At 38.6% G+C, this 72,089-nt stretch overlaps 1 protein-coding gene across 2 annotated transcripts; it reads left to right on the top strand.

Annotated features, from left to right (window-relative positions):
* The first annotated feature begins 28,415 nt into the window (after positions 1–28,415).
* Positions 28,416–50,847, top strand: RPE65 (retinoid isomerohydrolase RPE65). 2 transcript variants are annotated; one of them, XM_069564763.1, is made up of 14 exons: positions 28,416–28,426; positions 29,575–29,657; positions 30,855–31,005; positions 32,461–32,568; positions 32,672–32,813; positions 39,465–39,612; positions 41,020–41,101; positions 41,340–41,472; positions 41,577–41,716; positions 42,388–42,517; positions 48,867–48,981; positions 49,080–49,174; positions 49,285–49,396; positions 50,696–50,847. In XM_069564763.1, exons 1-14 carry the CDS (start codon positions 28,416–28,418, stop codon positions 50,845–50,847), a joined length of 1,602 nt encoding a protein of 533 aa, XP_069420864.1. The 2 variants fall into 2 exon arrangements, with proteins under 2 accessions (XP_069420864.1, XP_069420888.1); XM_069564787.1 differs by lacking the exon at positions 32,461–32,568.
* The last annotated feature ends 21,242 nt before the right edge of the window (positions 50,848–72,089 follow it).

The following is a 72,089-nucleotide window of genomic DNA, read 5'->3' as shown; positions in this document are numbered from 1 at the left end:
GGATCTTGGAAACAGAAGACAGTAAGTAGTTTTTCTTCATTCCAGAACATCTTGGGCCATAGCTACACAGCAGGGATCAAAGCAGGCACACATCAAAAGCACCCCAACTGAGAGGAGCAGCCCTGAAGCTTCTGCGCCTCCGGCTCTTGTTATCTTCACTGCCTGTGAGTCATGTATATCTCGTCTCATCTCATCTTTCCTGTCTGCCATTCTGTGTCTAAGGCTCAACAGAGAAAGCTGCTCTTTACTAAACTTACTTAAAAACTCAAGATAAACTCCTTCAATTTTTCCATCCCTCCATCCTCTCATAATTACTATACTTAAACAATTTCAGTGATACTCATTTATTTGACATTACTTAAGCTCTCACTGTGTGCCAACTACTATGAGTGAGTGATGAAGCTAGAAAAGATGAATGATACACTCCCTACTCTCAAGGAGCCTTCAACTAATGGAGCAAGACTACTATCACGTTCAGTTCAGTTCAGTTCAGTTCAGTTCAGTCACTCAGTCGTGTCCGACTCTTTGCGACCCCATGAATCGCAGCACGCCAGGCCTCCCTGTCCATCACCAACTCCCGGAGTTCACTCAGACTCACGTCCATCTAGTCAGTGATGCCATCCAGCCATCACATCCTCTGTCATCCCCTTCTCCTCCTGCCCCCCATCCCTCGCAGTATCAGAGTCTTTTCCCATGAGTCAAGTCTTCACATGAGGTGGCCAAAGTACTGGAGTTTCAGCTTTAGCATCATTCCTTCCAAAGAAATCCCAGGGCTGATCTCCTTTAGCATGGACTTGTTGGATCTCCTCGCAGTCCAAGGGACTCTCAAGAGTCATCTCCAACACTACAGTTCAAAAGCATCAATTCTTCAGTGGTCGGCTTTCTTCACAGTCCAACTCTCACATCCATACATGACCACTGGAAAAACCATAGCCTTGACTAGACGAACCTTTGTTGGCAAAGTAATGTCTCTGCTTTTCAATATGCTACCTAGGTTGGTCATAACTTTTCTTCCAATACAGTGTGTGATCAAATCCATTGTTGTCATCATTCAGTCGATAAGTCCTGTCCCAACACTGCGACCCCATGGACTGCAGCACACCAGGTTTCTCACTCCTCCACTATCTCCTGGAGTTCGCTCAAATTCATGTCCATTGAGTCAGTGATGCTATATAACCATTCTCATAGCATGCTCTCTTCTCCTTTTACCTTCAATCTTTCCCAGCATCAGGGTCTTTTCCAATGAGTCATTTCTTCACATCAGGTAGCCAAAGTTTTGGAGCTTCAGCTTTAGCATTAGTCCTTCCAATTAATATTCACAGTTGGTTACCTTTAGGATTGACTGATTGGATCACCTTAGAGTCCAGGGGACTCTCAAGAGTCTTCTCCAGCACCACAATTCAGAAGCATCATCAGTTCTTTGGCTCTCAGTCTTCTTTGGGCTTCCACGGTGGCTCAGAATAAAGTATTTGCCTGCAATGCAGGAGGCCCTGGTTCAATCCCTGGGTCAGGAGGATCCCCTGGAGAAGGGAATGGCTACCCACTCCAGTATTCTTACCTGGAGAATTCCGTGGACAAAGACACCTGGTGAGTTACACTCCATGGGGTCATAAAGAGTCACGACTGAGTAACACTTTATCATCATTAGTAGCCTTTATGGTCCAACTCTCACATCCATACATGACTACTGGAAAAACTACAGCTTTGACTATATGGACCTTTGTCAGAAAAGTGATGTCTCTGCTTTTTAGTATACTGTCTGAGTTTGTCATAGCTTTCCTTCCAAGGAGCCAGTGTCTTTTTAATTTCATGGCTACAATCACTGTCTGCAGTGATTTTGGAGCCCGTAGTAAAGACAAAGGATCTTTTTGGAGTAAATGGAAGGGGCACCATTTCTCAGATGAAGTGATACCTTGGATGGGTGTTTTTCCAGGCAGAGGGTTCACAGATGTAGGTACAGAGTTCAGGTAGTGTTGTTGCTGCTGCTGCTAAGTCGCTTCAGTCGTGTCTGACTCTGTGTGACCCCATAGACAGAAGCCCACCAGCCTGCCCCATCCCTGGGATTCTCCAGGCAAGAACACTGGTGTGGGTTGCCATTGCCTTCTCCATAGGGTAGTGTAGAGAGGCAAATCATTGGGGATGAAAAATAGCAAATATGTTCTTCAGGTTGGGGTAACAAGAGCAAGTCAAGATTGCTGAACTATGGATTTGAGTCAGGGAGTTACTAGAGATACTGCTGAGAACATCATAAAAACTTCATACTATTTTTTCCCTTTATTTTGTTCCACTGCAGTGATTTCCACCAATCTGTCTTCCAGCTCACTTATTCATTCTTCTGCCTCATTTATTCTGTTATTGCTTCCTTCTAGTGTACTTTTCATTTCATTTATTGTATTGTTCATCTTTTTTTTTTCAATCTTCTAGCTCTTTGATAAACATTTTTCATAATCTTGTCAGTCTGCCTCCATTCTTTTTCCAAGATCTTGGATCATCTTTACTGTCATTGCTGTGAATTCTTTTTCAGGCAGATTGCCTATCTCCACTTCACTTAATTGTTCTGGGGTTTTATCTTGTTCCTATATCTGGAACGTAGTTCTCTGGCATCTCATTTTTTATAGCTTCCTATCTTTGTGCAATCTGTTCCACAGGCTGTAAAATCGTACTTCCTCTTGCTTCTGGTGCCTGCCCACTGGTGGATGCAGCTGCATTTTGTCTCTGGTAGGCAGGGCCATGTCACAGGTTGTGTTTAGAGGCAGCAACTGTGGGCTCATGATGACTTTAGGGAGCCTGTCTGTTGATGGATGGGGCTGTGTTTCCACCTGACGCATCCCAGCACTGGAACCTGCAGGCTATTGAGTCAGGCCAGGTCTCAGTGTCAAAATGGCAACCTCTAGGAGAGCTCATGCCAGTGAGTGTTCCCTGAGGATTCTGCCACCAGTGTTCACCCCAACCATGAGCTAAAGCTAACCCCTGCCTCTCCAGGAGACACTCCAACTTACCCACAGTTAGATCTGGCCCAGGCTTCTATGGAGTCACTGCTTTGCCATGGGTCCCAGGGAAACTGAAAACTTGTGTGCGCCCTCCAAGTGCACACAAGGAGTCTCTGTTTCCCCTAGTCCTGTGGGGCTCTTGCACTCAAACCTTTCTAGCCTTCAAAGCCAAATGCTGTGGGGGCTCCTGCTTCCAGTGCTAGACCTCCAGGCTGGGGAGCCTAACATGGAGCTCAGAACTCTCACTCCTGTGGGAGAAACTCTGCAATATAGTTATTTTCCAATCTGTGGATAATCAAATTGGTGAGTATGGGATTTGATTATATCATGAAAAGTACCCCTTCTACTGTCTCTTTGTGACTTCTTTGTCTTTAGATATAGAATATCTTTTGTGGTAGGTTCCAGTCATTTTTGTCAATGGTTGTTCAGCTATTAATGTTACTTTTAGTGTATTCAAGAGAGGGGATAAGCTCAAGTCCTCCTATTTCCCCATCTTTCTCCTTCCCAAACATCATAAAAGTTTATCTGACATGTATTCAAGAAATTTATCCTATAAAGGTGGACTTTACTGAAATGTAATTTTCTTGTGTGAAGTTGAATAACAGGTTCCAAGATAAGTTTATGTCCTAATGGCAAAAACCTGTTACTATAACACCTTATATGATTTTTTTAAAAAAGAAGAAGAAGAAAAGAAAGAAATACTTTGCAAATGTGACTGAAATAATCTTGGGATAGAGAGATCATCCTGGATTATCTGTGTCGCCCCAATATAATCACAAGAGTCCTTATAAAAGGAAGATAGAAAGATCAGAGACAGAGAGAGATGTGATGATGGAAGCAGAGGACAGAGAAGATGCTGTGCTGCTGGCTTCAAGATACAGGAAGAGGCCGCAAGTCAATGAATATAGGTGGCCTCTAAAAGCTGAAAATGTCAAGGAAACATTCTTTCCTAGAGGCTTCAGAAGAAAAGTGATTCTGTGAAACCAAGTTAGACTTCTAACCTCCAGAGACTTAAGATAATGTTTCTGTTGTTTCAGTTAGTATGTGGTGTTTAACAGCAGGAATTTAATATACTCCTTGAGAGCAGGAGTTTTGATTTCATTGCTACTCTATCTTGAATGGTACAGAATAACCATGCCAAAATATGTTTCTTTGAGCTAAAGGCCAGTAGAACCAAAATGCTGAGGAAAAGCTCTAAACCAGGGCACAGGATCCTTTTTAAAGGAAACTTACATTGATAAGGGCTTCCCTGTAGATCAATCAGAAAAGAATCTGCCTGCAGTGCAGGAGACCCAGGTTCAATCCCTGGGTTGGGAAGATCACCTGGAGAAGGAAATGGCAGCCCACTCCAGTATCCTTGCCTGGAAAATCTCATGGACAGAGGAGGCTGATGGGCTGCAGTCCATGGGGTCGCAAGGAGTTGGGCACAACTGAGTAATACTTACTTACATTGATAAAGGAAACTTTTGAAAAGATGTCTTCTTTTCCTATATCAGAAAGAGGACTCAACTCATCAATGGGGAAGGCACCCAAAAAAAAAAAAAAAAAAAGGTTAACAAACCTTATTAAACAACTCTTGCTTACCATATATTTTTTGGCTATCTTTGCATAACTAGTCTCCTCAGAAGCCTTTTATCCCTTTACCTTGTCTAAGATGGTATAAAAAACTCAAATTCTGAACACATTTTGGGTTGCTCATCTTTAGGTGCTCTCATATGTACATGCACAATGCACATGCTGATAAACTTCTCTTGTTTTTCATTTGTTAATCTGCCTCTGCCTTATACTATTAATGGAATGCTAGCTGGCTTAAAACTCAACATTCAGAAAACTAAGATCATGGCATCTAGTCCCATCACCTCAGGCAAATAGAAGGGGAAAAAGTAGAAGGAGTGACAGATTTTATCTTCTTGGGCTCCAAAATCACTGCAGACAGTAACTACAACCATGAAATTAAAAGACACTTACTCCTTGGAAGGAAAGCTATGACAAACCTGGACAGTGTATTAAAAAGCAAAGACAGTGTCTGTTGTCCTGGGACCCTGCTTCAAACAGGAGGGGCGGTCCTAAGATGGCAGAGGAATAGGACGGGGAGACCACTTTCTCCCCCACAAATCCATCGAAAGAACATTTGAACGCTGAGCAACTTCCACAAAACAACTTCTGAATGCTGGCAGACATCAGGCACCCAGAAAGGCAGCCCATTGTCTTCGAAAGGAGATAGGACAAAATATAAAAGATAAAAAGAGACAAAAGCGGTAGGGATGGAAATCCGTCCCAGGAAGGGAGTCTTAAAAAAGAGAGGTGTTTCCAAATGCCGGGAAACACTCTAGCCTTGGAGCCTCAGAGGGCAATATAATCTGGACAAAAAATAAATTATTAAAACCCACAGATTCCATGCCTAATGGCAACTCCCAGCAGAGAAGCAGCCCAGACACACATCCACCTCTAGCAAGCAGGGGCTGGACAGGGAGGCTCAGGCTGCATTGCTTAGGGTAAGGACCAGGCCTGAATGCCCCAAGGGCAATCTGAGGGAACTAACTAGAGATAGCAACCCAGACTGGGGGATAGCTATCCCACGAAAAGCCTTAACTTAAAACGCCACCAGGCCCACTCACAGAACAAAGGACTGAGCAGAGCTAGCTGGCCGCAGACCAGCCCATCCCCCACCAGAGACAGGCAGGCGAGGGCAGCCAGAGCCGGAAGGGGGCAATCATGGCCCCAGAGAGGCATCCTATACCAAACTGCAGGCAAGCTTCATTGCTAACCAAGACTTCTTGGGATTCTGGACTGTTAACATCCACCAGAGGGTCGCAGCCAGAGATCAACTCCCCAGAAGAGACACACGGCACACCTGAGAAGGTGCACAGATTGTACACCCAGAAAACCGAGCAGCAGGGACAGGGGAGGTGATAAGTCGCAGCCCCCACCTGGGGGCGACTGCGCTCGCCAACCACCTGGTCACCTGAGCTGTTCAGACCTGGGAAGGGCACAAAATGCAGGCCCAACCAAGTCTGCACCTTTGTGGAGTACCCAAGAACCTGAACCTGAGTGACTTAGACCTGGGGATTGCATGCAACCCAGGCCCACCTCAAACAGTTCCTGGCAGAGCAACCTAGAGCCTGAACAGTGTAGACTGGGAAAGCACACGTGCCATGAGCGAGGACCAACCGTGTGTGGTCAAGACACTGCAAGCACTCCCCACACATGCCAGTGATGTATGTTTGCAGTGTTCCTACCTCCCCACAGCACGACTGAACAAGTAAGCCTAAAAAAGTGAACCACCACCCCCACCCTTGTGTCAGGGTGGAAATTAGACACTAAAGAGGCCAGCAAACAGAAGAAGCTAAAACAAACAGAGGGAATGAACCCTTTGGAAGTGACAGGTACAATAGACTAAACCCTGCAGTTAGCACCGACTACATAGGAAGGGGCCTATAGATCTTGAGAAGTGTAAGCCAGATCAAGGAACTATCTGAAAATGAACTGACCCCACACGGTCCACAACAACAACAGAGAAAGTCCTAGATATACTTTTATATTTATAATTTTTTAAATTTTTTTATTTTTAAGTTCTCTATTACTCCTTTAATTGTCATTTTTATAACCTACTATTACTTTGCAAAAAAAAAGACCCTATTTTTAAAGCAAACTTCATATATATATATATGTATATATATATATATATATATATATATATATATATATATAATCCTATAATTTTTGTGACTTTGTTTTTTTCCTTAATATTGTATTTTTGAGACTCTAACTTTGCTTTTCGGTATTTGTTATCAATTTTGTGCCTTTAAGAACCCAATCTTCAGTACCCATTTTTACTTGAAAGCAAGATTACTGGCTGGATTGCTCTCTCCCCCTTTGGAATCTCCTTTTTCTCCACCAGGTCGCCTCTATCTCCTCCCTCTCCCTTCTCTTCTCTACCCAACTCTGAATCTCTTTGTGTGTTCCAGGCTGTAGAGAACACTTAGGGAACTGATTACTGGCTAGATCAGTCTCTCTCCTTTTGATTCCCCCTTTTATCCTCCTGGCCACCTCTGTCTCCTTCCTTCCTCTTCTCTTCTCTGTGTAACTCTGTGAATATCTCTGAGGGATCCAGACTGTGGAGAGCACATAGGGAAGTGATTACTGGCTAGCTCGCTCTCTCCACTTTTGATTCCCCCTCTTCTCCTCCTGGTCACTTCTATCTCCTTCTTCCCTCTTCTCTTTCCCATGTAACTTTGTGAACCTCTCTGGGTGTCCCTTACTGTGGAGAATCTTTTCACCATTAGCCTAGATGTTTTATTATCAGTGCTGTATGGATGGAGAAGTCTTGAGGCTACTGTAAGAATAAGACTGAAAATAGAGGCAGGAGGCTTAAGTCCAAAACCTGAGAACACCAGAGAACTCCTGACTCCAGGGAACATTAATCAATAGGAGCTCATCAAAAACCTCCATACCTAGACTGAAACCAAGCACCACCCAAGGGCCAACAAGTTCTAGAGAAAGACATACCACACAAATTCTCCAGCAACACAGGAACATAGCCCTGAGCTTCAATATACAGACTGCGAAAAGTCACACCAAACCCACTGACATCTCAAAACTCATTACTGGACACTTCATTGCATTCCAGAGAGAAGAAATCCAGCTCCACCCACCAGAACACTGACAAAAGCTTCCCTAACCAGGAAACCTTGACAAGCCACCCGTCCAACCCCACCCACAGCAAGGAACCTCCACAATAAAGGGGAACCACAACTGCGAGAATATAGAAAGGCCACCCCAAACACAGCAACATAAACAAAATGAAAAGGCAGAGAAATACCCAGCAGGTAAAGGAACAGGATAAATGCCCACCAAACCAAACCAAAGAGGAAGAGATAGGGAATCTACCTGATAAAGAATTCCAATTATAGTGAAAATGATCCAAAATCTTAAAAACAAAATATAGTTACAGATAAATAGCCTGGAGACAAGGATCGAGAAGGTGCAAGAAAGGTTTAACAAGGACCTAGAAGAAATAAAAAAGTCAATATATAATGAGTAATGCAATAAATGACATCAAAAACACTCTGGAGGGAACCAACAGTAGAATACCTGAGGCAGAAGATAGGATAAGTGAGGTAGAAGATAAAGTGGTAGAAATAAATGAAACAGAGAGGAAAAAAGAAAAAGGAATTAAATTAGGACAACCTCAGAGACCTCTGAGACAATGTTAAATGCCACACTGTTCGAATCATAGGTGTCCCAGAGGAAGAAGACAAAAAGAAAGACCATAAGAAAATACTTGAGGAGATAATACTTGAAAACTTCTGTAAAATGGGGAAGGAAATAATCACCCAAGTCCAAGAAACCCAGAGAGTCCCAACAAAATAAACCCAAGGTGGAACACCCCAAGAAACATATTAATCAAATTAACAAAGATCAAACACAAAGAACAAATATTAAAAGCAGCAAGGGAAAAACAACAAATGACACACAAGGGGATTCCCATAAGGATAACAGTTGATCTTTCAATGGAAACTCTTCAGGCCAGGAGGGAATGGCAAGACATACTTAAAATGATGACAGAAAATAACCTACAGCCCAGATTACTGTACCCAGCAAGGATCTCATTCAAATATGAAGGAGAAATCAAAAGCTTTACAGACAAGCAAAAGCTGAGAGAATTCAGTACCACCAAACCAGCTCTCCAACAAATGCTAAAGGATCTTTTCTAGACAGGAAACACAGAAAGGGTGTATAAACTCAAACCCAAAACAATAAAGTAAATGGCAACGGGGTCATACTTTTCAACAATTACCTTAAATGTAAATGGGTTGAATGCCCCAACCAAAAGACAAAGACTGGCTGAATGGATATAAAAACAAGACCCCTATATATGTTGTCTACAAGAGACCCACCTCAAAACAAGGGACATGTACAGACTGAAAGTGAAGGGCTGAAAAAAATATTCCACGCAAATAGAGACCAAAAGAAAGCAGGAGTAGCAATACTCATATCAGATAAAATAGACTTTAAAACAAAGGCTATGAAAAGAGACAGAGAAGGACACTACATAATGATCAAAGGATCATTCCAAGAAGAAGATATAACAATTATAAATATATATGCACCCAACATAGGAGCACTGCAATATGTAAGATAGATGCTAACAAGTATGAAAGGGGAAATTAACAATAACACAATAATAGTAGAAGACTTTAATACCCCACGCACACCTATGGATAGATCAACTAAACAGAAAATTAACATGGAAACACAAACTTTAAATGATACAATAGACCAGTTAGACCTAATTGATATCTATAGGACATTTCACCCCAAAACAATGAACTTCGCCTTTTCCCAAGTGCACACAGAACCTTCTCCAGGATAGATCACATCCTGGGCCATAAATTTAGTCTTGGTAAATTCAAAAAAAATTGAAATCATTCCAGTAAGATTAGATCTCAATTACAGGAGAAAAACTATGAAAAATTCCAACATATGGAGGTTGAACAACACACTGCTGAATAACGAACAAATCACAAAAAAATCAAAAAAGAAATTAAAATATGCATAGAAATGAATGAAAATGAAAACACAACGCAAAACCTATGGGACACTGTAAAAGCAGTGCTCAGGGGAAGGTTCATAGCAATACAGGCTTACATCAAGAAACAAGAAAAAAGTCAAAAACCTACCTCTACACCTAAAGCAACTAGAAAAGGAAGAAATGAAGAACCCTAGGGTTAGTAGAAGGAAAGAAATCTTAAAAATTAGGGCAGAAATACATGCAAAAGAAACAAAAGAGACCATAGCAAAAATCAACAAAGCCAAAAGCTGGTTCTTTGAAAGGATAAATAAAATTGACAAACTATTAGCCAGACTCATCAAGAAACAAAGGGAGAAAAATCAAATCAACAAAATTAGAAATGAAAATGGAGAGATTACAACAGACAACACAGAAGGATCATAAGAGACTACTATCAGCAACTATATGCCAGTAAAATGGACAACGTGGAAGAAATGGAAAAATTTAAAGTACAACTTTCCAAAACTGAACTAGGAAGAAATAGAAAATCTTAACAGGCCCATCACAAGCACAGAAATTGAAACTGTAATTAGAAATCTTCCAGCAAACAAAAGCCCAGGACCAGACAGCTTCACGGCTGAATTCTACAAAAATTTAGAGAAGAGCTAACACCTATCCTACTCAAGCTCTTCCAGAAAATTGCAGAAGAAGGTAAACTTCCAAACTCATTCTATGAGGCCATCATCACCCTAATACCAAAACCTGACAAAGATGCCACAAAAATAGAAAACTATAGGCCAATATCACGGATGAACATAAATGCAAAAATCCTTAACAAAATTCGAGCAAACAGAATCCAACAAAATATTTTAAAAATCACACATCATGACCAAGTGGGCTTTATCCCAGGGGTGCAAGAATTCTTCAAATTCTGCAAATACACCACATTAACAAACTGAAAAATAAAAACTATATGATTATCTCAATAGATGCAGAGAAAGCCTTTGACAAAATTCAACATCCATTTATGATAAAAACCCTCCAGAAAGCAGGAATAGAAGGGACATACCTCAACATAATAAAAGCTATATATGACAAACCCACAGCAAACATTATCCTCAATGGTGAAAAATTGAAAGCATTTCCCCATAGTCAGGAACAAGACAATGGTGCCCACTCTCACCAGTACTATTCAACATAGTTTTGGAAGTTTTGGCCACAGCAATCAGAGCAGAAAAAGAAATAAAAGGAATCCAGATTGGAAATGAAGTAAAACTCTCACTGTTTACAGATGACATGATCCTCTGCATAGAAACCCCTAGAGACTTCACCAGAAAATTACTAGAGATAATCAATGAATATAGTAAAGTTGCAGGATATAAAATTAATACACAGAAATCCCTTGCATTCCTATACATTAACAATGAGAGAACAGAAAGAGAAATAAAGGAAACAATTCCATTCACCATTGCAATGAAAAGAATAAAATACTTAGGAATATATCTACCTAAAGAAACAAAAGACCTATATATAAAAAACTAAAAAACACTGATGAAAGAAATCAAAGAGGACACTAATAGATGGAGAAATACACCGTGTTCATGGCTTAGAAGAATCAATATAGTGAAAATGAGTATACTACCCAAAGCAATCTACAGATTCAATGCAATCCCTATCAAGCTACCAACGGTATTTTTCACAGAGCTAGAACAAATAATTTCACAATTTGTATGGAAATACGAAAAACCTTGAATAGCCAAAGCAATCTTGAGAAAGAAGAATGGAACTGAAGGAATCAACCTGCCTGACTTCAGGCTCTACTATAAAGCCACAGTCATCAAGACAGTATGGTACTGACACAAACACAGAAATATAGATCAATGGAACAAAATAGCACAGAGATAAATCCACACACCTATGGACACCTTATCTTTGACAAAGGAGGGAAGAATATACAATGGAGTAAAGACAATCTCTTTAACAAGTGGTGCTGGGAAAACTGGTCAACCACTTGTAAAAGAATGAAACTAGAACACTTTCTAACACCATAAACAAAAATTAACTCAAAATGGATTAAAGATCTAAGTGTAAGACCAGAAACTATAAAACCCCTAGAGGATAACATAGGCAAAACACTCTCTGACATAAATCACAGCAGGATCCTCTATGACCCATCTCCCAGAATATGGGAAATAAATGCAAAAATAAACAAATGGGACCTAATTAAAATTAACTTCTGCACAACAAAGGAAACTATAAGCAAGGTGAAAAGACAGCCTTCAGAATGGGAGAAAATAATAACAAATGAAGCAACTGACAAGGAAATAATCTCAAAAATATACAAGCAACTCCTGCAGCTCAATTCCAGAAAAGTAAATGACCCAATCAAAAAAATGGACCAAAAAACTAAACAGACATTTCTCCAAAGAAGACATACAGATGGTTAACAAACACATGAAAAGATGCTCAACATCACTCATTATCAGAGAAATGCAAATCAAAACCACAATGAGGTACCATTTCACACCAGTCAGAATGGCTGCTATCCAAAAGTCTACAAAAAATAAATGCTGGAGAGGGCATGGAGAAAAGGGAACCCTCTTACAGTGTTGGTGGGGATGCAAACTAGTACAGTCACTATGGAGAACTGTGTGGAGATTCCTTTAAAAACTCAAAATAAGACTGCCTTATGACCCAGCAATCCCACTGCTGGGCATACACACCAAGGAAACCAGAATTGAAAGACACACATGTACCCCAATGTTCATTGCAGCACTGTTTATAATAGCCAGGACATGGAAGCAACCTAGATGTCCATCAGCAGATGAATGGATAAGAAAGCAGTGGTACATATACACAATGGAGTATTACTCAGCCATTAAAAAGAATACATTTGAATCAGTTCTAATAAGGTGGATGAAACTGAAGACTATTATACAGAGTGAAGTAAGCCAGAAAGAAAAACACCAATACAGTATACTAACACATATATATGGAATTTAGGAAGATGGCAATAACGACCCTGTATGCAAGACAGGAAAAAAGACACAGATGTGTATAATGGACTTTTGGACTCAGAGGGAGAGGGAGAGGGTGGGATGATTTGGGAGAATGGGAATTCTAACATGTATACTATCATGTAAGAATTGAATCGCCAGTCCATGTCTGACGTAGGGTGCAGCATGCTTGGGGCTGGTGCATGGGGATGACCCAGAGAGATGTTGTGGGGAGGGAGGTGGGAGGGGGGATCATGTTTGGGAACGCATGTAAGAATTAAGGATTTTAAAATTAAAAAAATTAAAAAAAAATCTATTAATAAAAAAAAGAAAAACATCAATACAGTATACTAATGCATATATATGGAATTTAGAAAGATGGTAATGATAACCCTGTATGCGAGACAGCAAAAGAGACACAGATGTATAGAACAGGCTTTTGGACTCTGTGGGATAGGGTAAGGGTGGGATGGTTTGGGAGAATGGCATTGAAACGTAAAATATCATATGTGAAACAAATCACCAGTCCAGGTTTGATGCATGATACAGGGTGCTCAGGGCTGTTGCACTGGGATGACCCAGAGGGATGGGATGGGGAGGGAGGTGGGAGGGGGTTCAGGATGGGGAACACATGTACACCCGTAGCAGATTCATGTCAATGTATGGCAAAACCAATACAATATTGTAAAGTAATTAGCCTCCAATTAAAATAAATATTTTTTTAAAAAAAACAGCAAAAACATCACTTTGCTGACAAAGGTCCTTATAGTCAAAGCTATGGTTTTTCCAGTAGTTATGCATAGATATGAGAGTTGGGCCATAAAAAAGACTGAGCACTGGACAATTGATGCCTTTGAATTGTGGTGCTAGAGAAGACTCTTGAGAGTTCCTTGAACTGCAAGGAGATCAAACCAGTCAGTCCTAAAGGAAATCAACTCTGAATATTCATTGAAAAGACTGATGCTGAAGTAAAAGCTCCAATGCTTCAACCACCTGATGCAAAGAGCTGACTCATCGGAAGAGAACCTGATGCTGGGAAAGATTGAAGGCAAAAGGAGAAAAGGCAGCAGAGGATAAGATGGTTGATGGCATCACCAATTCAATGGACAAGAATCTGAGCAAACTCCAGGAGATAGGGAAGGAAGGACAGGGAAGCCTGGCATGCTGCAGTTCATAATGTCGCAAAGAGTCAGACGTGACTTAGCAACTGAACAATAAAAACGACAATCTGCCTTTGGCCAGATTATCTGAGCCCCAGCTAAGGAACTTAAAATGGGTAGAGGAAAATACTTTTTTTCTCCTAGACTTCTGGCAATAATAGGCTAGCTAGGACATTCACTTGCTCTGGATGCTGCAACTGAAATCCAGGACCCCTGACAAAGGTGGCCTAAAGTAAAAATTCTTCCCAAAGTCAGCCTCTCGGACTTCTATCTTCAGGGTGGTCAAAGTCTTTTTGTCTTATCTTTTCCAAATTTAGGTTAACAAGAGAAAAACATTTGTAAAAATTAGTTATTTGGATTGTTACTCATGTGAATTTGGTTTTGGAGACTGATTATTGATCCTTTCCCTCCAAGAGACTGCTATTGCTTTCTTGTTTGTCTGATTCTGTGTGCTGAAGGTTTGGCTTCCCTCCTACCAGGGCATACAGGTTGTCATACCTGCAACTGCAAGTGGCTAGCTGTTATCTTACCAACCACTGCCAGTTTTCACGGTTTGTTTAAGTCGTTCTTGCTTTTGACTACCTTTGAAAGTGAATCTGTGTCATTAGAGCTGCTTCTTCTGCACTTCCTGTTGGGATACCACTTGTATCTGTGGTTACACTATAAGAAAGCTATTGCTTTTGGTTTGAGTCACAATTGGAATAGTATATCTCTGCTTTAAAAAATCTTCAAGACCTTGAACAATATCTGGAACATATAAGGTGCTGAATAAATATGTATAGTGGGGGTAAAATAGAGAGGACTTACAATGAGGTACCCCAAATGAGATAATCAGAGGCCTTGTAAATTTTTACCCTGTTAGCAGCAGTGTATAGAATATGGTTTTTTTGCTTGACCACTTTAATTTAATGTGCTTCTCCAGCAGGATTCCAGGTTATGTTCAGGGCATAACTCAAAACTTAAGACAAATAGGATTCATTTTTCTTCAGAGTCAGTTTGTCATGAGATTTTGGAGATATAAAAATCCTTATTTATGTAAACAACTATACTATGTGATAGGGTACAAAAGCATTTTACAGACTTCAAGGAAATTTGATCCTCCGAGTCAGTAGCCTCTGGTTATGCCCACAAAACCCTTGAGGGTGAGTTAATTCTCATCCAATATTCAGACTATTTGGGTGACAAGATTTGAGAGACACATGTCCACTGGTAATGATGAAAAATATCTCAGTCATGCAGAACTTCTTTCCTAAGCTTTCCATGGTCACATTCTCTTCTCTTTCTAAAGAAGTTCATGAGCACTTTACTTTGCTTCCAAAATTGATATGCATTTGTCATCTATCTTTTTTATTATTCTCCTAGCATTCTTAAAATCTAGCACTGAAAGTGAAAAGTGAAAGTGAAGTTGCTCAGTCGTGTCCGACTCTTTGTGACCCCATGGACTGTAGCCCACCAGGCTCCTCCATCCATGGAATTTTCTAGGGAAGCGTACTGGAGTGGGTTGCCATAAAATCTAGCACTACAGTTACCTATATGACCTTTTACAAATCACGTAATCTCTTTGAATCTCAGTTTCTTCATTGGTAAACTAAAGACTTCTATCAAGATATCTTTAAAGTTTATATGATGTTTAAAATTCTTTGATAATATGTTTTATGGTATTAGCCAAATGCTAGTAGTTGGCTTAGAGTAGCAAATAAGCAAATATTCATCAATTGACATCTGTCCCTCATCTTTAGTTGCAAGATATCAAACAGCTATTTTTGTATTAAACAACCATCCCTCAAGATCTAAAAGCTTAAAACAATGACCATTTATTTAGCTCACAATTCTGCAATTCAGCAGTTTTAACTGGGTTCAGAAAGATAGTTTTTTCTGATCTTACCTTATTTAGAATGGGCCTCGGCTAAGATGGTTATCTCCATTTCATACCTCTCACTTTCCAACCGTCTAGCCTGGGCTTTTTCTCATGGCTGAGTAAAGGTCCAAGACACAGAGAAAAGTTTCACAATGCTTCTATCTAAGATAAATCCTAAGATAAATTAAAATTTAATTTCAGTGCAGTTGGAACCTTTCTAAATCCAATTGTTAAAAGAAATTCTTAATTAAGTAAAACATCTCTAATGAATACAAAAAAGCAATAAATTTTGCTGTGCTTAGTCACTCAGTGATATCCAAGCCAAGAATACTGGTGTGGGTTGCCATGCCCTCCTCCAGGGGATCTTCCTAACCCAGGGATCGAACCTAGGTCTCCCACATTGCATGTGGATTCTTTACTGTCTGAACCACCAGGGAAGCCCAAGAATACTGGAGTGGGTAGCCTATCCCTTCTCCAGGGGATCTTCCCACCCAGAAATTGAACCAGGGTCTCCTGCATTGCAGTTGAATTCTTTACCAGCTGAGCTACCAGGACACTCAAAAATGTGTCCTCATGCAAAAGAATAAAACAGGAATTTGACTCAACAGTAGATAATTCAGATAAAAGTTTCAAGTTGAAAGCATTCATTCAGAAATATTAATATTACAGATCAAAGTGATTTTTTTGAGACCAAGATTCTTTGAAAAATTTAATCAGTTGCAAACAACCCGAACAGACATGATTAACTTAGCTAAAGAAAGATTATGAGGATTTATGTGGAAAGAAATTACTAACAAATCTTACTGAATGTCAATTTTTGCATTTGCAATTAATACCAGGAAAAGACACTGTAGCAGTTTCATGGAATATCTCACAGCTCTAGTACACATTTTTGTGCTTTTATCAGCAGTTGCAAACTAATTGACAAAGCTTGCATGGTAAGCTATTAGAATCTACTAATCTGCTTTTTTTCCCACTCAGCTTTTTTTTTTTTTTTTGTATGCAAGATAAGCAAAGTCTGGAAATAAATAATTCAACAAGTCTGATTTGGGCGTTTTCAGTGAATTATTTTCTGATATTTCACCTTTTCATAATTATATTTGATATCTTAATAAATATTTGACCAAGTTTTTAATTATAAAATAGGCTTAAAGCCCTGTAGCGTATGCCCAACTTTGCCACATTCTGTTTGTGTGTGGCTTTTCTTTTCCTGTGTGCCCCTGTACTATTCTGCTGATTATATAAAAGGATCTTCTGAGAAGCAAGTTAAGAATGACTGAGGTTTTGCAATCCCTATCAAGCTACCAATGGTATTTTTCACGGAGCTAGAACAAATAATTTCACAATTTGTATGGAAATACAAAAAACCTCAAATAGCCAAAGCAATCTTGAGAAAGAAAAATAGAACTGGAGGAATCAACCTGCCGAACTTCATGCTCTGCTACGAAGCCACAGTCATCAAGACAGTATGGTACTGGCACAAAGACAAAAATACAGATCAATGGAACAAAATAGAAAGCACAGAGATAAATCCACACACCTATGGACACCTTATCTTTGACAAAAGAGGCAAGAATATACCATGGAGAAAAGATAATCTTTAACAAATGGTGCTGGGAAAACTGGTCAACCACTTGTAAAAGAATGAAACTAGAACACTTTCTAACACCATACGCAAAAATTAACTCAAAAAGTATTAAAGATCTAAATGTAAGACCAGAAACTATAAAACCCCTAGAGGATAACGTAGGCAAAACACTCTCTGACATAAATCACAGCAGGATCCTCTATGACCCATCTCCCAGAATATGGGAAATAAATGCAAAAATAAACAAATGGGACCTAATTAAAATTAAAATCTCCTGCACAACAAAGGAAACTATAAGCAAGGTGAAAAGACAGCCTTCAGAATGGGAGAAAATAATAACAAATGAAGCAACTGACAAGGAAATAATCTCAAAAATATACAAGCAACTCCTGCAGCTCAATTCCAGAAAAGTAAATGACCCAATCAAAAAAATGGACCAAAAAGCTAAACAGACATTTCTCCAAAGAAGACATACAGATGGTTAACAAACACATGAAAAGATGCTCAACATCACTCATTATCAGAGAAATGCAAATCAAAACCACAATGAGGTACCATTTCACACCAGTCAGAATGGCTGCTATCCAAAAGTCTACAAAAAAGAAATGCTGGAGAGGGTGTGGAGAAAAGGAAACCCTCTTACAGTGTTGGTGGGGATGCAAACTAGTACAGCCACTATGGAGAACTGTGTGGAGATTCCTTTAAAAACTCAAAATAAGACTGCCTTATGACCCAGCAATCCCACTGCTAGGCATACACACCAAGGAAACCAGAATTGAAAGACACACATGTACCCCAATGTTCATTGCAGCACTGTTTATAATAGCCAGGACATGGAAGCAACCTAGATGTCCATCAGCAGATGAATGGATAAGAAAGCAGTGGTACATATACACAATGGAGTGTTACTCAGCCATTAAAAAGAATACATTTGAATCAGTTCTAATGAGGTGGATGAAACTGAAGACTATTATACAGATTGAAGTAAGACAGAAAAACACCAATACAGTATACTAATGCATATATATGGAATTTAGAAAGATGGTAATGATAACCCTGTATGCAAGACAGCAAAAGAGACACAAATGTATAGAACAGTCTTATGGACTCTGTGGGAGAGGGCGAGGGTGGGATGATTTGGGAGAATGGCATTTAAACATGTATAATATCATATATGATATTAATCGCCAGTCCAGGTTTGATGCAGAATACAGGATGCTTGGGGCTGGTGCACTGGGATGACCCAGAGGGATGGTACAGAGAGGGAGGTGGGAGGGGAGTTAAGGATGGGGATCACATGTACAACTGTGGTAGATTTATGTTGATGTATGGCAAAACCAATACAATATTGTAAAGTAATTAGCCTCCAATTAAAATAAATTTATATTAAAAAAAAAAGAATGACCAAGGTTTTCAATCTGACATCTTATTTTACAAATCTGATTGGAATTCGGGATATTGAATCATGGCTTCAATAGTTCGGCTTAAGCTGAAGCCTTATATTCCACAGATATGCTAAAAAGCAATCTGTTCACCCATTTGATTAGAAAATATCTGCTTTTACAAAGAGGCAGCTTTAGAAGAAACCCTTTGATAAATTAGAATTCTCTTCATAAACTATAATAATAGCATCCTCATCACAAATTAATACTATCAAAAATGAAGTCACTTTTTTTTTTCAGCTATGCACTGAATCATTTTGCTGATGATGAATTAGCCTTGAGAAGGATGAGGTGGTGTTCCTCTCTTCATTTCTAGGCATTGTTCTAGATCCTAGAGACAAAAAGATCCTGCTGCTATGGACATGGGCCACAATTCTCTGTTGCCTCATTTTTTTTCTCTCTTACATAAAAGATTACAGAACTACCTTTGTCATATTGTGAAGTAAGTACTGAGTAACACTCAAGTAGATACATAATTAGCTTCTCACTTCTTTGAATTTAAGAATTACTGCTGCTCATTTAAATTTAAAGGCAAAAAGCTTGAAGTTGTCATAGAAGTTTAGTATTAAAACTTTAGAAAACATGTACTGAACACTTAACCTATGATTACACACCAACCTCAGTCATGCTTGAGAATAAATGTGTTAGCCATTTTGACTGATGGGTGATAGGACAGTGGGCAGAAGGCCTATTTATTCAAAACAACCCCCTTGACAATCAACTGTGGTACAGAAAAGTTGTACCATTCATTCTTCCATTCATCCATTCGTGTATTCACTCACTAATACCTGCTGTGTCCACTGCATTGTGCTAGACAATGGAGTTAAAAGACTAAATAAGAAACCCTAGTCCTGATATAGAGAAGTTCACAGGCTGGTTAGAGAAAGAGATGAATAAATTGTCAACTGTAATGTAACAAGTGTTAAAGTATAAGGCTATGAGGTAACATGTATCACATGTTGTGTATTTTTGTATTACATCATCTACCTTAATTAAATAAAACCTCCATTATTGAATACAAAAATAATAGTACTCAAAACTTGATTTCATTCACACTGGGATGAAGTTTAATGAAAAAAGAGACTTGATCTTTTTATTCACTGTCATATATACATAGTGTTTGACACATTTGTATCTTATAAGTCTTAATAGAAAAGTCTTTCTTAAATTTCTTGCCTCTTGCATTGTCTTACTTCTAGTACCACTGTATAATACCTAATGCCCTCAGTCATGGAGCTCCTTAATCTCATCTTCCCACTTCCAAAAATGTATAACAGAAGCTCCTCACACTTTTCTATATGAAGCTCAGGCAATTCTCTGAAATTTATTTGACAAAAATATATACTTACCAATCAGTGAAATTTCCCAACCAAAAATTAAGTACTAAGGACCAGACTAATGAAATAGTTTGTTTAAAAAACAATGCTATGCAAGATACTGGAAGCTATAATTTAAAAAAACAAAGACCACTAGACAAGATGAGGCACCTAACTGTATGAGCTTAACACCATGAAAGGATTCTAGGCTGTAATGCCCATACAGCCTAGATAATTCCAAATTGAGGAGATGGAGTTGAGAATTATGGGAAACAAAAGGTCTAGAGTTCACAGGAAAGAGTCATAAAAGGGGAAATCTGCAAAGAATTCTGAAGCTCTGTGAAGTGTTCCCCTTGAGTATTCAGCTGAAATACTTATTAGCACTGCTATATTAGGAAATTACCCAAGGCCAAGAGAATCACCTGAGTGGTTTAGAGGTCACAGTGCTACTCACCCACACAGAATTGAGTATATAGTACCTGTTCCCACCACAGAAGACTAGAAAGCCTCGTGATTCATGAAGAATTTGGTAGAATTCTCAGAAGACTCTTGACTCAGTATTGGACAGTACTATTGTATAATACAGTATTAAGGAAAATTGGTCTTAGCACTGCTTCAATCCAACCTAAAAATTCTTAAAAAACAAAGGCCAAACTGTTTCCAAAAACAGTGAGTCACAGAATAAAATTCAATAATATTTAAAAGAATACAAATAAACTTAACAACAAATGAAGTAAACTTTTAAATGTCTGGCATCCACAGAAGGGAGTGGAAAGATATGTTCAAAGTCCTGAAAAGGAAAACTCTTCAACTTAGTATGCTCTACCCAGGAAGATTATCATTTAGAACAGGAGAAAGAATTTCTCCGACAAGCAAAAGCTAAAAGATGATGGCAATACTAAATCTATCCTAAAGGAAATATTGAAAAGCCTTCTTTAAATAGAAAAGAAATAAGACTGTATGCTGCTGCTAAGTCGCTTCAGTCGTGTCCGACTCTGTGCAACCCCATAGACGGCAACCCACCAGGCTCCCCCATCCCTGGGATTCTCCAGGCAAGAACACTGGACTGGGTTGCCATTTCCTTCTCCAATGCATGAAAGTGAAAAGTGAAAGTGAAGTCGCTCAGTCGTGTCCGACTCTTAGCGACCCCATGGACTGCAGCCTACCAGTCTTCTCCCCCCATGGGATTTTCCAGGCAAGAGTACTGGAGTGGGTTGCCATTGCCTTCTCCGAAAAGATTTAATACTTTCTCCTTAAGATAAGGACAACATGAGGCTGTCATTTCTCACTATTTCTATTCAGCATTGTCCTGAAGTTCTAGCAGTGTGATAAGAAAATAAAAGAAGTAAAATGCATCTAGATTGGAAAGGAAGATGTAAGACAGTCTTTGTTCATAGCAACATGATCTTTACGTTGAAAACATGATTTATTTTTAAAAAACTACTAGGACTCTTAATGAGTTTAGAAGAATTTCAGGATACAAGATCAATATGCAGAAATCAAATTTATCTCTATACACTAGCATCAACAAGGAGACTAAATTCATATTAATAAAACAGTACCATTTACAATAGCATATAATGTTTAACAATTACTTATTAATGCTGAGGTTTACAACACAATAACAAATAAATAAGGGCACAGTCCTCAGGACACTAAGTAGGTAAGTGAAGTGAAGTGAAGTCGCTCAGTCGTGTCCGACTCTTTGCAACCCCTGCAGCCTATCAGGCTCCTGTGTCCATGGGATTTTCCAGGCAATAGAACTGGAGTGGATTGCCATTTCCTTCTCCAGGGGATCTTCCCAACCCAGGGCTCGAACCTGGGTCTCCCGCATTGTAGACAGACGCGTTACCATCTGAGCCACTAGGGAAGTCCTGTACTCAGTGGGTGAAGTGAAGTGAAGTCGCTCAGTCATGTCCAACTCTTTGTGATCCCATGGACTGTAGTCTAACAGGCTTCTCTGTCCATGGGATTCTCCAGACAAGAATACTGGAGTGGGTTGCCGTTTCCTTCTCCAGGGGATCTTCCTGACCCAGGGATCAAACCCAGGTCTCCTGCATTGCAGGCAGACGCTTTACCCTCTGAGCCACCAGGGCAAACATAAAAACATATAACATTCTGATAAGGAATACAATTAAGAGTGAACATAAGGTTAAATATACTAACAACTTCCTCTTGTTAAGAAACCTATTCTTCCATTGTCTGAGAATGACTCATAAGCAATCCAGTAATTCCATAAACTGAATCAGTGCAACCAGAATTCCTAATGCTATTAGAACAGCTCTTTTTCTGATGTTCATGTGCCTGAAGTAAAGAGGATAAGTTTTCCTAATCCACATGTAAGGTTCTTTTGTCTAATAAACCAGTTCTCTGGCCCAGAAGGTAGGGGGAGTCTGTTCTAAAAGATTCAGTAACCAACCAACCCCCCTTTTTTTACATTCGTACCAACTCGCAGAACCTGAGAACTTAAAAATGTACTGAGGTCTTCAATAGCTGAGGCATCATAATCCAATGAGGCTGGCCCAGAACTTTCTTTTACTGTGCCTTTTTTTCTGTGAATCAAGAGCTGATTAATTAAAATGAGTATAATCAAGATTTTAAGAAAAAGTAAAATATTTCAAATTCTTTCAAAAAAAAAACCCCCCAAATCCTTAAGAACTCTTTTATAAATTCAATTTTTAAATGATTCTTGTGTTCATTTCATTAAGGCAGTTCTTCTAGTGGCCTCTATTAACTTGATTGAGCAGACAAGCTTTATTTCCTTCTTATACTGATGCACTGAGCATAACAGTGCATAAATGTTACTGTAGGCTGCTGCTGGGCTCTATGTTTTCAAGATATCAGACATCAAAATACACCACACTCAAACCAGAGACCAAAAACTATTAAAATTATTACTGAAACAGGCATGTACAAAGCAAGAGGGATTCCATGAGCAAGGATCCACCAGCAAGTAGGCACTCTTAACATCCCCAGGGGAAAGACAGAGGCAGAGTGTGCATGATCATAAGGATATCTATACATATCCTTCTTTCCCAAATTTTTAAACTTACACATGAATTTCCAAAAAAGTACAAAAGAGGATATCCTGTCTGAGGCAGCACAAGAAAGCAATGCTCTATCAGGGTTGTGGTGGAAACTGGGAATTTACCAGACAAAAGAAGGAAGGGAGCTCCAAGTAAAGGAGTTGGCCTGTGTGAAGAAAGGGAAGCGCGAAACAGTATGCAATTGACAGGAAACAGCTTGCGACTGCTAGAGCACAGATGAAAGGGGAGAGTGGCAGATGTTGACACAGAAGTAGGCAGGGGCAGGTGTGTGGGATCTTATTGCTGTACTAAAGTACTTGGACTTTATCCAGTGGTAATGCAGACCTCTTGAAAGGTCCTAAGTATAGAAGGGACATGATCTGATTTTCCTTTAAGAGGACTGACTCTGACAGTATCGTTAGGGAATGGTTGAAGACAAGTTAGCTGAGAAGCTTCCAGGACCATCTGTCTACACAGAGCACTAAAATATCATTGGGCATATAATGAAATCAAGAAAATAACATTTACCAGAACTTCCATTTGTGGATGAAAGTAATATTTATAAGAACATAGACCTTGGAATATGACTGCTTTGGTTGAAATTCTGTTTCTACTGAGCAAGTTCTTTCAGGGTAAGGAGGTGCTACAGGAGGGAAGGATAAACAACTAACCCCTATGGAGAAGATGAAGATCTTATAGCATCTCAGATTTCACTGTGAACTCTTGATATATCCATTCCTACTCAACTATTCCTCTTTTAGTCTTAAGGAAGAGTATAATATTCATTTAAATGCTCAAGCAAAAACCTAGAAATCCAATTTTGTTGTTTAGTCATTAAGTCATGTCCGATTCTGCAACCCCATGCACTGCAACACACCAGACTTCCCTGTCCTTCATTCCTAGGACTGCAAGAGATCAAACCAGTCAATCTTAAAGGAAATCAACCCTGAATATTCATTGGAAGGACTGATGTTGAAGTTTCAATACTTTGGCCACCTGATCTGAAAAGTTGACGCATTGGAAAAGACCCTGATGCTGAAAAAGATTGAAGACAAAAGTAGAAGGGGGCAGCAGAGGATGAACTGGTTAAATAGCAGCATTTACTCAATGGACACAAATTTGAGCAAACTTTGGGAGAAAGGGGAGGACAGAGGAGGCTGGCATGCTGCAGTCCATGAGGTCACAAAGAGTAGGACACAACTTGGTGATTGAATGACAACACCACCACCAAAAATTATCACAATGAAACAGTTTCTTTGGAAACACAGAAATCAAACATAATGGTTTAGTTTTACCAAATAACCAAAAAAAAAAAAAAATTAGGGAGAGAATAAGAGGAGAGGATGAAAAAAAAAGTAACATTCCATTGGAGGTCCAGTGTATCACACTGAAATGACAGAAGGATACAGTTAGACCTAGAAGGGGGCTTCTCTGGTGGCTCAAACATAAAGCCTCTGCCCGGAAGATCCCCTGGAGAAGGGAATGGCAACCCTCCCCAGTATTCTTGCCTGGAGAATTCCATGGACAGAGGAGCCTGGAGGGCTACAGTCCATGGAGTTGCAAAGAGTCAGATACAACCAAGCTATTAATGCTTTCAGACCTGGAAGAGGGGTCTACATTTGGGGCTTTGGAAAGGATATAACTCAGCTGTTCTCTAACTTCACAGAGAGAGGACAGAGGAAATAAGTTACCTGAGGTAGAAGGTATTAGCTTAACAATTAGACATGAAATCAAACTCCTTGAGAATCAGTTTTGGTATTGCTTAATATTTATGCAGAGTACTTAGCTAAAAAAATACTAATACTTATTTTTCTTGCTTTATACCTGAAGAACTTAGAACCCAGTGAGGTTCCATACATAGTAATTCGTTTTCATTGTGACTTTAATCACATATGGTAACCTGACATTTCATACCATCCATGAGTCTGTAAGCCTTCCCAGAATTGCCATTATTTGTAATTTTCAGACAGTTATCCCTCAAGCAGCTAGCTGGCTTTTCATATTAAAACAGGCGGAAAAATAAAGGCTACCAAAGATGAAAAGCAGAATACAAAAATCACTAGAATCAGTTCTTGTTTTTAAATAACATGACTACACCTGCAGAATACCCAAAGCAGCACAGGAATACCTAAGAAAGGTGTTTGGTGCAGTTGAGGTCACCAGTAAGACTGGTTTTCCCTGGAAGTGATATTCAATATAAAATACAGTTTGTTAATGCCCCGTCACTCAGCCAATGTGTAGTAGTACAGTGTAGTGTAGTTTTCTGGCACCTGGCTGCTACAAAGCCTTCTTTTTTGGTTCCTTGTAATGAGAGGTGAACATGAAGAAGAGCATCTGGGTCCTGGTATTCCTGAGATTTCTCTTCAGTGGACTGCCAGTGTACAGGTATCACAACATGGCACATGGCTCTACTCAGGGAAATGAGATTCCTTCTGAGGAAATGAAACCCGGCAGAAACGGTGTAGGAGTCAGAAAATCCTTCTAACATGTGCCTCTCCTACTGCCTTCACTCTCTCCCTTCACCAGAAGTGACCTCTCCATCTTCTCTGCCTTCTCCATATCTAGGCTGTCATTCAGATTCCAACTCATTTCACTTCTCTATAAAGCTTTCAAACTATCACAACTCCCAGTAATGTCTTTCTTTTAATAAATATATTAAAATCAGGCTTTTCTCTGTCTGCATTGCTAAAATATCACACAGAGAGAAATATCAATAACCTCAGATATGCAGATGACACCACTCTTATGGCAGAAAGTGAAGAGGAGCTAAAAAGCCTCTTGATGAAAGTGAAAGAGGAGAGCGAAACAGTTGGCTTAAAGCTCAACATTCAGAAAACGAAGATCATGGCATCTGGTCCCATCACTTCATGGGAAATAGATGGGGAAACAGTAGAAACAGTATCAGACTTTATTTTGGGGGGGTTCCAAAATCACTGCAGATGGTGACTGCAGCCATGAAATTAAAAGATGCTTACTCCTTGGAAGAAAAGCTATGACCAACCTAGATAGCATATTCAAAAGCAGAGACATTACTTTGCTGACTAAGGTCCATCTAGTCAAGGCTATGTTTTTTCCAGTGGTCATGTATGGATGTGAGAGTTGGACTGTGAAGAAAGCTGAGGGCCAAAGAATGGATGCTTTTGAACTGTGGTGTTGAAGAAGACTCTTGAGAGTCCCTTGGACTGCAAGGAGATCCAACCAGTCCATTCTGAAGATGATCAACCCTGGGATTTCTTTGGAAGGAATGATGCTAAAGCTGAAGCTCCAGTACTTTGGCCACCTCATGCGAAGAGTTGACTCACTGGAAAAGACTCTGATGCTGGGAGGGATTGAGGGCAGAAGGATAAGGGGACAATAGAGAATGAGATGGCTGGATGGCATCACGGACTCAATGGACGTGAGCCTGAGTGAACTCCGGGAGATGGTGGTGGACAGGGAGGCCTGGTGTGCTGCGATTCATGGGTCGCAGAGTCGGACACAACTGAGCGACTGACCTGAACTGATGAATTATCTCGTTGAACTGTGCCATATTTCAAGTCAGAAACCTTCTGGCAAACCTTGTTCTGCCTTCTATTTCTCCATACATTCACCAAGCACAGAGTTTTATCAGTCTTTCTCTGAAACAGTTCTTGAATCTGACCATTCACATCCTCCCACCGCACCCCCCCCCCATTCCCCTTCATCAACTACCTTCACTTATTTGGTCACTTTCTAGTTTAAATTGCCCAAGTCTCCCATTCCAACATATTGTCCACAATGTAATCAGAGTGGTCTTAATAAAAGGCAGATCAGATCATATCACTCTCCTGGGTAAAATATTTCAGTGACTTCCTCTGTTCTCATGATATGGGTATCAATTTATTTTCATAGTTCACAGAGCTCTGCAAAATCTGGCCTAGGATTATCTCTAGTCTAACTTCATCTCTTGTCATTTTCCCAAATCTTGCTCACTTCCAGACTTTTGTAAATTCCTCCAGGCTGTTCCTAAACTCTTCTCCCTGCACTTTGACTGGCTAATGTTTATATATTCTTCCTATCTCATCTTAGATACATTCTCAAAAATCTTCCATATATCAATACAGATGTTCATTCTATGTGATACTATAGTATCCTATATTACCATCATTTTCTAGATACAGAGTTCTTAGTTATAAATAGTAAAACTACCTCTAGTTAATCAAAGCTGCACACACAAATTTTAAGTACTAGATAGCTAATAGCATCTCCGGGATAGCTAAAAAATGAGACTGGGAGACTAAAAGGCCAGTGGTAATGCTCCAGACCCCACTGTAGAATGGTTCCACACCACGATGCCTTGGATGAATAGAGATACCCCTGATCTTGGGCACTGTACCACTGAGACTTCTGCCCTTGCCTCTGATTGATGGAGTCCAGGTCAATTGCCTGAATCTTCAGTGCAAAACATGCTGGGAAAGTAAGGTTTTGTCACCTATCTTGGAGAGTGCTCAGATATACTGCTTTATAGGTTTGTTGAAGATCTTGAGGATAAGTAGCCTAACCACTTATTAATATTGAAATGAGTTAAATAGTTTAATGAGTTTAACAGGTTAATAAGTTAATGAGTTTCTTAAAAATGTTAGTTATCAGCTGGTATAGCATATATCTTGTATGTTCTTGGGGAGCCCTTTGGATAGTACCACGTTTGTGCTGACAAACTATTGAGGCTTAGTAAAAAGTGTGTGGAAATATGAATGGAATATTGCTATTTACTTTCTGAGTGCAGCACATGTACCAAGGAATAGGAAGGTGACGTGGAGTTCAGGCAAGCTTTAGTGAAAAGCAAGGATATCATAAGGGGTTCATCTGCAGCACATCAAAAGAACACAGCTGAATTCCTCAGCCTGGTCAGAAATGGGCCCTGGAAGGGGTCAAAAATGTGACCAGAGAGTGTGAGAGGTACTGCAGTGTGCTTCTATAACACTCCATACTTCTCCAATCATAGCGCTGATAACATTTTATAGAATAGCTTGTTAGTTTCTTATCATTCGTGCAGAGATACAAGATCTGTGAAGACAGAGATAGCTTATCCATGCCTGCTCCATAGACAATGAGTAACAGATATTTTCAAAAATAAGTAAGTGAAAGAATAGTGAATGAGGGTAAAGATGAGGGCATAGAGGAAGAGAGAGGTAGGCACCAGAGAAGGATACCAGGTTCCTGTGGGGTGACACGGATCAGCTCAGGCCTGATGCTAGCCACTCCCACACAACTCCTTTCTTTCTAATCCACTTCTTGTTCTCTTTGGGAAGGATTGAGGTCTCTGGAAGATGGCCAAAAAACAATTAAGCGAGCAACCAGCTCAAATTAATGCTCAAGTATCAGGAGTATCTGAGTCCTGAAAGCCACTTCTGTTTTCCCTCTCTCAGCTGAGGGGGTGGGAAGAGGTTCCCAAAGCCACCTCTCCTTTCAGGGAGATTTAAAAGGCATATAAAGGCCCCTGGCTGAGGACTTGCTTCCTCACTCCACAGCTGGTGCCAGAACTCTCAATCCTCTACCAAGAGAAAATGTCCATCCAGTAAGTATCTCTGGGAGATTTTTTTATTAATGCCTTAGTGCGTTGATGGTAAATGAGCTATTTCAAGAACTCCTGAAGACAACTGAGGATCCATTTAGGAAAAGCCTTGGGTCTCGGTGGGAGAGTTTGTTTCTTCCTATACACATATTGAAGCAAATATCTAGAAGTCAGGTCTAAGTTACAGTGGGATTTTATTGCTTGGAATGGGCCTTGGAAGCAGTAGTGAGCATGAAGATTCAATGAGGCAGACCTGGGTTCTACTTCTTGTCCAGTCATTTCTTAACTGTGTTATCTTAGGCAAGTTACTTTTTAAAGTCTAGGCTTTTCCATATATAGGATAAGTAATACTTACCTCATTTTGGTGCTGTGATATTTAAATGAATGAAGGGCATATAAATTCCTTTTGATGGTATGTGGCACATAGTAAATTCTTAATAAAAAATAAGTGCCTAAATTAGGCAGTCTTGTCAGAGCTCTCACTCTAAGAAGTCATATAATGAGCCAAAGTGAGAAGGAAGAACATTAAAATATATATATGTATATATGACCTAAATATTCCTATCCGACTGCTTTTAAAATGTAGTGAAGCTCTTGGAGATTGGTGACAAAATAAGACAGTGGGAAGAGATGATGGTATAATATGCATGAATAGCAAAGGATGAGGTATTGACCCCAAAACCTGTGGTCTCCCAGTACATAAGAGGGAGAGGAATGAGACTGGGAGTCAAGGGAATGAATGATGCAGTAAGCTGAGGGTACTGACAGGGTAGGATAATTCTGTGGGAAGGACTTGGTCAGGAAGAGAAGTGACAATGATAATGGGATTTGTTGACTTGTCCTCAGAAATATGGGAAAGCTGCGGAAGGTAAGTCCACTGTAATATTAAAAGGGAGGTCATTTTCCTTGTCATCAAAGGAGAAAAACCAACCTGGGCCTTTGCCAACATGAAACATTTCTGCCACCCTTCCCCAGTTTCTACCACCACCACCGTATCTCCTCCCAAAACACTGTACTCTCAGCTCCAGCTGGACTGGCAGTACACACCAGCATTGAGTAGAGGGCATCTTTTCTTGTGGAGCTCTGCCTCTGTCTCCATGGACTCCCTGAGATTCCACATGAACTTCTTCCTCATTATTCCACCATTTCAGAGTTGAACATCCAGCTGGTGGTTACAAGAAACTGTTTGAAACTGTGGAGGAACTATCCTCACCGCTCACAGCCCATGTTACAGGTTGGTCTCAGCTTTCTTGAAGCCATCTTCTTTTTTTTGTTGCGATCTCTCTTTGCTGTCTCCTTATTCATTGGCATCTCTCAGCATAGGTTCCCCTATGGGCTACAAAGAGAGAAATCTGGAGATTTGGGCTTTTTATACCAAGAACTCATTTCCTCTTTTCTTTACTTTTCTAAAATATATATTTTAAAAATGCTACCTAACTGGAATTCATTGACTACTGGGACTATACCTTTGTCATCTTTAAACTGTCTCCTCCCAATTGCCTCTTCTGGAAAATAGAAAAGATGAACCCAGTGCTCTTTCTCAACTAGATTCTGATGTTAACAGTCTAGATGCAAGCAATCAAATTAATGGTGTGTCTGTTAGGTAAGCCATGTCTTCTTTTCAAATTTTTATCAGAAATATAAATCTGTATAAAGTGGACTGCTGAAACTGAGCTGTATGAAATAATACATTTCAGGTTGGAGAGTTGACAAGGATTAAACAAATACTGCCATATGCTGTACATTCAAGGACCAAAGGGCACAACCTGTTTAGACTGAATGGCCTTAAAACCTTTATTGTGTGTCCCTCATTTTGCAGAGAAGGACACTGAGGCCCAGAGATAGCACACAGCAAATCCTGAAGCAGAATCCAGGTCTCTGACAGCCCTGTGTACTTTCTGCTACAGCAAGGTGACCTTTATCTGGACAATAGCCCATATTCTCAAAGGAATTTAGCTCTATATTTTAAAAAGCCAATTTCCTATTGTTTCACAGAAATGGTTTGTTCTATCAACACATCTTTTTTTTAGTATCTTGATCTCTACTTCTAATCCATCCCTCCTGTATCAAGAAATTTGAAATTTTTTCTTAAAAGTAAGATGGTAAAAATGCAAATGTATTGGTAGCTGGGAATATCTGTTAGATGGAGAATCCCATTCCATTCCAGATGTTCTTCCTTGTCTCCTTCCAACCTTTTGTTTAAACTCAGAGATGCTGCCACATTTCCCAACCTTGGTTCCCTAGAAAAAGGAGAGTCAGCCAGCAGGCATTTCCTGAGAGCTACTCCACGTGAGAGCTGGGAATGGAAATCACTGCCAGCTTTAGAAGTAAAAGGCTGCCCATCCAGATGGCTTATATAATCACTGCTTCTTACCAGGGGTGAGAAGAGCAGGTATAAGAAATAAGATTCTGTGTCTCACTTTCCTCACAGGCAGGATCCCCCTCTGGTTGACTGGCAGTCTCCTTCGATGTGGGCCAGGACTCTTTGAAGTTGGATCGGAACCATTTTACCACCTGTTTGATGGGCAAGCCCTCCTGCACAAGTTTGACTTTAAAGAAGGACATGTCACATACCACAGAAGGTAAAGAACACTAGGTTCCACTCCCCTTCCTAGGGTTGGGGCCTAGCTCAGCTCTTCCTTGCATGTTCTTTTTAACCTCCTGAACCCAATAGGAGACTTTATACTCATCTCCACTCAGAATCCTCCTGGGCCATGAGTCTGCATGGACACCCGGGAGCTATAGGACAGGATAAAGAAACAGCAAAGAACTAGGGCTTTGGAGTCTGACATGCCTGGCATCAAATCCTATACGCCCTAGATACCATTTGTCTAGGTGGGTGCCCTTTGGCAAGTTGTTAACTTCTACTTCTTTGTTTTGTCATCTATAAAAATGGGAGAAGTAAAAGAATTTACTTCAGAGTTTATTACAAGGATAAAATGAGAACACAGTGCTTAGTCCATCAGATGCATTTAATAATAATAATAGTCATTTTATTATTAGACCATGTATCGCTTGATTTCTTTCCTTTTTTGTAATCAGAAAGGCCAGTGGGAAGGAGGGAGGGGGTGTCACAGAGCAGGCAAGGACCAAATATGTCATAATAATACCAGGAATAAGTTTTCTAAAAACAGGAGATGGTTGCTAAAAGGCTTGAGGCCCTAAGCCATCACTCCAACTTCATTACAAAGACTCATTAGCACCACAATAAATACTTTGTTTCATGTTTTAATATTCAGGCCTGTTAGTGGCTTTGTTGATCACCACAGATTTCAGGCATTCTGAAGAGACATCAAAAGTAAGAATAAATGGAGTCTTGAAGTAGTTGGGATAACTTGGACTGTTTTAGAAGAGAAACAGATCAAGTCAAGCAAAAATTTAGCTATGAAAGCTTATTTTGGAGGTCAGAGAAAGCCTTCTAAAGACCTTGGTACTTTTTTCTCTTCACAAAAGTACAAAATCAAATTTTAATTGGCTCTCCACATGAGAAACCCTAGGCAACGTACGCTGTCTAGTCTGGGATATGGTTGAGGAGGTCGGCCTGTGTAAGAGACTGGATTCAAAAATATCTACTTTTAAAAGTAGCAAAATAAAATTTTAAATTAAAGAAAATCACTAGAGGAATAGAAGGAAGATTGAAGGAAATCTAATTCAGCATACCATGTTCTATACCTCCCTGCTCAGTGTAGGCTGGTGAGTCATAGGGTACAGGAAGTCAGAAGCCCAATTTGAACTATCCATGGGACTATGTAGTATGATATGGAAAAGTCTTATTTTCTGGCTCAGGCCATATATGCCGATCATTAGCTTCTCTGAGCCTTGATTTCTCATCTGTCACTGTGAAGTTTATAATTGGAGCTCATGGCACATGGTCTCCTTCTCCTTCAGTCACCCCAAGAAAGTGACCTGACTCTTCATTCTCCATGTTGTGAATTTATGATTCTTGATAAGGGCACATGGAATGACCTTTTATGCTCCCCAGGGACTACACTAATTCCCCTTCTCTGTGACATTTCCCATATCTCAATGTCCTTCAGGTTCATCCGCACTGATGCTTACGTACGGGCAATGACTGAGAAAAGGATCGTCATAACAGAATTTGGCACCTGTGCTTTCCCAGATCCCTGCAAGAATATATTTTCCAGGTTTCTGAAACCCAACTGCATGTTATTAAAGACATTTTACATTAGCCATTTTTCTCTCATGGCTTGAAAGTTACTGGACTAAAAAATCCATTTGCTTCTACAGGTTTTTTTCTTACTTCCGAGGAGTGGAGGTTACTGACAATGCCCTTGTTAATATCTACCCAGTGGGGGAAGATTACTATGCCTGCACTGAGACCAACTTCATTACAAAGATTAATCCTGAGACCTTGGAAACAATTAAGCAGGTAGGACACAGTGTTCAAAAGATATTGCTTAGGAATTTAGAATTTGTACCTTAGAATTAAGTCCACTGTACATTTTGTTTGGAAGAATATGAGAGCCAGATAGATTAAGTTTCAAATCCCTGCTTTGTCATCAACTACTAGCGATGTGACATAAAGCAGAATTTTCTTCTCATTTGTGAAATTTTAAATATTTATTGCATGAATTAGAGGAAAACTGTATAAAATGCCTAACATATTTAATTGTGACACAAGTATTAAGTCCCTTCCATGTACCAGAATGTATGCTAGATGCAAAAGATACATCAAAGAGTAAGATAAAATGGTCCCTGCTCTTTGTGGGTTTTATAGGCTAGCATGGAACTGGCACATTTAATATTGAAAAGATAAAATTCATGGTTCTAGGAAAGTGTGTTGCACCAATTTTACACCTTCTTATAGAACTTCTTGTTAGAAATAAAAGCCATACCTTAAATGAAAAAGTATAAAGAAACATGTGAGCAATATTAGAAAGTGATAAATTTTGCTGAGATATGAGGCAGTCTCAATGCAGCATTCAGTAAAACAAATCTACATTTTCAACCAATGTTTATTAAGTTGCAGCTGTTTTCTTTCTTTTTGCTTTGTGAATTTATTTTTTTAATCTATTTTATTTTATTTTTTAATATAAATTTATTTATTTTAATAGGAGGCTAATTACTTTACAATATTGTATTGGTTTTGCCATATATCAACATGAACCTGCCACAGTTGTACACGTGTTCCCCATCCCGAACCCCCCTCCCACCTCCCTCCCCATACCATCCCTCTGGGTCATCCCAGTGTTTTCAAGGCATCATTCTTACTTTCAGAACACTTAACATCTAAGTGGAAAAATCAATTAATATATTACTTAACTATAATAGAGTAGAGCACTTTCACAGCATCATCTTTCAGGATTTGAAATAGCTCAACTGGAATTCCATCACCTCCCCTAGCTTTGTTCATAGTGATGTTTTCTAAGGCCCACTTGACTTCACATTCCAGGATGTCTGTCTGGCTCTAGATGAGTGATCACACCATCGTGATTATCTTGGTCATGAAGATCTTCTTTGTACAGTTCTTCTGTGTATTCTTGCTACCTCTTCTTAATATCTTCTGCTTCTGTTAGGTCCATACCTTTTCTGTCCTTTATCGAGCCTATCTTTGCATGAAATGTTCCCTTGGTATCTCTAATTTTCTTGAAGAGATCTCTAGTCTTTCCCATTCTGTTGTTTTTCTCTATTCCTTTGCATTGATCAATGAAGGCTTTCTTATCTCTTCTTGCTATTCTTTGGAACTCTGCATTCAGATGCTTGTGTCTTTCCTTTCCTCCTTTGCTTTTCACTTCTCTTCTTTTCACAGCTATTTGTAAGGCCTCCTCAGGCAGCCATTTTGCTTTTTTTGCATTTCTTTTCCATGGGGATGGTCTTGAACCCTGTCTCCTGTACAATGTCACGAACCTCTGTACATAGTTCATCAGGCACTCTATCTATCAGATCTAGTCCCTTAAATCTATTTTTCACTTCCTCTGTATAATCATAAGGGATTTGATTTACATCATACCTGACCTAAATCAGTATGCACTCAATATGCCAGCAAATTTGGAAAACTCAGCAGTGGCCACAGGACTGGAAAAGGTTAGTTTCCATTCCAATCCCAAAGAAAGGCAATGCCAAAGAATGCTCAAACTACCACACAGTTGCACTCATCTCACACGCTAGTAAAGTAATGCTCAAAATTCTCCAAGCCAGGCTTCAGCAATACATGAACCATGAACTTCCAGATGTTCAAGCTGGTTTTAGAAAAGGCAGAGGAACCGGAGATCAAATTGCCAACATCTGCTGGATCATTGAAAAAGCAAGAGAGTTCCAGAAAAAGATATATTTCTGCTTTCTTGACTATGCCAAAGCCTTTGACTGTGTGGATCACAAGAAACTGTGAAAAATTCTGAAAGAGATGGGAATACTAGACCACCTGACCTGCCTCTTAAGAAACCTGTATGCAGCTCAGGAAGCAACAGTTAGAACTGGACATGGAACAACAGACCGATTCCAAATAGGAAAGGGAGTACATCAAGGCTGTATATTGTCACCCTGCTTATTTAACTTCTATGCAGAGTACATCATGAGAAATGCTGGACTGGAAGAAGCACAAGCTGGAGTCAAGATTGCCAGGAGAAATATCAATAACCTCAGATATGCAGATGACACCACCTTTATGGCAGAAAGTGAAGAGGAACTCAAAAGCTTCTAGATGAAAGTGAAAGAGGAGAGTGAAAAAATTGGCTTAAAACTCAACATTCAGAAAATGAAGATCATGACATCTGGTCCCATCTCTTCATAGGAAATAGATGGGGAAACAGTGGAAACAGTGTCAGACTTTCTGTTTTGGGAGCTCCAAAATCACTGCAGATGGTGACTGCAGCCATGAAATTAAATGACGCTTACTCCTTGGAAGAAAAGTTATGACCAACCTAGATAGCATATTGAAAAGCAAAGACATTACTTTGCCAACAAAGGTTCGTCTAGTCAAGGCTATGGTTTTTCCAGTGGTCGTGTATGGATGTGAGAGTTGGACTGTGAAGAAAGCTGAGCCCCAAAGAATTGATGTTTTTGAACTGTGGTGTTGGGGAAGACTCTTGAGAATCCCTTCGACTGCAAGGAGATCCAACCAGTCCATTCTAAAGGAGATCAGCCCTAGGATTTCTTTGGAGGGAATGATGCTGAAGCTGAAACTCCAGTACTTTGGCCACCTCATGTGAAGAGTTGACTCATTGGAAAAGACTCTGATGCTGAGAGGGATTGGGGGCAGGAGGAGAAGGGGGGATGACCGCGGATGAGATGGCTGGATGGCATCACTGACTCGATGGATGTGAGTCTGAGTGAACTCCGGGAGTTGGTGATGGACAGGGAGGCCTGGTGTGCTGCGATTCATGGGGTCTCAAAGAGTCGGACACGACTGAGCGACTGAACTGAACTGAACTAACTATAATAGAACTAACTATAATAGAATATAGTAAGTCCTTTCACAAAAGGAGTCCTTCTATGGAAGTGCATATAAAGATTACTTCTAGCAGTGTTGAAGGGTGTGAAGTAGGGCAGATCAAGGAAGATTTTAAAGTATTGTATTTGAGTTAGAAATTAGAGGGAAGGCAAAACTTCATTGAATTTGGGAAAAGAACATTTCAGATACAGGAAGTACCATGACCAAACAAATAGAGGTGGGAAACTGGAGAATAAAGGATTTTTTTTTTTTTTTTTTGGCTAGAATTGCAGTATTTCTCAATGGAGGTGGCATTGGCATTGGGCAGGTGGCACTTCATCATTATGGGGACTATTTCACCTATTGCAGAGGTTTGACATCCCTGGTCTCACCCACTAAACACCAGACATGTCCTCAATCATTGCACAAAACCCAAATGCTCCCCAGCATTTCCAACTTCCCCGCTAGGGGACAAAAGCCTTCCTAGGTGCAAACTAGTGATCAGAGCATGCCATGTCAAGGGTAGAGTGAAACTATAAGTTTGAATAAAGGACAAAAATTTGGAATAAGTTGTTTGGTTGATGGTAAACTACTGAAAGTTTTTGTTCAGAGGAGTGGTATAGCAAAGCTTTAGGTTATTTAATCTGGAAGCTATGCATAAGCTGTATGGGAGGGCAAAAGAACTAGGAGACCAGCGAAGACCAGAAGGAGAAACTGAGTGTAATAGGAATAGAAAGGAAAGTAGTCACAACACTGGGTCTCAATACTACAGGCTGATTTATAATCCCACGGACTGTTTACTAAGGTTTGACATATTCTCAACAGCTTTTTCTTGGTTTAGATGTATGTTTGTAACCGCATATGAGTGTGTGTGTAAATCATCTAGAGAAGTCCTGAAACTAAATTTCTAAACTACTCATTTGACTTTGACAGTATATCAGATTGCCATGGTAATTTAACTGGAAGTGTGAAGTTCATGGTATGGCTCCAGAATAGACTTTATTAGAAGTTAAGTTTCATTGTGAGCAGCACTATACCCTAACTTCATATAAAAATGTAATTTTAAAAATTTGAGGGTTTTTTGTTTGTTTATTTGTTTACCATGACTGAAATAGCCTGCTAACAAGTACCTTTGCCTCTAGACTGATTCCCTTAAATACAACTTCCTTAATTCAGTAGAAGTATTTTTTTTTCTAAAATGCAAGTATAAATGTGCTATTCCATCTAGTGCACCCACAGTTTCCAAGATATAGTTAAAACACAGACCTTTGTGGCTGGCCCACTTTTATTTCTCCTTCTCCATGTGTGCTCTTCACCACAGCCATGCTGAATGACTAGACTTCCCTAAGCAGCATTCACTATTTACACCTCTATGCCTTTACAGCAAGGTTCCTGCTTCCTAGAACACATCGTTATCATTCTGCATCTGACTGACTTTTACTCATCTTTCAACACGAGTTGGAGTCATCGCCCTTGGGAAGCCCTGCCTCATCTCCCAGTTTGGGTTAAACGGCTTTTCTTTATAGATATGGTTTTGCACTTACTGCACTTATTCCAGCTCATTGTTCTAGTGTTGTTGTTCAGTCACCCAGTCATGTCGGACTCTTCACGACCCCACAGACTGCAGCATGCCAGGCCTCCCTGTCATCACCATCTCCCGGAGTTTGCCCGAGTTCATGTTCATTGCATCAGTGATGCTGTCCAGCCATCTCATCCTCTGACACCCTCTTCTTCTGCCCTCAGTCTTTCCCAGAATCAGGGACTTGTCCAATGAGTCATCTGTTCCTGTCAGATAAGCAAAATACTGGAGCTTCAGCTCCAGCATCAGTCCTTCCAGTGAGTATTCAGGGTTGATCTCCCTTAAGACTGACTGGTTTGATCTTGCTGTCCAAGGGGCTTTCAGGAGTCCTCTCCAGCACCACAGTTTGAAGGCATCAATTCTTTGGCATTCTGCCTTCTTTATGGTCCAGCTCTCACAACTGTATGTGACCACTGGGAAGACCATAGCCTTGACTATACGGACCTTTGTCAGCAGAATCACATTTCTGCTTTGCAACACACTGTCTAGGTCTGTCATCACTTTCCTGCCATGAAGCAATTGTCTTCTGATTTCATGGCTGTAGTCATGGTCTGCAGTGATTTTGGAGCCCAAGAAGAGGAAATCCATCACTACTTCCACCTTTTCACCTTCTATTTGCCATGCAGTAATGGGGCCAGATGCCATGATCTTCGTTTTTTTAATATTTAGTCTTAAGTTGGCTCTTTCACTCTCCTCCTTCACCCTCATCAACAGGCTTTTTAGTCCCTCTTTGCTTTCTGCCATTATAGTGGCATCATCCGCATATCAGAGATTGTTGATGTTTCTCCCACCTATCTTAATTCCTGCCTTGTAACTTATCAGCCCGGTATTTCTCATGATATGCTCAGCATATAGGGTAACAGCAGACAGCCCTGATGTACTCCTTTCTCAGTCTTGAACCAATCAGTTGTCTAGTACAGTGCTGTCAATGGAACTTTCTACAACACTTCTATATCTACATCGTCCAAGTGCTGTTAAGTACATGGATGTGGCTAATGTGACTGAGGAACCGAATTTGAAGTTCTGTCTAATTATGATTGACTTACATTTAAATTGCTACATGTGGCTGCACTATTGGATACTGCCAGTCAAGACTGAGATTTTGAAAAGCAAGGACTATCGCTGTTTTCCTAGACTCTGACACAGCTTCTGGCATACAATAGAAGCCCAGTGAGTGCCCGACAAATGACTGAGTGAATGGATGTCTTGCCTAATATTTAAGTGAGAGCGCCAAAAGCTCCCTAAGCTTTAAAACATTTTCTCTTAATCGAATAGAAAGCACTTTGGTTAGACAAATATATAACCATGGATTATTTATTCAATAAATCTTTACCGAGTAGGTCCCAAGCAGAAATTCTAGTGCTCTGCATCTTTTGACAAGTCACTTGACTTCTCTGACTCCTCAAGTTCTCCTTAGGTAAATTGAGAGGTTTGTGATAGATGATGGTTTTGAATTTTTTATAAGAATCCAAATTCAACTGAAGTACTGAATCCTGTCTTCAGAAGTTTCCATTAATTCCAGGAATTCATGGTTCCCCTGAAGTGTATTTAGGTTAAGACTTTCTATACTAGAATTCTGAGGTTTCTTTCAGTTCCAAATTCCTTAACATGTAAGACACTGGATTTGGTATTTAGGTTGTATCATACAAAATTTGTGTTTTTGAAAAATGAAAATTAATAACTATCAACATGCAGTTCAATGTAATTCAATAAGGAAAATGTAAAGATGTTTCAGGATTAAAATTTATCACTGTTTGAGGACAGCTTGTATATACGAAAGGAAAATAACCGAACAGAGAAATGCATGGTCTACATCAACAGAAGAACACAGTCAGAGAGAACTTAAAAATTTCAAAGGCATGAAGGGTCAACGTGGGGGTCAGAGAAGAGCTCTACGCTAAAGTTGGAACTTCCACAGGTTTGAAAGAAAGTAGGACCCCAGAGAGATAGAAGGAAGGAGAAAGTGCACTTAGGGTAAAGGTGCAAATGGTCATGGTGAGGTCAGATTGCGGGACCAAAGATACAATACAGTTTTTCTCTTAACATGGGTGACATCTCTTTTCCTTCCATAGGTTGACCTTTGCAACTATGTCTCAGTTAATGGAGCCACTGCTCACCCCCACATTGAAAATGATGGGACTGTTTACAACATTGGTAATTGCTTTGGGAAAAATTTTTCAATTGCCTACAATATTGTAAAGATCCCACCACTACAAGCAGGTCAGTTTACCACTTTGATTCTTCTTAAAACAAGTATAGATAATGTGAGAAAATTACTGGAAATGCAAGATGTCAGATCAGAAATATGAGGACTGCACTATATGGACTGTTAAATTACTTTCAGATTTTCAGAAAAATATCCTCATCCTCACCCTACCAGGGAACAAATACCCAATAGCACCATAGTAGGAAATAACAAATTGAAAATACAAAAAGCATGTGGCCATGTTCTGTTCTACAGTGTTTCAAAGATGTAGTGTATATGTGACTTTGATCATATAAAATTTAGATTCAAATCAAGCAAATAGTTATTAAGCACTTATCCATGTGCCAGACACAATTAAGATTTTAAACAAACATATGTGTACGTATATGAAAAAAAAAAAAAAAAGAAAGTGTATTCAGTATTTTATATGTATTTAATTCCCAAAACTAAAAACAAAACCTTTTAATCATATATAGACTATAGAGAAAGAATGCTAAAACAGAAGAGAGTACTCTTTAGAATTCTACATTCATCCTCCATTCGTTGCAAGAAATTTGATATTGATCTTATTAATAGAATCATTTGAGTATATATGGATTTTTATTTAGTTTTTGCTTAGTATAATTTGTGAAGTTTAGATCCTGGACCAGCAGCATCACCTGGAAACCTGTTAGAAATACAAATCTCAAGCCCCACCTGAGGTAGACTGAATGAGTAACTCTGAGGGTGGGCCCATGCTCAGCATTTTCAGAAGCTCTTTATGTATTTCTGGTGTACACTAAGGTTTAAAGACGCTGCCTTAGTAGCAAATAAACTTTAATGTGCTTAAGAATTATTGTACCGGGCTATTGACACAGAAAGGGCTTCCCATGTGGCACTAGTGGTATATGCCAATGCAGGAGACATAAGAGACAGGAGTTTGATCCCTGGCAACCCACTCCAGTATTCTTGCCTGGATAATCCCATGGACAGAGGAGATTTATGGGCTACAGTCCATAGGGCCTCACAGAATTGGACATGACTGAAGGGACTTAGCACCCACAAACAACAAAACCACATATTCTATAACTTTACAGCTAATTTAAGAGAGTGTAAAAGTCACTTTGACCATACTAAAGTTTTGCCTACTCCCTTGACTTAGAACCCTCCTTCAGTTAGTAAGATGTGACTCCACTATACTCTATCTACCACACACTGTTTGAGTGTACTTTCCAAATCTGCTGCTATTTGGATTTTCCTGGGTGATTGCAGCTCCACATGAAATTTCCCTCAGAAATGCCAGTGACTGTGAAAATGGAAATAAACTCTTTTAAAAATCAAGATCTGAAAATGTATTTCTTTGCTCGCATAAGCTGTTCTAAATGCTTTGTATTTAAAAAAAAGAGGCTGTTCCACAGCCTTTTAAAACCACTTTATTTCAGACAAGGAAGATCCAATAAGCAAGTCAGAGATCGTTGTACAATTCCCCTGCAGTGACCGATTCAAGCCATCTTACGTCCATAGGTAACTCGAAGGCCTGCTATGAATCTTCAGGAAAACTCAAGTTTAAAGATCTGCTTTGCCTACCTTTGATACCAGTCCTGATCATGACATTTTCTTGCAGAAACCTAAATTTAAATGTAATTAATTTCATGTAGGCACTGTTGATTCATATAAATGACCATACCTCATGTGTACATATTTCTCTGTGGTTTGAGCATCAACCCTTCCCACTCACAAGTTTATTTCTGTTTCTGAACAGTTTTGGTTTGACTCCCAACTATATTGTTTTTGTGGAGACACCAGTCAAAATTAATCTATTCAAGTTTCTTTCTTCATGGAGTCTTTGGGGAGCCAACTACATGGATTGTTTTGAGTCCAATGAAACCATGGGGGTAAGCCTTACATTTATTTGTCAGGTTTATGATTCCAAAGAATATGTGTTTCATAATGCAGACTTTTTTTCTTTTTAAATGCATCAAAATATTCTCACTTTTAGGTTTGGCTTCATATTGCTGACAAAAAAAGAAAAAAGTATATCAATAATAAATACAGGACCTCTCCTTTTAACCTCTTTCATCACATCAATACCTATGAAGACCATGAGTTTCTGATTGTGGATCTCTGCTGCTGGAAAGGGTAAGAGAGTACACTGAAAGAATAAATGTTACATCTCCAGTTGCTCCTGGAAATCAGGTTTGTTTGTTTGTTTTCAGAGATACTGCTTTCAATATTTAATCTGAGTTATATCTTTTAAAAGTATGCTTAAGTCACAAAATATGACTTAAAAAGCTGTAGGGAGTTTAGGTAATCAGAAACACAAACTGAACCTAAAAACCATGGTTAATGATTGAAAACTGCTCAGGTCCATGAAACAGACCTGAAAATAAAAGATTCTATGACTTGATGAATGAACTTAAACTTAATTTCCCTCAAATTTAACAAGATTGTTTGAGGAGCCTTAAACTGCATCTGCTCTGGGTTTGATTTTTTTTAGAAAAGACAGACATTCTTTCTTCAGAACAGCAAGTCACTAAAAGAGACAGTAGCCCCTGAAGACACAGACAGAATGGTGATAGAGAAACAGAGCAGAAAGTTTCAAAGGCTGCTGTTTTTAAACATATCCATGAAGCAGGACTCTTTTCTCCACCCAGAGTGGGCAGAAGTGGCTGCAGTATACCTGAGTCTTTAGGAGTTTCTAGATTGGAGACTAAAGAAGAGACAGGCACTTGTGCTTTTAAAAGACATGCATCATGTCTCTAAAATTTTTGTAATTGTCTGTCCTCATGTTTGACTTTTTATTTTTGCAGATTTGAATTTGTTTATAATTATTTATATTTAGCCAATTTACGTGAGAACTGGGAAGAGGTGAAAAAAAATGCCAGAAAGGCTCCTCAGCCTGAAGTTAGGAGATACGTCCTTCCTTTGAATATTGACAAGGTAACCACCCTCTACATAGATTTCAGATATAACAAGAATGTTTCATCTTCCTCAGGATTTTTCCTCCTGCTGTGTGTTTATACATAAAGGCTCAAAATTTCTGAACTGGAAGGGACCTTAAAAATTAGCAAATTCAATTCCCCTCATTTTATAAATGAAACTGAAGCTCATGAATTAGCAAAATCCAGTTGTGAAGAGTCAAAGTGAAACCAGTTTTCACTCTCAACCTGTTTTTCTTTTTTCTACAAAATCTTTTTAAAAACTGATTGCTAAAAAACAAACAACAAAAAACTGATTGCAATCCAACTGGTTAGAGCATAAACGAAAACAGTGGGATAAGTGGGCAAAAATTACTTAAAACAATAGGTTGGTAATCTTTGAAGGTTTTTAGGTTAGGGTAAAAGGTTTGCATTTTATTTGACAGGTGGTAGGGAGTTAAGGATTTTGAATAGAAGAAAGCCATATTCAGAGTTGGTGAACTGGGTATAAATAAAGTGTACTGACTCTTCTAGTTGTCTCTCCTGCTAAATGTCCAGCTTCCCTGAGCAAGTCTCTCAATGAGCAAGTTACCCCAAAGTTCAGTTGCCCGTTCTGAAACCTAAATAAATTGGACTAAATAATAACTAAGTCATTTGCTGTTTTGATTTTCTAAAATAAGGCTATGTCATGTGTAAGTAGTATTGGAAGTGAAGGAGAAAGATAGGGGCCTGTGATTGTAGACAATTTAAATTCTGTAGGTGCCAGAAAAATGTAGTGGTAGTAGCGACAGAAAGGCAAAAGTGAGCATTCCTACAGATAGAATTAAAAGGATCCTACATTTGACTGGATGGCAGAATGAATTAAGTCTTAGACATGCAAAACCCTATGTGTCTAAAGTGTTGATACCTTTGGAAATAGGAAATGCAATAGGCAGAGCAAATTTGGAGATAAACATGAACTGTAGAACTAGGAGGAAAGGGTAATAATGAGTAAAAGGGCTGGCTTGAAGACAAAAACAGGTTAACCGAGGCTTCCAGCTTTCTAGTACGTGATTTGGGGCAAGACATTTAGTCTTTTCACGTCCCCTTTTCTTTATCTGCACTTTCCTGGTGGCTCAGACAGTAAAGAATCTTCCTGCAATGCAGGAGACCCAGGTTCAATCCCTGGATTGGGAAAATCCCCTGGAGAAGGAAATGGCTACCCACTCCATTATTCTCACCTGGAGAATCCCATGGACAGAGGAGCCCGATAGGCTACAGTTCATGAGGTCACAAAAGAGTTTTACACAACTGAGTAATTAGCACTTTCATTTCATTTTCTTTGTCTATATCCACCATACAGGATTTTTGTGATCAATAAATGAGGTGATATATATCAATCTCTGAATATAGTCCCCCACATAAACTGTGTTAAATAATATTCATTATAATTCTCATCAACAACAAAGAAGTATGAACTTCTCTTGCTAGCAATGTTTATCCTCATATATTTGATCATCATTTCAATGCCAGTAACTATTAGCTCTTTTCTTCTAACCCTGCTTTGTGTCACAAGGACCTGCCCTTCCACATGAAAGCCTACCAGATATCTTCATCAAGATGTTGTTGATGCTGATCTTATTGTTGTTGATGAGAATTACAAGATCAGCATCAACAACATCTTGATGAAAATATCTGGTAGGCTTTCATGTGGAAGGGCAGGTCCTTGTGACACAAAGCAGGGTTAGAAGAAAAGAGCTAATAGTTATCAGCATTGAAATGATCAAATATATGAGGATAGACATTGCTAGCAGCAAAAGTTCATACTTTGGAGTAAGCATTCTAAAAGAAACTTACAAATTTGTTGATTTTTAAGAATGAAGAACTTGACAGCCAGAAAATGTTGAAAGAAAAGATAGCCAAGCACATAAGTTGGGGAAACACCCATGGGCAGAAAGTAGTAGGAAAAGAGGAGTCAGAAAAAGAAAGAAAAAAAAAATCACTAACGGGTCCTAGTTACAACTAAGAGAGGAAAATGCCACATTGACAAAGCAAGAGAGGGTTTCATTGATGTCCACTGCTATGTATAGGCAAGCTGAAAAACATGAAGCTGAAGATAGGAGCCAAAACCCAGATTTAGTGACCTCTAGGAGAATAGGAAGAGAGGCAGAAATCAGGTTTCAAGCCACAGTGACAATGTGGTGGCAATTACTATAGCCTGTACTCTTAAAGTTTGGCAATGAAGAGAAAACTAGATCATAAATTAGAGAGAGAAGAGATTAAAAAAATGAAGGAAGGACTAAGGAAGGGAAAGAGTATAAGATGACTAAAGCTTCAGGTTTTGTGATTGAAATAATGGTGATATTTTTTAATATATCTTTCTTATTTTTGAATAGGCAGTGCATTTAATTGGTCAGAAAATCAAAATAATCTAAAAAGGTTTGCACTGAAAGTGTCACTCCAACCTCTTTCTGCATCCATTCCATACCATTCCTCTTCACTTCTATGTTTAACTTTTAATGTCTTTCCTTTGCATTTGTTTATGAAAATATTAAAAAATGCCAACATATAGAATTATTATTCCCACTTTTTACACAAAAAGTAACTTTCTATATCCACATTTTTTTCCTTGCTTATTTTCATTTTAAAATATATATTGAAGATTTTACTTTCTGCAACCACACAGTGTACTTTTTTACCAATATGCTGCAGTCCCTCACTGCTGAGCAAGTCATTTCCATTTTTTGACTGTTACAGATAATTTCACAAGGAATAACTTTGTATGTATGTTATTTTATGTATATGCAGATATAGCAATAGGATAGACTCTCAGAAGTGACTTTGCAGTATCAGAGGATAAACGCATCTGTTTTAAAAAGAAAAATAGTGAGAGGGAGAGTGAAAAGGAGGTGCTGGTTTGGAAAGCAAAGATGATGTTACAGATCTCTTACATTAAAAAGCCTGAATTTAATAATAGAAAAAATAAGATACAACAGAGTAAAATCATTAAAGTTACAGTCCCATAAGTAAAGTGTTCAACATCAACATTTGAACTAATTGTATTTTTCTTCTTAATTCATACAATGCTACAAATCATAAGGACTCACTGTGTTGGATCAATTGTTATTTCCAGGTCTTCTGCATGGAGAGAGAGAGAGACATATATAAAATTTTCTTTATTTTGCCACCTTTAGGTAGTCATGTATCAATATGTATATATACATACATGCTGCTCTCTGCTTCCCAACATCATCACGAAGAGCCTTGAAGTCACACTTCATGGAATCTTACAAGATCCATTCCTCACCTCCTATCTCTTCCCAATTCTGAAAATCTTTCACTATTTCCTTTTAGTTCATTGTACATCACTAGAAAAATTCCATCTATCCTCTGCTCAGAAGGTTCCTTCCATCTTATCTCTTTTACCAAAAAATCTGACACTCTCTAGGACACTGGTCTCTTCAGCAGCAGTTTCCAGGGGTAGCAGTTTCTCCTCCAGCCCTTGTACCACTGGGCCTGGAGTTGGAACACTTGTTCCACTTTGCTGCTTCCAAACCATTGTTCCTTCTGCCCATCCTTAAAATCTTTCAGTTTCAAATCTCATTTCAACTAATTATATACCCAAGTGGTATGTGTACATTTATATATATATATATATATATATATATATATATATATATATATATAACCCTTCATTATTATTTTCATGTACCAATCACCACTCCCTCTTCTTTTGGTTCAGTGTCACACTCCCCTCCGTGATCTACTTCCAACTGTCAGTGATTTCAGTATACACATCATAGATGATTCTTCCAACAGCCTGGCCTCAGTTCCTTGACATCTTCCACTGATCCTGTCTTCCATTCTAACTCAGCCACTCACTTCCCAACTCATACAATTGACCTTGCTATTACCTTTGACTGTGCTTCTATCATAACCTTGGTTTATACAGGACACATTCTGACTTTCCTTTCAAGATTACCAACCCTATTACAATTTCCACCAGAACCTCCAATTTATTGAAACTGCTCACCATCTCCCACTCCCCTGAAGACTTATCTTCCCTTCTTATTCAGTTAAAATTTCATGATCATTGTAATCACCCCCTTGAGTAGATCCTCATTTCTCTTGCCACTTTCTTACTTTATAGAATTTATTTGTCAAAGTCATAAATCCTAGTTAAATTCAACTCTCCACCTACTCCATGCTTGTACCTCTAAGGCTCAAATCAAGTGCTAAAAATACACAATTGTGTTAATTGGCCCATTTTTTAATATATGACCACAAACCTTACTGCAACATTTCCCAACTTCATTTTCCTAGTTAAGTATTTCACACCCTCCTCTCTCAAACTTCCCACCTCCACACTCATACTCAATTAATGGCTCTGTTTCCTCTCTTACTAAACAAATGAAAGAAATCAGAAAAGAATGTAGACTCCTGCCACCACATCTACTCACCCACCAGCATCTGTACTCATACTGAATTATCCCTGGTCTTATTCAGAACTAGTCTTTCCCATCCTTCCTCACCCACTCCAGGACATTATTCTACAATACTCCCATTCTGTCATATATCTCACTCTCCTCCTGTTTTTATTAACTCGTGCATATCATGCTGTTATTTTGCCTTCTTATAAAATCCTTCTCTTGACTCTTCTTGCCCCTCCATTTATCCCTTCTTTCCTGTCTTGTGGCCCCTTTAATGTTGGAGGGCACCAGGACTCACCCGTTTGTCCTGCTTCTATTTGTACTTTCACTCCTCTTAAAGACTCATGCCTTAAATCAACCTGCACTTCCACTTCCAACTTCCCTTTAACTCAAGATTCTTGTATGTTATTGCCAATGCTAAGTCTTTATTTTGATGTTCAGTAAACATTTCAAGTTTAATAAGACAAAACTCAAACTTCTCCTCTTCCCCTACCAAAAACTTTATCCCACCTCCAGTAATTCCCATCTTTATTGTGACAACTCCAATTTTTAACTATTCGGCCCCAAACCTTGGAGCCATCCTTGACTTCTCACTTAATTTCATGCCTGTTCCCTATCCGGTATCTTACCTATTAGGAAATCCTCTCCTCTGCCTTCCATTCCTCACTAACATCAGTGCTACTAGCCCAGTCTGAACCATTGTTTTCCTTTGACTAGACTACTACAAGACAGACTGGTTTTCCTGATTTCACACCTGTATATCCCCTATTCTTAAAGGGATCTTGACAGAGCAGCCAGACTGATTCTTTTAAAAATAAATCATAGCCTTGCAAACTCTTCTGCTCATCTCTTGCTCACAAGAAAAACCGAAGTCCTCACAATGACCCATCAGGCTCTAACCAGTCTGACCCCATTATACCCCTCTACCCTCCTTTCCTGTGTTCTCCCCCCAGCTCAGTCAGCACAGCCAACCTGGTCTCCTTAATGCTCTTCAAGCACCCTTGACAATACTCCTGCCTCACGCCTTTGCAATTTGTTTCCTCTGCTTAAATGCTCTTCCCCAGATATCTACATTGCTTCCTTCATCTCCTACAAGTTTTATCCCAAATATCACCTTATCAGTGAAGCCCACCCTGACTACCTACTAAAATTATAAATCACTTACCCTTCACACTTCTGATCCCCCATACTCTGCTCTGTTTTTCTCTCCACATTCATGGTGTACTAAACACTTTATCTATATTTATAGTTTTCCAAATTATAATGTAAACTCCATAACAATAGGAACTCTGTTCTCTGAAATATCACAAATGCCTAGAATAGAGTCTAGTACAAACCAGGTATTCAAGTATTTAGTGCAAAACTAAATGCATATGTTCTCTGAAGAGCTCATGATATTCATTCCTTTCATAATATAGTCTGAAAAATGATGTGGGGGCAATTTCAGTATCAAGAGATCTTAGAAAACATCGGGTCCAGAAGTTTTTTCATTTGTTTTCTTTTTTGACAACATAAGGATATGATATTTTTCCAATAAAATCAAAATATAGCAAACTTTAAAGGAGATAAACATTGTATGGATACCTAGAGGTTGAAGTCTTTGTTACTGTGAAGCAAAATACTTCTTTTCCCAGAACCACATCCTCAGGGCCTTATATGGGCCTATATGGCCCTTTTTGTTCTTTGAGGTCAGTCTCATTTCACAGATGAGAAGACTATGAGGTTATATTTCTTTTATATATCTCTGACTTTCCCAGTGATACACACTCAGTGACTGACATGGACATGGGCAGCTTTCTCAGTCATGTTCTTTGTCTCTCCCTTCTAGAGTTTTCTGTACTGACTCTTCTACATGTTGACTTAAGAAATTAAGAACTCAGGAAACTAAACTTGGAAACTGTTCTCATGGCTGCTTGATTTTTATTCCTTGCTCACTGAGGTTTCTGTTATCCTCTTTCTTAGGCTGACACAGGCAAGAATTTAGTCACACTCCCCAATACAACTGCCACTGCAATTCTGTGCAGTGACGAGACCATCTGGCTGGAACCTGAGGTTCTCTTTTCAGGGCCTCGCCAAGGTGAGATGGTATAGGAAAAAACTTCACATGTGAGAGAACAAAATGTTCCACTCAGAGAGAGTAATTGAGTTTTCCTAAGCATGTTTTTTATTTTGTAGCATTTGAGTTTCCTCAAATCAATTACCAGAAGTATGGTGGGAAACCCTACACATATGCATATGGACTTGGCTTGAATCACTTTGTTCCAGACAGGGTAATTAATTCCTCTTCCTAATATTTGAATGGTACTTTGAATCATATGTAAGTCAAGTAAAGCATATTGACTGACTAATTTATTGACTAATTTTTCTTTCTTATAAGCAGCTCTGTAAGCTGAACGTCAAAACTAAAGAAACCTGGGTATGGCAAGAGCCTGATTCATACCCCTCAGAACCTATCTTTGTTTCTCACCCAGATGCCTTGGAGGAAGATGACGGTAATGAGAGTAATAGATGTGTCTGAACCCTCTCTTCTCATTGGAGTTCATATAGTTAATTCACTAGGAGAGCAGTTATATTGATTATTTCCAAATGTTCAGAAATAATCCTTCCTGCTATTGAATAGGACAGCACTAAAGAATGTAAATATGTTTGAAAAATAGTTTTATCTTATGGCCAGGTTTCATTAGGTACTGTTGGAAAAATGCTTAGAGCACCATCGGGTGTCACGATGGAATATCAGTATCTGCTCTAGATGGAGGCGAGAAGGAAGAAGGAGCAGCATGCTATCTAGGTTTTGCCTTTCCTGACCTAGATACATTTCTGAAAAGAAACAGGGTTCTAAGGAGGGAAACTGAATATTCTAACTGATCCAAGAGAATGAGGCTTTGAGATTCTGGTTCTAGTTTTTGTTTTCAGTAAGCTGAGGCTAGAAGGGGATCCAGAGCAACAGTCTGTAAAACAGCAATTCAGATACACTCAACTACAAAGCTGGAACAGCAGGGTAGGTGATACTCTCTGGGTTTAAAATATGGGAGACCACAGAGAAATGAATAGAATAAAGAGTTTTAGAGCCATTTTACACTAAGTAATTTTACATTTGCAGTGCATCCAGTTAAAACTGCAAAAAGTTTGTTCCTATTTAGTTTGATAAAAGTAAGCATCCAAGCTAGGTCTTGGAAATTGTAGAAATAATATACCTGACTGTTTTCAAAGTCTTTAATACATGTTTCATTTGATTGTCACAACATTTTTTGCAATAAGTAGAGCAGGTGTTAAATCTTATGACACAAATAAAAACACAGAAACATTCATTAAATAAGAATTCAATGAATATTTACTGTGTTCTAACCATTGTGGTAGGCTATCAGGATACAATGGTGGGCAAGAAGGACACTGTCACTCCCTTCCTGGAGCTTATAGTCTAGGGGACTTGAAAATTTTAACATCCCTCTCATGGTTGCCATGGACTTTGCTGGTGACTCAGGCGGTAGAGAATCTGCCTGCGATGCAAGAGAGTACTCTTGCTAGGAGAATTCCATGGACAGAGGAATCTAGCAGCCTACAGTCCATGGGGTTGCAAAGAGTCAGACACGACTGAGCAACTAACACTTTCACTTGCATGGTTGCCACACAGCCAGGTGACAGAAGAGTCAGAACAAGCTATCATGTCATCTGGTTTTCTTTATTTGTGAGTGTAATGTCTCCTGTATTATTTCAATGATATTTAATCTATGGCTCTGGGCTTTTTTTTTTTTTTTTAATTCAACACTGCCTTATTAACTTCTCATTAACAGGTGTAGTTCTGAGTGTGGTGGTGAGCCCTGGGGCAGGACAAAAGCCTGCTTATCTTCTGATTCTGAATGCCAAGGACTTGAGTGAAGTTGCCAGGGCTGAAGTGGAGATTAACATCCCTGTCACCTTTCATGGACTGTTCAAAAAATCCTGAGCACATTCTAGCATGACATGTTTCTGGTGACAAAACACAGAAAAACATAGTTAGGTCTGCAATCAAATTCTGTTTAGCTTTAGCCTGCTGTCTATAAGTGTTTTAACTTGCAGATGCACACCATTTTGCAGTATTTTACAGAAAGTACAGAGCTAAGTAAGGAATTCCTTTTAAAAAGTGCTTATTTAGATAATCATACTTAGTGAAACAGGCACATCATAACTAAAAACTCTTTATATATTTACAGTCAAACAGAAATTGAATGTGAATTTATTAAACTGTTTTTCATTCCTATTATAAAAGTGTATTTTAGGCACCTATCTGCTCCTATTACTTTTTAACATTTAAAAGCCAAAGTACTCTACAGCTGATATGTATATGGCTTTGCTGTGTCAAGGCAGCATCTTGGAAAAAAGGCTTAGTTACTAAATGTCAAATCAAACTTCTTCTCAAACCAGGGACTTTGATCTAAGACAATCATTGTATGCACATATGTATTATTTTCAAAGATTCTCATGGTTTAAACTTTAGTATTTCCATTTTATATAGGCAATTATTACTATTTCTGATTTCACAGTAAAAAAGCCTGTTTCTAATTCACTGAGGGCGCTCAACCAAATAACTTCTCAGAGATTACGTTATCTATTAGAAACACATAACATCAAAGCAATTACATATAGTAGTGACTATTTTTTTTAATAGCATAAAATACTTACAAACATAATTGCTGTTTAAAATCAGATTATGGGGATAATAATGTTGGGGGGGGGTTATACTTTGTTGCCTCTTCTGCTCAATTACATTTAAGCTCTGTGCACCTGACTGAAGAGAAAGTGAAAAAAGAGAAAATACTGTCATTAACATTCAGATATGAATATAGTTTAAGCACTTTTGTTTTTAAAATATTCTTTTCTGAGATTCATGTTGCAAAAAAAAATGAAGATTGACAAAAATTTTTATTCTATATCTTAATCCTGTTTTACTAAGTAAAAACAGCTTGAAGGAACAGACTGACTTGGGTACTTGATGCATCCATTTGATTTCTTTATTTAGATAAAATGCAAACTCATTTTTTAAGATTATAAGTACTCATTAAAATATACTTTTCAAATAAAATCTAAAATTGCAAAAAAAGCAGAAATTATAAGGTAAAATCATACAGAGCTCATCTAAGCACAACTACTGGTCTTTTCCATCATTTCCCACGTGTGGCTTTTTAATGTAATCATTATTTCTTTGGGAGTAATTCCTAGGTAAACCTAGATATCTCAAAAAAATAAAAAGAAAAATGCCATAAAATAACATGGACTATGTGACTGTAGATAAACATCAATCTGCTGGATTTTGTCTCTAGACATGGCACATGAGCTTAATTACACAAAGAAAGCTATTCATACATTTATTTTAAAAATGCAAAAAATAAATTACTGAATAATTACCAAGTTTTGTGCTTATTTAAGTCTCTAAATTTAAGAAAATTCCTAATACTGTCACTTCCCACACTTGCCAGTCAGCCCCTACCTTCTTCCCATTCCTTTTCGACAGGAAAGTCTGGCAGTTCTTTGTGCCTGCTTCTCCAGTTGGAAGATCCCACTTTGAGCTCTGTGCTCTGTGGAGATAGCCATAGTGTTAAGAAGGGAGAGAGGCACATCTGAGTAAAGGAACATTCTGTCAATACCTTTTCACCAATTGGATTGTCTATATAATCATTGCTGATATTATACCAAAAAGGCTTAGGAGCTGCTTTACAAGTGCAAAGATAGAACATGAGTTTTAAAAACTTAAATTAGGATAAGGGAGATTTAAGTCAAGCAGGAAGGATTAACTCAGAAATTCAGATTGAAAAAATTAAGTAACCTGATTTCTAAGAATCAAAGGTATTCATCTGGAGGAATCAAGAGAATCATGTCTCATCCAAAAACAAATAAATCTGTTTTAAGGGGAAAATTCAAATTGAATTAAGATAAATAAACCTATTAGTAAGTAGCTACTTTTGAAATAAGTTGTTCAGCACCCTATTTGTCATAGCAAAGGAGAAATAATAACATCTTTGAGAATATAAAAAAGTAATTAGTAGCTGATAATTGCCTCATGGCTATCTAGACAGAGTTCCTATCAGCCAGTTCAGTTCAGTCACTCACTCATGTCCAACTCTTTGGACCCCATGGACTGCAGCATGCTAGGCTTCCTTGTCCATCACCAACTCCAGGAGCTTTCTCAAACTCATGTCCATCGAGTCAGTGATGTTATCCGACCCTCTCATCCTCTGTCATCCCATTCTCTAGCCTTCAATCTTCCCCAGGATCAGGGTCTTTTCCAATGAGTCAGTTCTTTGCATCAGGTGGCCAAAGTATTGGAGTTTCAGCTTCAGCATCAGTCCTTCCAATGAATATTCAGAACTGATTTCCTTTAGGATTGACTGGCTTGATCTCCTTGTTTTCCTCAAGGAACTCTTAAGAGTCTTCTCCAACACCACAGTTCAAAAGCATCACTTCTTTGGTGCTCAGCTTTCTCTATGGTCCAACTCTCATATCCATACATGACCACTGGAAAAACCATAGCTTTGACTATATGGACCTTTGTTGGTAAAGTAATGGCTCTGCTTTTTAGAGTTCCTATACTATATTCTAAACCAAAAAAGATCAACAGGCAGCAAAGCCAGCCTACCTTCCAAGAATTCTGTGGCAGTTTTATTCTATCATCTACAATCTGGCTGAAGAATAAAATGCAGTTCTTTTTTCTGTAAACACATAAGAGTGATCAATGATTAGGATTAAGAGAAAATGTCTCCTAAAGGATCCCTTAGGGAATACCAAATCAGTCTCAATGGGAAAACAATCTCTGAAAGACAGGAGAAAAGTAAACTTATACTCATTGAGTACCTTTTACTTTTACAGAAAGGTGGCAATTACTCCGAATATTATATCCACCATGATACTATCTTCACCATTTTAAAGATCAGGAAAGGGAAGTCAAGTAACTTTTCTAATAGTCACAAAACTTAAACTGAAATCTAAGCCTATCAGTCCTTCCATTAAAATTTTGGTTTCTGATGCTTTCTAAAATATTTCTATTAACTTAAAATTTATTCCAAATACAACCACTATCATACTACTCAGTCATCAAAGTGAAGTGAGTGAAAGTGAAGTCGCTCAGTCGTGTTCCTCTGTCCGTGGGATTTCCCAGGCACGAATACTGGAGTGGGTTGCCATTTCCTTTTGCAGGGGAATTTCCCAACCCAAGGATCTCCCAACCCGGGTCTCCAGCATTGCGGGCACACGCTTTACTGTCAAATAAAATCTTTGACAATTTAGTAACCCCTACTAGATAGTGGGTCAAATGCTCCTTGAATAATAGTAACCAAATAACAAGTATATATTATGCCAGGGATTCCACTAATTAGTCTTTAAATACATAGTTTTGATAATGCTATTTTTCAGGTGAAGAAAGTAAAGCTCAATAAAGTTAAATAACTTGGTCAACTTTCCACACAGGATGAAAATCTGATTCCAAATACCATCTGTATCTGTTGAGCACCACGAACTAATACCTTGAGGTAGTTCACAATTTCAGCATTAGATCACTACATTCCTTTTGATGACATTTTAAAAAACCACTTTCCATTGACTTCTGTGAAAATATATTACACGCAAAAATTAATGTGGAATACAAAGTGATAATGACCGTGTCCAATCTGATTCCAAAGTTTGAGAAGTAACAGTTACTAAGCTATTAGAACAAAGATGTCTATTGTGTCACTTGGACTTATCTATGTAATAAGCAAAGGTTTTATGTATTTCTTTTAGTGTGCCATAAAAAGCAATTCTGACAGTAAAGGTTTTGTGAAGCAAGAAAGTTAGAGAATCTCTGTTTGAGACTCGTGTTTTTAACTTAGTGGGTAAAGCTATAACCTCATAGGACCTAGTTTAGAGGGTTTTGATTTAAATGAGTTTATAAATTCATCCTAAAGCCATTTTATATCAGTTATTACATTAAATTTGCATTAAAGAGCTTTACTTATTTTGAAAAAAGAAAGATGAAAGAATAATATTCAATATTTATATGATTAGTCTGGATATTTCATATTCTAATATGTTGACAATATTATACTAGATTGATAAAATATGTTTAAAAGGCTACCAACAATAATCTCAAAACTCACTGTTTCTCTAGTTTTTTTTAACTTGGATTCATCTCCATATCTATATATATACTCTCTCTCTCTCTCTCACACACACACACACACACACACACACACACATATACATATACACATATATCTTAATCTCCTTCCAAAAAGTAAGCAAAAGGGTATCACCCCTTTATAAGAGCAACCCTTGCATTGAGACATAGGACTAAGAATTAAAGATTAAACAATCTACCACACTAAAAGAAGAAATATTGCTAAGTGTTAGGGAATTATATAATAGTACATTTGTAATAGAATTACTAATGAATAACTAATCCAAGAAGCAAAAAATATACATTATGGCTGAAGCTATTATAAAGAGAGTTGTAAAAGCCTTGATGTGATGACTAAGCTGATGTGAAATGTAAAAGAGACTTGAATATTCTTTATAAGATAAGTGGTTATGAGTTATTATTTCAGTGCTATGAAAGGAAGTAGTACTAAATAGTACTAGATCTGCCTTTGAATGGTTTGGGTGAGGTATTATGTACCTAACATAGTGCCTAACATGCAATGAAAGTGAAAGTCGCTCAGTCATGTCCAACTCTTTGTGACCCCATGGACTGTATAGTCCATGAAATTCTCCAGGCCAGAGTACTGGGGTGGATACCTTTCCCTTCTCCAAGGGATCTTCCCAACCCAGGGATCAAATCCAAGTCTCCCATATTGCAGGTGGATTCTTTACCAGATGAGCCACAAAGGAAGCCCAAGAATACTGGAGTGGGTAATCTATCCCTTCTCCAGTGGATCTTTCCAACCCAGGAGGAATCAAACCAGGGTCTCCTGCATTGCAGGTGGCTTCCTTCTTTTTTTTTTTTTAATGAGAATTTAAAATTTTTTTAATTAATTTATTTTAATTGGAGGCTAATTACCTTACAATATTGTAGTGGTTTTAGCCATACATTGACATGAATCAGCCATGGATATACATGTGTTCCCCATCCTAAACTCCCCTTTCTCCTCCCTCCCCATCTTATCCCTCGGGGTCACCCCAGTGCAGCAGCCCTGAGCACCCTGACTCATACCCTAAACGTGGACTGGTGATCTGTTTCACATGTGATAATATATATGTTTCAATGCTATTCTCTCAAATCATTCCACCCTCGTCTTCTCCCACAGAGTCCAAAAGTCTGTTCTTTATATCTGTGTCTCTTTTGCTGTCTATTAAAAAGGGTCATTGTTACCATCTTTCTAATTTCCATCAGTTCAGTTCAGTTCAGTCACTCAGTCATGTCCGACTCTTTGCGACCCCATGAGTCGCAGCACGCCAGGCCTCCCTGTCCATCACCATCTCCCGGAATCCACTCAAACTCATGTCCATCAAGTCGGTGATGCCATCCAGCCATCTCATCCTCTGTCATCCCCTTCTCCTCCTGCCCCCAATCCCTCCCAGCATCAGAGTCTTTTCCAATGAGTCAACTTCTCACATAAGGTGGCCAAAGTATTGGAGTTTCAGCTTTAGCACCATTCCTTCCAATGAACACCCAGGACTGATCTCCTTCAGAATGGACTGGTTGGATCTCCTTGCAGTCTAAGGGACTCTCAAAAGTCTTCTACAACACCACAGTTCAAAAGCATCAATTCTTCGGCACTCAGCTTTCTTCACAGTACAACTCTCATATCCATATATATGCGTTAATATACTATATTGGTGTTTTTCTCTCTGACTTACTTCGCTCTGTATAATAGGCTCCAGTTTCATCCACCTCATTAGAACTGATTCAAATGCATTCTTTTTAGTAGCTGAGTAATATTCCATTGTGTATATCTACCACAGCTTTCTTATCCATTTGTCTGCTGATGGACATCTAGGTTGCTTCCATGTCCTGGCTATTGTAAACAGTGTTTTGATGAACATTGGGAGACACATGTCTCTTTCAATTCTGGTTTCCTCAGTGTGTATGCCCAGCAGTGGCATTGCTGGGTCATATTGCAGTTCTATTTTGAGTTTTTTAAGGAATCTCCACACTGTTCTTCATAGTGGGCTATACTAGTTTGCATTCCCAGCAACAGTGTAAGAGGGTTCCCTTTTCTCCACACCCTCTCCAGCATTTATTGTTTGTAGACTTTTTGATAGCAGCCATTCTGACCAGTGTGAGATGGTACCTCATTGTGGTTTTGATTTCCATTTCTCTGATAATGAGTGATGTTGAGCAACTTTTCATGTGTTTATTAGCCATCTGTATGTCTTCTTTGGAGAAATGTCTGTTTAGTTCTTTGGGCCATTTTTTTACTGAGTCCTTTATTTTTCTGAAATTAAGCTGCAGGAGCTGCTTGTATGTTTTTGAGATTAATTCTTTGTCAGTTGCTTCATTTGCTACTATTTTCTCCCATTCTGAATGCTGTCTTTTTACCTAGCTTATAGTTTCCTTTGTTGTGCTAAAGCTTTTAATTAGGTCACATTTGTTTATTTTTGCTTTTATTTCCATTACTCTGGGAGGTGGGTCATAGAGGATCCTGCTGTGACTTATGTCAGAGAGTGTTTTACCTGTTTTCCCCTAAGAGTTTTATAGTTTCTGGTCTTAAATTCAGATCTTTAATCTATTTTGAGTTTATTTCTCTGTATAGTATTAGAAAATGTTCTAGCTCATTCTTTTACAAGTGGTTGACCAGTTTTCCTAGCACCACTTGTTAAAGAGATTGTCTTTTCTCCATTGTATATTCTTGCCTCCTTTGTCAAAGATAAGGTGCATGGATCCATAGGTGCATGGATTTATGTTTCGGCTTTCTATTTTCTTCCATTGATCTATATTTCTGTCTTTGTTGCCAGTACCATACTGTCTTGATAACTGTAGCTTTGTAGTATAGTCTGAAGTCAGGCAGGTTGATTCCTCCAGTTCCATTCTTCTTCCTCAAGATTGCTTTGGCTATTCAAGGTTTTTTGTATTTCCATACAAATAGTGAAATTATTTGTTCTAGTTCTCTGAAAAATACCATTGGTAGCTTGAATGGGATTGCACTGAATCTATAGATTGCTTTGGGTAGTATACTCATTTGCACTATATTGATTCTTCTGATCCATGAACATGGTATATTTCTCCATCTATTTGTGTCATCTTTGATTTCTTTCATCAGTGTTCTATGTATAGGTCTTTTGTTTCTTTAGGTAGATTTATTCCTAAGTATTTTATTCTTTTCATTGCAATGGTGAATGGAATTATTTCCTTAATTTCCCTTTCTGTTCTCTCATTGTTGTATAGAAGAATGCAAGGGATTTCTGTGTATTAATTTTATATCTTGCAACATTACTATATTCATTGACTATCTCTAGCAATTTTCTGGTGGAGTCTTTAGGGTTTTCTATGTAGAGGATCATGTCATCTGCATCAGTGAAAATTTTACTTCTTCTTTTCTAATCTGGATTCCTTTTATTTCTTTTTCTTCTCTGATTGCTGTGGCTAAAACTTTCAAAACTATGTTGAATAGTAGGTGAGAGTGGGCACCCGTGTCTTGTTCCTGACTTTAGGGGAAATGCTTTCAATTCACCAGTGAGGATAATGTTTGTTGTGAGTTTATCATATATGGCTTTTATTATGTTGAGGTTTGTTCCTTCTATGCCTGCTTTCTGGAGGGTTTTTATCATAAATGGATGTTGAATTTTGTCAAAGGCTTTCTCTGCATCTACTGAGATAATCATATGGTTTTTATTTTTTAATTTGTTAATGTGGTGTATCACTGCATGTGGATTCTTTACCAAATGAGCTATCAGAAAAGCCCCTAAGCTACTCAAGAAATGATAGCTAATATTTTTAACTTAGGGTTTCTTTACTACATGATTTGTCTTTAATATTTAAAGTATTTCATGATATACTACATGAGAGAGAGTATAAAACAATTCTCAATCTTATACGAGGGTAGCACGTTTTTTCTTGACACATATCATGAGACATATGTTTCAAAAACAAGCTGCTGCTGCTAAGTCACTTCAGTCGTGTCCGACTCTGTGTGACCCCACAGACTGCAGCCTACCAGGCTCCTTCATCCATGGGATTTTCCAGGCAAGAGTACTGGAGTGGTTTGCCATTGCCTTCTCCAAAAACAAGCTAGAACCCTAATAAATATCCAGTGCTTTAAAATTTTAAAGGTGTTCATTGTAATCACCAGGGCAACCACTAAAATGCTAACTTTTAAAATGTGTTACATATTGAAATATGCGCTAGAAACATTTAACAAAAAACACAACAGTGGAAAAAGAACTGAAAGAAAACAAAAGATGTATAAAATAAATAGCAAAATGTTATGCAAAAGTCATATCAGCAATTAAATATAAATGGACTAAGCACTCCAATCGTAAGGCAGAGATTGGCAAGATGTGTTTTATTTTAATGATCTACTGATAGCCTGTGTACAAGCAACACACTTTAGATTCAAAGGCACAAATAGATTTTTCTTTTAAAGAATGGAAAAAGTAACCAAAAGAGAACTGAAATGGCTATACTAACATCAGATAAAATAGACTTTAATGACAAAAATTGTTACTAGAGACAAAGACAGTTTGTAATGATAGGGTAAATTTTAATAACACATAAGGGAATAGTATGAACAACTCTGTGCCAACAAATTAAGCAACCTAGATGGAATAGACAAATTTCTAGAAAAATGATAAAAATAAAAATTGACTGAAAAATAAATGGAAAATCTGAATATACCAATAAGAAAGAAAGAGACTAAATTAGCAATTTATAAATTTTCCCAAAGAAATATCCAGGTTCACATGGCTTCCCTCATGGATTGTACAAAACATTTATGGATGAATTAATACCAATTACTTGCAGAGTTTTCCCAAAAGTGGACATAGAGGAAATACTTCCCAACTCATTCTATGAGGGAAAATTTACCTTGATAACAGTATCAGACAAAAACATCACAAGAAAAGAAAACCACAGACCAATATCACTTAAGAATTTACATAAAAAATCCTTAATGAAACAATAACAAACCAAATTCAGCAATGTATAAAAAAGACTACACCATGACCAAGTGGGATTTCTCCTAGAAATTCAAAGTTGGCTTAATATCCACAAATTAATCAGTATAATTCACCATATTAATAGAGCAGCAGACAAAGTCACATGATCATCTCAGTAGATGCAAATGCATTTGAAAATATTCAACATTCATTTTAAAAATTTTAAAAATCACATATAGAAGGAAACTTCTTCATCCTGATAAAAAGTATCTCTGAAAAACCCACAGTTAATATTCTACTTTTGGAGAAGGCAATGGCACCCCACTCCAGTCCTCTTGCCTGGAAAATCCCATGGACGGGGGAGCCTGGTAGGCTACAGTCCATTGGGTTTCGAACAGTCAGACACGACTGAGCAACTTCACTTTCACTTTTCACTTTCATGCATTGGAGAGGAAATGGCAACCCACTCCAGTGTTCTTGCCTGGAGAATCCTCAGGACAGGGGAGCCTGGTGGGCTGCCATCTGTGGGGTCACAGAGAGTCGGACACAACTGAAGTGACTTAGCAGCAGCAGCAACATTCTACTATATGATGAAAGATTGAATTGTCTCCCCAAGATCAGGAACAGGATGTACGCTCTTCCCACTACTATCCAACATTTTACTGGAAGTTTGCAATTAGGCAAAGAAAATAAAATGTATACAATTGGAAAAGAAGGAAAACTTTACAGATGGCATTAATGTATGTATAAAATTCTAAGGAATTATCTTTTAAAAAATGTACTGGAACTAGTAAGTTCAGCAAACTTGCAGGATACAAAACCAATACACAAAATTAATTTATTTCTATATACCAGAAATGAACAATCTGAAAATAAAATTAAGATAGCAAGTCCATTTATAGTAGTATCAAAGAATAAAATATTTAGAAATAAACTTAAGAAAAATGTTTCAAGACTTGTATCCTGAAACTGTAACACACAGTTGAAAGAAATTAAATAATTTTTAAATGGAAAGACATCCCAAGTTCTTGGATTGAAAGATTTAATATTGTTAAGCTAGCATTACTACAGATTCAGTGAAATTTACTGTCTTTAAACATGACACCACCCTTATGGCAGAAAGTGAAGAAGAACTAAAGAGCCACTTGATGAAAGTGAAAGAGGGGAGTGAAAAACTTGGCTTAAAGCTCAATATTCAGAAAACGAAGATCATGGCTTTTGGTCCCATCACTTCATGGCAAATAGATGGGGAAACAGTGGAAACAGTGTCAGACTTTATTTTTGGGGGCTCCAAAATCACTGCAGATGGTGATTGCAACCATGAAATTAAAAGACACTTACTCCTTGGAAGGAAAATTATGACCAACCTGGACAGCATATTGAAGAGCAGAGACATTACTTTGCAAAAAAAGGTCCTCCTAGTCAAGGCTATGGTTTTTCCAGTGGTCGTGTATGGCTGTGAGAGTTGGACCGTGAAGAAGGCTGAGTGCCAAAGAATTGATGATTTTGAACTGCGGTATTAGAGAAGACTCTTGAGAGTGCCTTGGACTGCAAGGAGATCCAACCAGTCCATCCTAAAGGAAATCAGTCCTGAATGTTCATTGGAAGGACTGATGTTGAAGCTGAAACTCCAATACTTTGGCCACCTGATGTGAAGAGCTGATTCACTTGAAAAGACCCTGATGCTGGGAAAGATTGAGGGCAGGAGGAGAAGGGACGACAGAGGATGAGATGGTTGGATGGCATCATCAATTTGATGGACATGGGTTTGGGGGGACTCCGGGAGTTGGTGATGACAGGGAGGCCTGGCGTGCTGTGGTTCATAGGTTTCTAAAATTCATAGAACAACAGTCAGTTCAGTCACTCAGTCATGTCTGACTCTGTGACCCTATGGGCTGCAGCAGGCCAGGACTCCCTGTCTATCACCAACTCCCAGGGTTTACTCAAACTCATGTCCATTGAGTCGGTGATGCCCCTCCAACCATGTCATCCTCTGCCATCCCCTTCTCCTGCCCTCAATCTTTCCCAGAATCAGTCTTTTCAGATGAGTCAGTTCTTCACATCAGGTGGCCAGTGTATTGGAGTTTCAGCTTCAACATCAGTCCTTCCAATGAACACCCAGGACTGATTTCCTTTAGGATAGACTGGTTGGATCTCCTTGCAGTCCAAGGCACTCTCAAGAGTCTTCTCCAATACCACAGTTCAGAAGCATCAATTCTTTGGGATTCAGCTTTCTTTATAGTCCAACTCTTACATCCATACTTGACCACTGGAAAAACCATAGCCTTGACTAGACAGACCTTTGTTGACAAAGTAATGTCTTTGCTTTTCAATATGCTATCTAGGTTGGTCATAACTTTTCTTCCAAGGAGTAAACGTCTTTTAATTTCATGGCTGCAATCACCAATTGCAGTGATTTTGGAGCCCCCAAAAATAAAGTCTGACACCGTTTCCATTGTTTCTCCATCTATTTGCCATGAAATGCTGGGCCTGGATGCCATATCTTTGTCTTCTGAATGTTGAGCCTTAAGCTAATTTTTCACTCTCCTCTTTCACTTTCATCAAGAGGCTGTTTATTTCTTCCTCGCTTTCTGCCATAAGTGTGGTATCATTTGCATATCTGAGGTTATTGATATTTCTCCTGGCAATCTTGATTCCAGCTTGTGCTTCTTCCAGCCCAGCTTTTCTCATTATGTACTCTGCATATAAGTTAAATAATCAAGGTGACAATATACCACCTTGGCATACTCTTTTTCCCATTTGGAACCAGTATTTTGTTCCATGTTTAGTTCTAACTGTTGCTTCCTGACCTGCATATAGGTTTCTCAAGAGGCAGGTCAGGTGGTCTGGTATTCCCATCTCTTGAAGAATTTTCCATAGTTTATTGTGATCCACACAGTCAAAGGTTTTGGCATAGTCAAGAAAGCAGAAATAGATGTTTTTCTGGAACTCTCTTGCTTTTTCCATGATCCAGCGGATGTTGGCAATTTGATCCCTGGTTCCTCTGCCTTTTCTAAAACCAGCTTGAACATCTGGAAGTTCACAGTTCATGTATTGCTGAAGCCTGGCTTGGAGAATTTTGAGCATTACTTTGCTAGTGTGTGAGATGAGTGCAATTGTGTGGTAACTTGAGCATTCTTTGGCATTGCCTTTCTTAGGGATTGGAATGAAAACTGACCTTTTCCAGTCATATGGGCACTGCTGAGTTTTCCAAATTTGCTGGCATATTGAGGTCAGCACTGTTACAACATCATCTTTCAGGATTGAACTAGCTCAACTGGAAGTCCATCACCTCCATTAGCTTTGCTCGTAGTGACTTCACATTCCAGGATGTCTAGCTCTAGGTGAGTGATCACACCATTGTGATTTTCTGGGTCATGACTATCTTTTTTGTACAGTTCTTCTGTATATTCTTGCCACCTCTTCTTAATATCTTCTGCTTCTGTTAGGTCCCTACCATTTCTGTCCTTTATTGAGCCCATCTTTGCATGAAATGTTCCCTTGGTATCTGTAATTTTCATAGAACATGGAAGAGACCAAAAATAGCCCAAATGATCTTCAAAGAACAGAATTGAAGGATTCATACCTTTCCACTTCAAAACTGTTGTAATCAAGACAGTATGGTATCACTATAAGGATAGAGACATAGATCAAATTAACAGGATTGAGAGTCCAGAAATTATCCCTTACATTTAGTCAAATCATTTTCAACAAAGGCACCAAGATATTCAATAGGGAAAGAATAGTATTTTCAACAAATGATGCCTGAAAAAAAACTGGATATACTCATGCCATAGAATGAAGTTAGACCTTTATCTCACATAATATATATAAATTATCTCAAAATTGATTACAGAATTAAATGTAACTGCTAAAACTTCAGAATTTCTAAGGGTAAATTTCCAAACCCCTGGTTTCTTAGACGTGATATCAAAAGAATAAATAACAAAATAAAAAGACAAATAAATTAGACTTGATGGGGAAAAAATAATTTGCCACACAGGGAGGCATGCAAGGTCTTAGTTCCCTGACCAAGGATTGAACCCACACCCTCCTGCTGTGAAACATGGAGTCTTAAACCACTGTATCAACAGGGAAGTCCGCTATGGAAATTTCTGAAATCTGTGCTTCAAAGAACATCATCAAAAAAGTGAAAAAACAACTTGCAGAAAAGGAGAAAACATTTCCAAAAACAGCTGAGAATAAACTTATCAGTTTATGTGTATATAATATACACATGTGTAATATATAATATACATGTAATTATACATAATGTAATATACATAATATACATGTAATATACATACATAACATATATATAATATATAATATACACATGTATATATTGCATATGTATAATATATGTATGCATATGTGTAATATACATAATATATGTAATATATAATATACACATGTGTATATGAATATACATATAATATTCCTAGAAATATTTATTAATAGTTGTTACTGGTATTTCAAAACTTGCTTTTCACAAAGCTTGCAGATTCATTTAAAAATTGTATAATATGTGTACTTGTGTGTACTTCCCACCATATATTTTATAAAATAGAAATTGCATAATACCTGACACCCATTTGGAATAAGAGAATCTTGAAATTGAAAGGTCATCCAGGCCAGCCTATATCTGATATAAATCTCTTTCACATTTTACGGAAGGTATTATCTAATCTTTTCTTCAATTCCCTGGTGATAGGAACCCATTATTTCTGAGACAGTGAGTACACTAATTTACAGCTCTATTTGTGAGAAAGCTAATCTTTACTGAGATAAAACTTACTTATATTAGGATTATAAACAATAACTCTCTTACCAAGAAAAACAACAGAAAAATCTTGGTTTGTTCTAAGAAAGTGGTGCTTGTGAATATTTTTTATGTTAGCCTTAGATAATAAGTATACTCAAAGTATACAAATCATAATATTACAAACAGTACAATAATCACTAAGATATTAAAATTTTGTGATCCTAAAAATTAAGTTGTATAACCATAATCCCTCAAACTAGAAATGTGTTTAGCGTAAGGTAAGTGAAATGTGTCACATGGCTTTTTCTGACTTCAGCGGAGTTCACTTGCAACTAATAAACTTAAGAAAATATTAGTAAACTAAAATTATGGCATAAGTAGCTAGTTTGGCCACCTGAAGTGAAGAGCTGACTGTTTGGAAAAGACCCTGATGCTGGGAAAGATCGTGGGCAAGGGGAAAAGGGGCTGGCAGAGGATGAGATGGTTAGATAACATCATTGATTCAATGGACATGAGTTTGAGCAAACTCTGGGAGACAGTGAAGGACAGGGAAGCCTGGTGTACTACAGTCTGTGGTTTTGCAAAGAGTCCGACATGCCTTAGTGACTGAAAAATAAGCAGCTAGTTTTACATGAAGTTATAAGTAAGCCCTGACAATGTAAATGTTGAAGATGAAGGTTACTATAAGACATGTAATAAAAGAGCTTTGGCAGGGCTCTGCTGTTATGCATAGGATTGTGAATGTCTTCTTATCTCTCTGTTCTGCAGTGTCCTCAAAATGAGAGGTATTGGACCATATTATCTTTATGGCTCCTTCTAGCTTTGAGAGTTCTGTATAGGATGCATACATTAAGAGAGCATAGGGGTTATTAGTTCTATGTTGATTTACAATTAAATAATATCTTCAGTACCAACTAATAATCAACTGTGTGCCAGGCTCTCTGTTCCAAGCACAAGGTGAAACAAAACAGGCAAATATCCCTGACTTCATGGAGCTTGTATTCTAGTGAGTTGAGCAGAAATGAACACTGTAAGTAAAAATACATGTGTTCAATAGTGGTTAGTGTTAAATGAAGGAGGACATATATGAAATATTGGGAGGGGATGAAAATTTTAAGAGAGATGGCTAGTCTTAATTAGGTGAAATTTTAGTTATTCCTGATGGAAGAATCTACAATGAAATAAACTAGCAAAGTATGTAGGCAGACAGGTCTTCAGAAGCGGGAGGTTTGTGAGATCTCATGGGCTTTCAGATTGCAAGCCACTGGAGAGGTAAACAGGTTTAAGGTCATCTGGTTTAAACAGGTTTAAGGCATCTTTGGAGTAGCTATTCAGAGGCTAGACTACAATGGAACAAGCCAGAGATAAGGAGGCTTTTTAAGAAGCTATTGCAATAATCCAAGTGAGAGAGAATGAAAGTCTGGACTGAAAAAGTGGTGACGAAAGTGATGAGAAGCAGAATTCTGGATATATTGTGAGGATAGAGCCAAAAAGATTTGCTGACAAATTATGTTGAGGGGAGACAGTAAAGAGTAAATAGTAAAACTAGAATTTTTGTCCTGAGCATCTGGAAAGATAGAATTACCATTAATGGAAATGTCAATGGGAGGAGCTGGTTTAGTGACAAATATCAGGAACTGTTTTTGACATGCTAACTTTGAGATGTCTATAGCAATCCACATGACATATTAAGTAAGCCACTGGTTATAAGTTTCTGGAGTTGAGGAGAAATCAGGTCTGCAGACATATATTTGGGAGTTGTTACCACATGCATGGTACTTAAAGCCATGAAATTAAATAAAATCAACAAAAGAAAAGATAGCAAAAGGGAAATAAAGAGATTCAAAGATGAGCTCTGGGACACTCCAACATTTAGAAGTCAGGGAGATGAGAAGGAATTAATTGAAAATTTTTAAAGGGTAGACAGAAATATACAAGAAATAAAGAAAATGGATGTTATGGAAGCAAAGTGTTTTAAGAAAAGGTGGGTGGTCATCAATAGGTCAAGTTAGAGAGGGATTGAGAATTAAACTCATCTGCTCATTTAGCTTACTAATGTGGAAGTCATTGGCTGGCTTTGTTAACAGTAGTTTCTGCAGAGTGCTGGGGAACGATACTTGACTGATACAGGTGCAAGAGAAATGAAAGGGGGAAACAGAAATATAAAGCATAGCAAACACCTTCAACAGGCCTTTCCATAAAGGGAAGGAGGGCAGTGAAATGATAGTGGGGGTAACTGGGAGAAATTGGGATCCAAAAAGCTTTTTTTTCATTGATGATGGCTAATTTTTATGCTATTAAGAATGATCTAGTAAAGAGGAGAACATGATGAGTTGGTAGAAACAGAGAAAATTTATAGGGCAATGTCCTTGAAAAGACAAGAAAAAAATGGAATCTGAGGCATGTATATTTTGGATGGGTTGAGGTGGCATCATGCAAAAAAGTTATAATGAATAGACATGGAATTTAAGCAGAGAGAGAAACAGGAAGATAAAAGATTATTAGGATAGGGTCACTGGTCATGTCCAGCCAAACCATTTTGTAATAGGAAAAAATAGACAGTAATGGTTGCAGAATAGAGTATGTGAAACTGAGACTGTAGAGAATTCGCAGTAAGGCATATGACAAGATTAAGAATAGGACATGGGAGGGACTTCCCTCGTGGTCCAGCGGTTAAGATTTCATCTTATGTGTAAGGCTACATCTTACCATTTTTCAGTATTTGTTGAAAATCCCATGGATGGAGGAGCCTGGTAGGCTGCAGTCCATGGGGTCTCTAAGAGTCGGACACGACTGAACGACTTCACTTTAACTTTTCACTTTCATGCATTGGGGAAGGAAATGGCAACCCAGTCCAGTGTTCTTGCCTGGAGAATCCAAGGGACGGGGGAGCCTGGTGGGCTGCCGTCTCTGGGTCGCACAGAGTCGGACACGACTGAAGCGACTTAGCAGCAGCAGCAGCAGTAGATACTTAAATAAGTGGTAGGCCTTTTGAGAACATATGGACTGCCTAACCTTTATCTGAGATCTGTCGCTGACAGTTCTAAAAGGGGGAGAATGCTGTATTTATAAAAAGCTTACTCAGTCATAGTATACTTGTAAGTAAGCTGATGTTCCTGATTTGCTAATTTGTTTGTTTGTTTTTTAATGAGTAAACCAAAGTTCAGAAAATGTAAGAAACTTGTCCAAATGTATTCATCTAGTTAGTTGTGGGGAGACATCAGAATTCAAACCTGTCTGACTTAAAAATCCATTCTATCCTACCATTCTTCATTGTATCTAAGTTAAGCAAAGATAAAAGAATTGCAAAACACAACCCAGTTTAAAGGATATTAGAGAAAACTGAAATAGGCTCAAGTTAGTATCTATAATATTACCTACCTCTGGGTTCCTCCCCCTTCAAAGTAAATTAGGCTGCAGAGTGTAAAGGAGTAAGTGTCAGAAGCCCTGGATTTTAGCCCTATTTTGCTTTTCATAAGCTACATAACCTGAAGCAAAACACTCAAAATGCTGTTTGCCACAATAATTATATCTGTCCAACCATCCTCTGAAACCATTCTAAGACAAGTGAGATGACATATAAACATTTTAATAAACCTGAGGAGACAGATTTAAGTATAAGACACTGATTCAAATAATGTAACTTCATTCTGAGAGTAATAAATAGATCAATTAGCAAGGAAATTTTAAAAACATAATAAATTAAAACCAGAGCACAAAGAAGTCAAATCACTTTTACTCCTGTTATTGAAAGCAGCTTTTTTTGTCATCTAGAGAGGTTGCTTAGGAAACCACTGCAAGTGGATTGCAAACCTCTTCACTGCCAGCTCTGCTCACAACCACCACCACCACCACCACCACCACCGCCACACACACACACATTTTTTTCCCCTTAGGCTACTTCACCAAATGTTCCTAGGAGCAATCCCAAAGGGGTTTTTAACAAAATCAAATGGTTAAAGAGAAAAACAGAAGAACTAACGACGTCACACAGTTATGTCAAGTTTACCCTGTTTCCCATAATCAAAAGGGAAGATTTGTTTAACTGCAGGAACACAAGGAAACACCATTCGTACAAAGGTAGGAGCTCACACTCTAGAGCACATGCTCTCCCAACAGGATGTGGTCGGGGCTTCTTTACCTCAGCAGAGCCTGGGCGGAGTTCTTCCGAGTCTCCTAAGCTGTGCTGCTCAGGGCACTCGCCCCAGATCTCAGTGCCCGGTGCAGCGTCTCTGCAGACGGCCTTCTGCCACTATGTTGGATTTCAGTGAACTACCTCCGAAGTGTCTCTTTACACAACGTTAGAGCTGAAGTGTTATTGGCACAACCATTTAGCACTAAGAATGCTGGTCTGACGTACCAGGGAGAAGACTTAAGCCTGTGAGTAATTTAAAACTAGATGAAACACAAAGGAAAAAAAGGTTAGACTTTTTATTACCATAATTCTATTTTTAATTCTTGGGCATTGTTAGTGGGGTTTGCTGGTGATAGCATGATTGAGGAACTTGCCCGGGTCCAGCCCCGGTGGATCCAGGGTGATTTGAAGGTGGGGACGGAGTCGGCGTCCTTGGAAAAATACATATTTAATTACAGATATATAGAGAGATTAGAAATGGATAGTGTAGTAGGAAGATTAGTGGAGAAAAAGAGGCTGAATAACTTGGTCTACGTGTAATAGCATCCATGTTCCAGACGGGAATTCAGCCAGAAAAACAGGGAGCAAGAAAGAAACAACATGGGAGAATCAGTCTTTCCAGAAACTGATCTGATTTCTTTATTTTGGGGTTTGCTTATATACCTTTTGTTACACATAGGGATGAATACAGAGTCATGCGGGGGTCAGCAGTCCTGACCTTTATCAAAATCAGGTGCTTCACATAAATGTATAAAAAAAGGTCTTAGGGATATTACATCATCTTTTGGCCGTGAGACCCGCTGACATTTTAAGATCCTTTCTTTCTGATAACCAAAAAACTTATTTCTTCCAAGGGTGTTTTTCCTTAAACCAGGCACCACCCTCCAAATAAAGTTACATTCCTATAGAGTGAGGGTGTAGTGAGTTACAATCAAGAAAGGAATTTATTTAACCCAGGTTAACATGATTAATCTTAAAGGTTAATACTTATTTCTCCTATATGCTTAAAGGTTAATGCTTATTTCTCCTATATGCTAGTTATATTCATTATAAGGGCAGGGAATATGGAGATTTAGCAGCAAACATCAGCCCATCAACTAAAAATCCTTTCACCAATGTTCCCCTTAAGATCTATTTAGTCTTAAGATAGTGATAAAGTTACATTTTTACATAGCAAGGACACAGTGATTTATAACAAAGTACAGTGATCTATTACAAAAGAGAAAATCCATTAACTCAAAAAGTCTAGTATTGCTAACATCAAAAACTACTATATTTCCTTTTCTATATTCCAAATACATTGATTAATATATTCCCAGGTGCCTAAGGATATGGAGGCCTGGCGGCAATCATTGACTCAACAAGAAGAAAAAGCTCTATGCTAATTAAGACTCTCAAAATACTCCAAAACTCTCTGTGCTGTTTATGGTTAAGAGGTAGTAAACAATCATGTGCGTAGTGGCAGGAGTATGGATAATCCTGTCACACAAGCTAGTCTGTCAGCAGAGTGGTCTGACCTGAGACATCCGTGTCCCACCCAGGGCAGGGAATTAGCAGCAGTTATTGACACAACAAATGAAAAACCCTTCACCAATATAATTCCTAACCAACCCACTATACTAATAATTTCCAACTCCCCAAAAGAATTTGCCTTTAGTAAGTCTAAAACATCTCGTGCCTCTCAGGTTGGGAGGCTGTAAACAATCACATGTGGCCGGACGAACCTATACAGGTGGGCTAGATAACCTTCAGAGGAGTCCATAAGCTGAAACACTCTTGTCACGCCCAGGAATTTTTATTGCCTTGGAGCTGCACATTTACTCTTTCTCCGAGAGAAACAGTTATGGGGGAGAGCCCCTCGTAAAGTCAGAGGTGTAGGTGAGAGCATAAAACAGACTCTGGTTTTGGGGTAGATGCTCGGGAACAGGGGGTTTCCTGAGGCTTGATCACGCCTTTGCGTATGCCAAGCCTCCTTCCTCATGACCTTTGCCATGGGCGGAGTTCCTCACGCTGGCCCCCAGCAGGAGCTGACTTTTTTTTTTTTAATGAAACTGCATTTTTTTCACTGGTGTTTTTATAAGCAAAGAAACCCAGTCTCAACAAGTGAATTAGTTGCTTTCCCAATATCTCTCCTCTTTCTACCTCCACTCTTTTCTTCTCACGTTAAAGCACAACCCCAAAGTCACTCTCTTTGCCTGAACCTTGCCCTGATTTTCATAACTGTCCACATGAATGACCAGCTAGTTCTAGCCAGTTGAGGAAAGATCCCTTTCATACCCCAAGGTGGATCTGCTTGCCCCCTCACCTGCGCCAACTTGCTGCAGTCTTGTCTGACTCTTTGTGACCCTATGGACTGTAGCCTGCCAGGTTCATCTTGTCCATGGGATTTCCCAGGCAAGATACTGGAGTGGGTTGCCCTTTCCTTCTCCAAGATATCTTCCCAATCCAAACCTGAGTCTTTAAAGTCTCCTGCATTGGAAGACAGGTTCCTTACCAATAGCACTACCTGGAAAGCCCATTTTAAGGGCATTTGTCTCAGTTATTTCCTAGAATGCTTGATCAAGGAAGACTAACAATTCCTGATCTCAGCACTCTCTAGTGTCACTCAAAAATTATAAAACTAATAAAACATTTAGACAGTAAAACTGGAAGTATGAAACGAGATGTTCTCACACTTCTCTAGAAACTTAAAATTCTCATAATGTGCCCAGCACTGTTAAACATATCCAATAAATATTCATTAAGTATCTGTGATGATGATACATGATCTATATAATTTGCTTCTTAACTACCATGAAAATTTTAACTCAAGCAGTAAACAGTGAGCTTCCTTGGAGAAAATGAATTTGCCTGATATAAGCAAAGTATTTTCAACAATTTTTGTGTTTTGTAAATACCCTTTCCTGGATTAAGAATGTTTCCTTCTATTTCATATTTCCTAGGAATTTTTTATTATGAATGAATGTTGACTATTAAAGTGATTTTTTGGCATCTATCAACATGTGATGTGCCTTCTATTTTCAACAAGTTTTTGTGTTTTGTAAATACCCTTTCCTGGATTAAGAATGCTTCCTTCTGTTTCATATTTCCTAGGAATTTTTTATTATGAATGAATGTTGACTATTAAAGTGATTTTTTGGCGTCTATCAACATGTGATGTGCCTTCTATATTTTGTTGATGTGACAAATAAAATTTTCTAAATTTTCATTATTAGGAATAAATCCAAGTTGGTTATATTTTATT

The sequence above is a fragment of the Ovis canadensis genome, chromosome 1 (assembly GCF_042477335.2).
Source record: "Ovis canadensis isolate MfBH-ARS-UI-01 breed Bighorn chromosome 1, ARS-UI_OviCan_v2, whole genome shotgun sequence".
In the NCBI taxonomy this organism is placed as follows: Eukaryota; Metazoa; Chordata; class Mammalia; order Artiodactyla; family Bovidae; genus Ovis; species Ovis canadensis.
The sequence above is the reverse complement of the archived record's forward strand: the minus strand, read 5'-3'. Positions and strand labels throughout refer to the sequence as shown.

Coding starts and splice junctions, on each gene's coding strand:
- RPE65 (XM_069564763.1), top strand. Junction 41,473..41,576: donor AGTCCAATGAAACCATGGGG/GTAAGCCTTACA, acceptor TCTCACTTTTAG/GTTTGGCTTCATATTGCTGA. Junction 42,518..48,866: donor TTCCTTTGAATATTGACAAG/GTAACCACCCTC, acceptor CCTCTTTCTTAG/GCTGACACAGGCAAGAATTT.